The following is a 53,042-nucleotide window of genomic DNA, read 5'->3' on the forward strand; positions in this document are numbered from 1 at the left end:
GAATTTAGGTGTTGTCTTCCCTGCAATACTACGAAGTTCAGCTATGGGAAATATAAGCATACAAATACAATCAGGTGTCATGGAAGCAAAGCGACAACACCCAGCACAGGAGATCAAATGGCAGCACACTGAACCATGCTCCAAGTGTATTATGTTCTCAGACACACAGAAACCAAAAAGCTCATGGAATGGTTTGGGCTGGAAGGGATCCTCAAAGGCCATCTAGTCCAACCCCCTGCAATAACAGCGAGGGAGGTGAAAGTCAAGCACACCAAACACAGACCTGGCAGTGCACAGCAACTTTACACTCTCCAGGAGGGAACGGAGCTGGGGAAGGGGCTGGAGCCCCAGGAGAGGCTCAGGGAGCTGGGAAGGGGCTCAGCCTGAAGAAAAGGAGGCTCAGGGGGGACCCTGTGGCTCTGCACAGCTCCTGACAGGAGGGGACAGCCGGGGGGGTCGGGCTCTGCTCCAGGGAACAGGGACAGGAGAAGAGGGAACAGCCACAAGTTGTGCCAAGGGAGGTTTAGATTGGATATTAGGGAAAATATCTTCACTGAAAGGGTGACCAGGCATTGGCACAGGCTGCTCAGGGCAAGGGTGGAGTCCCCATCCCTGAAGGGATTTCAAATCCATGTGGATGTGGCACTTGGGGACAGGGATCAGTGGTGGCCTTGCCAGTGCTGGGGGAATGATTGGACTCGATCTTAGAGGGCTTCTCCAACCTAAACAATTTTATAATTTGGGTGTATATCCATTACATCTTCCTTTGTTTTCCTTTATGGAAAAATGAAAACTCCATCAGATGTTAATTGCTTTCCCCCTGCCTCCCCAGGGCAGGTGCTGCAGCAGACGAGGTCACAGGGCTGATTTTAAAGCCTGTCCCTGTTCTGACATTCACTGCCCTGGCTCACCTGTGTCACTCCCTCCTGGCTGTACACTCTGGCAGCACCTCCACGCCCTGGCAGGGTCTGTGAGCTCTGCAGGGACCCGCTGCAGAACACTTTGCCTCTGGCCATGTGGCTGTACAACCACCACCACCACCGAGCTTTTACCTGAGGAACCTTTCTTGGGAGAATGGAACTTGCAGCTGTCGTAAGAGCCCCTCATCTTCTGCCTGTTGCAGGGATAAAATGGAAACACTCCTCAAAACACACCCTGCAGATCCCTGCTTTAACCTCTGCCTACCCAGACAGCTCCACAGAGGGAGCTGAATAAGCTGAAAAAAAGAAAAAAAAACGAAAAAAAACCTGAGAAACCAAGAGGTCAGGGCTGTTTCTTGTCAGGTTTTTGGGGTTTGGGCTTGTTTTGGTTCATTTTCCTTTTCACAAGCCACTTGCTGGTCCAGTTCACAGCCTGGCCAGGCAGAGAGCTGGATTAGTATAACCAAGGGAACAGCACAGGATGCTGCAGCAGAGACAGCAGCAGTCCCAAAGCTACTCTTGTGCCCAAATATTCTGTAGTTGTTGGCTCTAGGGTTCACCAGGTATTTAAAACTCTGTAAGAAGAATTTACTCATATTGACTCTCCTAACAAACTCTTCATCCACCACTTGCTTTGCTATCTGCTGTGGGCTTGTCCTTCAGCTGCAGCTCTTCCTTCTGTTTGGCTGGGAAGAGTGAGAAATGTGGAAGCTGAGCATCCTGCAAGAAGTGGTGAGTAGATGGAAATTAAAAGTATTCTCCACCTGACACAGGAAGCAATGTTAGTGTCACAGCTTCACAAGGTTTCCTAAAAAGAAAGAAGCAGTCCAGGAGTAGAGCACGAGCAGTGACATTTTCTATCCTTGGGTATAACACAGCTCTCTCCCATGGATAACCAGAGAAGGGGAATATCAGAACTACTCTGCTTAATTAAATGAATGCGAGAGATTAGAAGACTCCAGAGATCCCGCCTTGGAGCAGAAAAAAAGCTTTTAAAATAACATGTGCATACAAAACTGGCAGCAAGATAAGAGAGGACTTAAGAAGGGCAGCAACCTCATCCAGGTTCAGCACAGAAATTCGTGCTCAAATTATCACTGAAAACACTCCTTCTGCTAGAGCCTGGCAGGGTGACTGAGAGACCTCCTGTGTTTTACACAGCAGTAAAATGAGGAAAGTTAATCCCAGCAAACAAAAGATGAGACCTGATGAAACCTCACCTCGAACACACCGTGCAGCAGAACTGAGAGGAGCCAAAAACCTGGCTTGATCTGAAAGGCAGAACAACTTCCAAGGCAGAACTGCTGTTCTTGGGACACAACAGTGGCACAAGAGTTTAAGCTGGCCATGAGTAAGTGAATGCTGGAAGTTGTAGAAATCTGATTTCGAAAGAGCCAACAGCCAAGAAATAAAAAAGAAACTAAACGCAAAAACCAGCCTTTAAGTTGAAGCACAATGCACTTAGAAAAGGACTCTGATGTGCCAGCAGGAGCTCCCTGACTCCCTGATGCCATCAATCAGCACAGCTCAGCCTTTGCTTTCGGCTACAACATCCTGATGCAGCTCTGGGGCAGGCTCAGCACACCAGTGCTGCATTCCAGAGAGCGGAGCAGGAGCTGCTCCTTCCTCAGCCACACTCAGAGATCCGTGCTGACTCTGTTTGCATCCCTCACTGACAGGAACTCGCCTTTTACTGTAAGAAGGGGCAGAAAGGGGAATTCCCAAGCTCTCCAGGCTCTCTTTTACTGTTTGTACTGGGTCCAGTCCTTACTCAAGAGGCCGAGAAGAGAAAAAGTGTTGTAAAAAAACAAATTTTCCAGTATTTACCCTGCGTTGGAGCCATGAGTTGTTGATGAGAACATATCCCAGCCAATTCCTGTCCTCACACCCTCACCCAGCAAGCAGAGACACTCATCTGGGGCAGGGATGGGAACCTGGGATTCCTCTCCACACCTGCATTTGCTGCTGGGACCCTGAGATGGGGAAGGGATCTCCCTGTCCTCTTCCTTTCTCCTTACCTCTCTTCCTCAAGTTTCACTCCCACCTTTGAAAAACCTCACTTGATTAAAGCATCGGCAGAACAGGACTTTTCCTGAGAAAATTCAAACCCCTTCTGACTGCTAATCGAAGCAAATGTTCCCACCCTGTCTGAACACAGCCTCGCTCGGCCGGGGAGGGAGGGAGGAAGGAGGGAACCCACAAGTTCCTATGCCAGGGCTGGAAAAGTTCCCATCAGAAGAGAGAAAGCAAAAGCACTTGCTCTGCTCACCCAAGCGAGAGGTTTAGGACAGAATGGAAACTTCACCTGCACAGAGTTTAATTTAAAAATAAAAAAAAAAAAACAAAACAAAACAACGAGATATTTGGGGAGGGAGGGGACAGCGAGACACACAGGTGATAACAAGCGAGCACCGGCTGGGTGATGCGGTGACAGGGCAACGACGTCCTAAGAAATTCATCAATTCAAACTCCATCCCCGCAGCCCCGGGAGCGCTCCCTACCCGCGATGGTCTCCTGGTAGCCCTTGGTGAAGAACTGCATGGCGGTGGCCGCTCTCCAGGGCGTCTTGAGCAGCCCCTGTCTCTGCGGGTCCTCGCCCAGCGCCCGCAGGATGGAGGTGTAGGCGGCGGCCAGGCTGGGCAGGCTCAGCTCGTTGTCCTCCTCGCTGCGGGGCCGCTCTCCCCGCCACCCTTCCCCGCCGCTGCCGGTGCCGCTGCCCGGGGGGACGCGCGGCTTCTCCGCGGCCGCGGGCGGGGAGGGCGGCGGCCGCTCCTGCCGCGCGTACCCGTTCCAGCCCCGCGCCGCCTCCATGGGCCGCGCCGGGAGCGGGGCCCTGCGGCAGCCCGAGCCGTGCCCGAGCTCCGCAGCCCCCGGGCCGTCCCTGCCCGGCCCGAGCCGTCCCGGCCGCCGCCGCTTTTATCCCGCCCGCGCCGCCCCCATTGGCCGCCGCCAATGGCCGCGGTGCCGCCGCCGCTGCCGTGAGCTCGGCGGGAGGGGGCCGGGGGTGCCCGGGGTGGGGGTACGGCACAGGGGGGGATCCCCCCGGGCTGAGAGCTGGGTGGGGATAGCGGAGATGCGAGGGGACCCCCGGGTTGAGGTGCGCGCTGGGGGTGGAGGAGGCAGCCCGGGCTGGGGGGATCCGAGGGGATCCCCCGGGCTGAGAGCCTGGCTGGGGGTGCCGGGGGGTCCCTGGGCTGAGGCGTGGGCCGGGGGTACCCCGGGGCTGAGGATACCGGCGATCCCCGGGCTGCGAGTGCAGGGGGATCCGCGGGGATCCCTGGGCTGAGGGTACGGGGAGGATCCCTGGGCTGAGGGGTGTGCTGGGGGTACGGGGGTGCTCCTGGATCAGAGGGGATCCCCCCCGAGCTGAGATCCGGGCTGCGAGTGCAGGGGGATCCCCGGGCTGAGACTCTGGCTGAGGATACGGGGGGGATCTCTGGGCTGAGGATGGCCAGGGGCTGTGGGAGTGTCCCAAGAGATCTCCAAGATATGGGATCCTCTAGGATGAGGTGTGCGAGCAGCGGGGGAATGCCCTGGGCTGGGGCTATGGGAGGATCCAGGGTGATTCCCGGACTGAGACCTGGGCTGAGGGTCCAGAGGTTCGGGGAGGGAATCCCATGGACTGAGGTGTGCTGGGGTATGGAGGCATCACTGGGGCTGAGGATTTGGGGCACCCCCGAGGCTGAGATGTGTGATGGGGGTACAGGGGGACCCCCCAGGCTGGGGGTACAGTGGGAACCCCTGGGCTGAGGCATGGGAGGAGGGTACAGGGAGATCCCTCAGGCTGGGGGTATTGGGGTTCTCCAGGTTGAGGTGTGGGCTGGGGTTATGGGGGAGATTCCCTGGGCTGAGGCAGGAGCTGGGGATTCAGCCCCAAGCTGCTGTAGGGAGCCTCCTTCCACCCCACACTGTGGGGGAGGGCTGTGGGGTGAGCAACAAAGGGATGGGGATGGATGGGGCAGGTCCTGCTGGGATGCAGGTTCGTGCCCTTCATGGCAGCTCCCAGCATCATCCTCCATGTTCTCCCCATCCCTTCAAACTCCGAGAGCTGGTCCCTTTCCCAGCAGGGTGGTGTTGGCACAACCTGCCCAGTCACCCCCTGGCACTGCTGGAATGCCACCACCACCATTCTGAGGCCACTGGGGTTGGGATGCAGTCACCAGAATGATCCCAGCCATGGACTGACCCTCCTTGGTGACCATTCCCACCACCTGATCCCAGCTGGGCTTCCATCCCTCCAAACCCCTGATGTCTGCACACACCTTCCAGCTGCAGGGCTGGCGTGTCCCAATGTTTTCATATTCCCACCCTAGATTCTGGAAATGTGCTATCTCTCATGACCAAGATCAAGTATTTTGAAGTTTCTGTGGGGAACTTACAGGCATGTCACCCAGAAAGGTGGCTTGAGCATCCTGTATCCTCCTGGGCACTTCTGGGGCAAACCCAGCAGACAGAGCACAGCTTGGGTTCAAGAGTTGGTGAGCAAATAAATGCTGGGGCAGATTTTTGGAGCACAGATCCCCTCCAGCTGGAGCTGTTCTGGGATTTTATGAGCTGGAAACTGAGTCTAAAGGCTCAGCTGAGCATAGGGTGAATGCTCCATCACCCAAGCACAAGCAGGGGGACTCATATTTTCTGGATTGCAATCAAATAAATGGCCAGGATCTAAAGGAGCCACAAACCCTTCTCTTCACACCACCGGTCCTTAAGGCAGCAGGGACAAATTGTCCCCCTCTTGTGCCTAGGAAATGGTAAATTGCTGAGAAGATAAGGAGGGGAAGGAGCTGTCAGAGGGTGGGGTGTGACTCACTGGCTTTCCTCCTCCTCCTCCTGACACAAGAGCTGCATTTAACTAAGACAAGCAAAAGAAAAAGAAAAAAAAAAGGGAAAAAAAAATACCCCAGCAGCTGTAACACACTCCACATTTCCACATTTATAATTTGGTTTCTGATCACAGGTTTTACCAGAAGAGTCAGGATGACTCAGGTGAAATCCAGGGCCCTGCAGCCAGCCAGGCTTTACTCTGTCTTATTGCCCCGGGCTCTGATCAGGAGCAGGAACTGCTGCACCACAAGGATTTGGAGCCCTGATCTGCATCCCTGCTCCTCCCCAGACACCCAGCTCATTTCCCAGTCCTCTGAGGATGTTCAAACCCTCTCTTTGAACCAGACAAGTTCCCTCACTAAAAACATCCGTGGGCCTCGGCAGAAGGATTGCGCTTCCCTCTGGATCCCGGCCAAGCAGACACGGTTCAGAGGGCTGGGTAATGCTCCTGAGCAGCTTCAGACCACTGAGCCCCAGTCAGCCATACAGAAAAGGGGTTAGCAAGGGTATCTAAGCATCTTGGCCCACCCCAGTCTTTGCTCTCTTTGTTTCCTTGGAAAAGAAGATAAGCTCCCTCTGGAGTCAACCCCGACTTTGTAACCACCTGAGCTGAGCTGCTGTGGGAGCTGGTTGTAATTTTTCTCCTATTTATGGGGCAAGAAGGGCAGTTTCCAGCTTATTTACCAGCATGATCGCTGCCTGGCTGTGCAGAAAACCACTTTTTCTGAGGGTGTTTGAGCAGGGGTTGCACACACAGGAGCTGATGCCAGCAGTTCTGTTAACGGCCTTTGCCAACACGGAATTAGTAGGTTCAGGTAATTGGGATTAGTGCCAGGATGTGGAAGGACACAGCCCAATTTCCAGCCACAGTGGAGTCCTCTCCCTCTGAAGCACAACTCCACATCAGCTGGGTAAGAAGAAGCACTAAGACTTTTGGGGTTTTGAAGTATGTTATGATGAGATTTTGTTGATATTTCCCAGTTATTTACACCCCATGTTCTCATTAAGCCTTCTCAAATAAGTTTTTCTTTGCTATTTCTGAATACATACCCAAAAAAAAGGTAAATGTAGACTATAAACCAGAGGAATCAATGAATATTTAAGGTTGGAAAAGACCTCTACGACCATCAAGTCCAACCATTAACTCAGCACCGGCAAGGCCACCACTAACCCATGTCCCCAAGTGCCACAACCACTTGAAGGGATGTGTCACAACCACTTCAAGTGACCAATTCCAGGGATGGTGACTCCACCACTTCTATTGGAAGCCTGTTCCAATGCCTGACCACTCTTTCAGTGAAGAAATTTTCCCTAATATCCAATCTAAGCCTCCCCTGGTACAACTTGAAGCCATTTCCCCTTGTCCTGTCCCTGTTCCCTGGAGCAGAGCCCGACCCCCCCGGCTGTCCCCTCCTGTCAGGAGTTGTGCAGAGCCACAAGGTCCCCCCTGAGCCTCCTTTTCTCCAGGCTGAGCCCCTTCCCAGCTCCCTCAGCTGCTCCTCACAGGAATTGTGCTCCAGACCCTCCCCTAGAGAGAATGCGCCCTGTTTTTCTCTCCTCTGCTTGCTTAGAGTTTTGAGGTTATTTTCACAGTTTAAAGAGAAGAAATTCTTAAAGATCAACAAGACAAGGAGTGCAAAAAAATCCTGATACTGTAACTTGAGTTATTTTCAAATGTTGAATAAGGTTTAGAGGAGATGAAAGCCCTGTGCAGCCACTGAAGGATACTGGAGGTTCCCTGAGAGAGCCAGGGGATGCTGCTGGGGACCAAGGTCCATGGGAAAGCCCTTCAGAGGCCTCTCTTGTCTTTGAAAGTGGGGAAAATATGAAACAAGGACAGGATGGAGCTGGTCACTGCTCAGGTTCCCACTCCTTGGCCTGCTTTAGTCTGTTGAGCTCCTCATGGCTGTTGTGGCATTGGTGAGAGCCCACTGGGAAGGGCTGGGGCATCATTCCCTGGGTGTGGAATGGGTTGGAAGAGTGGAATCCCCAGGAGAAACCTCTCCATGCCAAGGCTAGGGATGAAATACCCTGGGCAGTCCTCACTGGGGCAGCTGAATCCATCAAAAAGGTGTTTCAAAGGGAATCTCTGCACCAACAGCTGCTAAAAAGGTGCCAGAATAAATAGAAACCATGCACAGAAGACACCTGCTTTTCCTCTCTTGGCTACAAAACGGGATCATTCAGGACTGGGCTCAGAGCTGAAAGTTAGAGATGATGAATTCCACTCTCTCAATCCAGCTGTGCCAACCCAGCTCATCATTAACAGCTCAAGCAGCAAAGGAGCAAAGCAGATCAATCCTGCTGTTAACAGCAAGCCAGGACGTGGCCCCAGCGTGATCCTGGAATAATAGCTGAGCCCACAGAGGCCATGGGTGGCAACGTCCCAGCCTGCAGACATCCTTGCTATGCTCTGGAAACAGCCTGAGATTTATCAGCCCCTGGAATCACAGTGCGTCAGTTGAAAGAGTGAATCACGAGCAGTTTAATTCTATTACCCAGAATAACGAGCAAAATTGATTACAGGCTCCTAAAATACTAATTTGTTACTGGGAGGATTTGTTGCTCCACGAGGACAGAGGATCCCCAGGGTCTGAGGGGTTTGGGATCTGCTCTTTAACTTCCTCAGTGGGGTCTCACATTTTAGGGATGGGGCTGGAGGTGGAGGCAGCAGTTTTGCCCTGCCCCAGATTTCCTTTCCTGCCCTGGCAGAGCAAGGACACAGGGGCTCCTGCCAATGGGTGTTTCCTCTGAAAAATTTAGAAAACTTCAGAAGGATTGGCCTGGGTAGGCTGTAGCAGGTGAATTCATATTTTTTAATGTGAAACCAGACGTATGACAAAAGTCTCCTGGCTCTTATGGATCTATTCCCAACAGAAGGTACCTGACATCAGCCAGGATGATCTTTAGGTCCCTCCATTCCATCACCAAGGGTGGCTTTGGACTCACAGCCCAGGCAAACGGGAACAGCAGCCGTGTCCCTGCATCGCTCCCCTCAATTGCTCCTCACTGTTATTACCCCAAGATATCGATAATGTGATTTGGAGACCAGACTGTTCCCTGGCAACACATGGCTTGAAACTATTCCTGCAAATTTTACCTGCCATTTGTGTCCAATTGAGTCAGGATCAAGTGGCTCTTTTCACAGCCTGGGTCGGTATTTGTGTTTTGCCTGCCTTTAAGTAAATTATTTACTATTAAATTTGTTTGGCAGCATTCAGCTGAGCACGTTTAGTGCAACAAGCAGGCAGAGGGAGAAGCCAGATCTGCTGTTCTCTGTCAAAGAGCTCCTCGAGGCACCCAGCTTCCTCACAGGCAGCTCTCACAGCCCATCTCCTCCCTGGCTTATCCAGCCAGGACCACCAGGTCACTCCATGAGCAGCACAGTTACTTTTTTTGGAAGGAAGCTGAGGTCATCTCATAGCCAGAGGTCCTCTGAGAAGGGAAATCTTATCCAAATACAGGTTCTCCCTCGCCCAGTTCCACCCTGAAAATCCAAGAGTGATGGATCCATCCTGACTCTCCCATTCCACAGAATCATTTGGCTTGGAAAAGACCTCTAAGATCACCAAGTCCAAACATCAAACCCAATCACTGGGATTCCTAGCACAGCCAAAGGAAAAAACCATCAGGCAGATTCCTTGGCAGTTTCCAAGTTCCTGGTTTTCCAGCAGAAAGGTGGGAAATTCAGGACAAACAAGCATTTCTGAAGACTTCAGTGAAATGCTTTTGAATTATTTAGCAATATTGTTAAAAAAAAAAAAAAAAAAGAAGGAAAAAAAACCTCACAAACAAAAAAAAATCAAAACCAGGTAGTACAGATATACCTGTTTTCACTTGAAAATCCATTCCACATTTTCTGTTTCTTGGTCTGGCATTTCATTTCCACTGGAGTTAGGATTTATACTTCTCCCTGTCCTGCTGGTGCTGTTGCTGGATGAGTGCATCCCGTCCCCAGCCAGCTCAGCTCAGCTCCCTGGAAGGCTCCAGGTGATGGAGGATGTATTTGCAGCTCTGCCTGGAGCTGTGTAATAGAGCAAAACCCATCTTTGATGATAGAAATGTAACAGCAGCCTCATGGGAGATGATCCTCCCAGCACTGAAGCAGCTGGAATATTCACTGCCGTGGTCTCAAGAGCCAGTTTGGTGTTTATTTTAGGGACATGGACAGCAAGCACCAGGAAACAAATCCTGGGAGGAGCAGCTGAGGGAGCTGGGGGGGGCTCAGCCTGGAGAAAAGGAGGCTCAGGAGGGACCCTGTGGCTCTGCACAGCTCCTGACAGGAGGGGACAGCCGGGGGAGGATCAGGTTCTGCTCCCAGGGGAAGAGGGACACGATGAGAGGAAACAGCTTTCATTTGTGCCAGGGCATTCAGATTGGATATTAGAAAAAAATTGTTCATGGGAAGGGTTCTCAGGCACTGGAACAGCTGCTCAGGGCAGGAGTGGAGTCTCCATCCCTGGAGGGATTTAAAAACCATGTGGATGTGCACTTGGGGACATGGGTCAGTGGTGGCCTTGGCAGTGCTGGGGGGATGGTTGGACTCCATGGCCTTGGAGGTCTTTTCCAACCTTAAAAATTCCATGATTCTACCCACAGTCACGCAACTCTGATGCAAATTTTCCAATCTGGTGTTGGAAACAGCTCTGCCAGCTCTAACCTGCGCTGACATCCAGACTGTGACCCCAAGGCTGGGGACATGGGGTCTGATGAAACCCACAAATGTTACACTGCAAAAACTGTTACACAGGGAGAAAAAACACGTGGAAATCAGGATGGTGCCCAATATCCCCCGTGATTTTCATGAAACCACCCCTAAATCCAGGAACCTCCTTTTAAACTGACCTTTGGTGTGTTTGTTCAGAAGAGCTGTGTGATTGCAAACATCCAGCTCCCAGGAAAACTCCCCTGGAAGTTTATTTTGGCTGTTTTCCTCTCTCCACTGGGAGCCAAAAGGACTTTGGATGCTCTGTAGGACGAGTTGTTTGAGCAGTGGATGCCTCCCCAGATCCCTTAGAAGTTTTTCCTGCCCACTTCCAACATCAGGCCTGTAGAAAGGGCTCTGGACAGGCAGCCCAAACATGGATTTTGGATGTGGATGACAAGAATTACCTGGAAAATTTCCCAGCACCACACTCGAGATGCTCAAGTCACCCTCAGAACAACCTAGCCTAGGAGAAAGAAAACATTTCAGTTCACCAAGCCCAGTGATTTTTCATCAGGAACTTTTCCATTACCACTGCAATCCCATTTTTCCCCCAATACACCCAAATAAGCTTTACTAGCTAAAAATAAATCCCAGTCTCTGGTACAATAATTTCTTCCCAAAATGCAAAAAAAAGTCAGAATGTTTCCTGCATTATGTCAGCGCAAATAATTATTATTTGTGTTAAATATTACTTGCTGTCCACTGTCAGCTTAAACAAATAAAATGTGAAATGATAGACAAGAACTGTGGATGACAGAAGTATTGAAGTCATCAGGTCTTCAGGATTTTCTGTTGGTATTTCCCATCCCTGGTTGACATCACAACCCTCTTTTTTTTTTGTTTTCTCCAAAATCACCTACAGCCATTGCTAAAATAGTTTAATAAAACACTTCTTATGGTAAAAATTAATGTTTTTTTAGTGAAATCTCACTCAACCTTCAATCCACAGATTTCAAGGTTTAAAGTGTGTTTTGAATTGAAAGTCATTGCCTTTTATAGAATCAAAGAATTGTTAAGGTTGTAAAAGATCTTCAAGATCAAGTCCAACTGGTGTATTTTCAGTAATAATCAGAGTGGTTTGGGTGGAACATCCAGTTCCACCTCCTGCCATGGGCAGGGACACCTTCCCAACCCTGTCCAACCTGGCCTTGGGCACTTCCAGGGATCCAGGGGCAGCCACAGCTTCTCTGGGCACCCTGTGCCAGTATGAAGAAGAATGAAAAAAGAAAACAATGAAAGGCTGTGCAAACACAGGGAAAAAAAAAAAAAAAAGAATTTGAGAACTCTTCAGTCTCTGCTATTATGTTAAAAAGTTACATTATTTTAACTGATCTTAGAAAACGTTTCAAAATTTGAATTTGCTTCAAATACATTTATTAGACGTGGTGCTCTGTCTCCAGAGCAGGGTAAATCAACTGACTGCCTTAGGGCTGGTAGGTAGACATCTGTTTGCTTTAATTACAACTGCAAAGAAGACTCTGCCACCTTAAACAAAGAAATAGACACATTTTATTTAAACAAACAAACATTACAGACAGAAATGTTAGAAATACTACAAGTTCTGAGCAGTTTCTGGATCCTGCTGAGGCAGGGATTGAGGAAGCACCTTTGCATAGTCTGAAATGGTTTGGCTTTGCACCCCTGACCTTCCTAACTCAGTTTCTGTTCTGGTTTTCCATCTCTGCCCATATCAGGCTCTGCCACTGCCACAGGTGTTGAAAATGCAGCTTAGCATGTTGCTGCTGTTCAGCTTTGTCCCCCTCACACCCATTTCCCTGAGTGTCTTACTCTCAAGGCAGCAGGGAGGGTAGGGAAGCCATTATTTTGCCTCTCTAAAACCACAGGGCAGATTTTGGATGTAGTTTACCCTCCCCAGAAGGATTAATCTGCATTTAGGACCCAGCATCACTGTTATCAAGGCACACAGGGTGTGCCACAGCTACACAGCTCTGCTCAGGCTCTGCTGACAGGGAACAGGCCCATGAGCAGGAACTTGTAAAAGACTGTGGGAGGGGATTCAACATTCTTCTCAAAAATTGATAATAAACCACTTTCTAACAGACTATTTGGAGCCAGGCACTCTTTTTGCCAGTGCTCTTCAAGCATGGCAGCCAACTCCTCAACACAGAGGAATTTCTTCCACGAATTCGTTCAGAACACAGACACTGAGAAGGCACCACTTCAACTAGCTCTGCTTGAAGGCAAAAGCTGACAATCTGTTGTTTGTGGATGGGTCTAAAGGCTTGGATTTTTTGGATACATTTGTGTCCTCGGATTTCTGCTCCTGGCTCTTTTTCACTTCATCTTCCTCAGCTGTGGGACGCTTCCGCTTTTTGTCTTCTGCTGAGTCACTGACTCTTCCTCCTCTTGCTTTCTCAGTCCACACCTTTGAAGGAGAACAGAAAATTACAAATTAGGCCACAAAACTCACCACTTCGTTTTATAAACATTATTACTCTGATTTTAAGGTACTGAAATAATTCCTGTGAAGAACTGATCAGGATTAAGTAAGAACTAATCAGGATTAATCCTTGCTTTCCTTTCTTCTGACAACATTCTCCTTCAAAACTGGTTTTCTTTTGAAACTGTATATGAAACTGAAGCTCTTAATTGTCTTTCTGGAGAAATGAGAAACCCAAAAGACCCAACAAGTTAAATGAGAACAAATTTAATCCCCAGTGAATTAAGCCTGGCTATGTGACTTTAAACTCATTCCTTTTGTTATTTGTTCATTGATTACATTCCTCTCACAAACCTCACTTTGGAAAAGCTGTTTTCTGATATTGTTTATAATTCAGTTTATATTTTCATAAATTATATGTCATAGATCATGGCACAATTCAAAATTGAAATCCATAAAGATGGATAAGAGTGGAATTTCCAGAAAAAAAATCCTAACTGAAAGCAACCCAGGGATTCACTGGAGGGAAAAAAAATTATCAAACCCACAGAATTAGAGAATATTTTCTTACCACCCTTTCCTCTGATGTCAGCATTCTAAATCGACTCATTCCTTCTTTTATTACTTCTGCTTCATTCAGATCAGGATTATCTGTCAAAATGTTTGCTCTGTTCTCTTCTAGCCACATCTGGAAACCTGTCTTTGGTCTAAAGCAAGCACACAAAAATTGTCTGCTTAAGAAGATTATAGGAAAACCATATCCTCCCAAAGCAACATTTCTGAGCAGCACCTAGCTGGGTATTTTTGCTCTCAGAACACCTCTCAGGGCAGCAGCCTCCTCTCTCCCACTGCAGGATGCTCTGAGAACACGCTCACAAGGCAAGACTAAGTCAAGCATTTTTATTAGAACTGTGATTATATATATGGAGATTAACATTGCAGTTTTAGGATGACAAAGCAGGGGTCCCATCAAGCTAAAAATGGAGCACATTCACTAGCTCAGCTCATCCTTCTCACAGCCCTCCTTGCCACTTGTTGTAGGACATCTACTGTAAAGGTGAACTGAAAGAATGCCAGTCCAAATGAGTAATAATTACCTTCATCTTCCTCAGCTAAACGAAGCCTAAATGAAACACGATTGTAATAATGCAGGTTTCATGAGGATTGGGATTGTTAGGAAATACATCTGCTTCCCAGGAACAAGACAGGTTAGAGCCTTAGCTAGGAAGAGATGAGCTCCTCAGGTGACTGAAGATTTTGTTGAACTTCTCTTTAAAAAACCCACCAAAATAAAGCTTTCACTCTTTCACATAAGACCCTTAGCTTTGAGAATTTCGAATTTTCTAGAGTTGTTGAAACTTCCACTACTTCCTATACTTGGAACTGGCACAGCAGCATGGTTTCATTTATCAAAGGTCCTTACAAGCAATATCAAGGCAAAAATTGTTGCTTAGAGCCCCAAAATTATATTTTGAACTGCTTATTTATTATTCCCTCCCACATTGTTCAGGTGGATTCACGAATGTGACAACTTGTGAGCTAAACTTGAATCTTCATGTTATATTTCTTTGGCCAGCTCAACATCTTCAGAAATAAAACAGATTTTGGACTTGCATTTCTATCAAAATTGGAATATGGCACTGAGATGCAAGTGTCTCCCACCTTCTGTTTTCAGTGTTTTCCTGTGCAGTGACTTTGGCTTCTTGGGACTCATTTCCTGCTTTTTCTTCTCTTTCTTCCACTGTTTTTTCACCAGGATTAGTTGCAGGTGTGCGAGGCTGGAAGAAGGAGGCTGCTGAAGCCTGCAGAAATGGAGAATAAGAACGAAAAAAGTAAAATCACCTCACTCTCAGGCAACATGTACCATGTAGCCTAACAAACCCCAAGCCTTTCCTAAAGACATAATAATCACTTGCATTTAATAGAGTATCTAGTCCATCCAATTTCAGCCCAACAGATGTTTACCTTATTTAAAATAAAAGCACAAGGCTCAGTACAGAAACTAATTTCTACAATTGATTTTTTTTCCTGCTGTTTTATGTGCTGTCACAGTCTTTGCACTATGCTTAAATGAATTCTGCCATCTAAGCTGCTTTACTCACAGGGTTTCATACTTGATAAAAGCTGGTAAAATTCCATTTTTTGTTCTTTCCTTGCTGAAACGATGGAAGAAAGACTACAAACATTACCTGCTTGGTCTTGGGTTTGGGAGTCAGAGGCTTTATAACTGAAGGGTTCTGCTTGTCTACAGCTCGACTGCCAGACAAAGATGCTTTCTTTGTGTATTTGGTCATATTGTCTAAAACATTTCCTGAGGGGACCACTGGGTCCTTTTTGCTGGATGACACCTAGCAAAACAAATAAATAGGTGTTTTATTTATTTTCTGTCATGTTCCCCTCCAAGGTATCAGTTATATTGGAAACTCCAGACAGAATCTGCTGTGATTTTCAGAGCATCACAATCGACCCAGCTGCAAAATTCTTACCTTAAATGGATTCACTCGTCCTCTGCTGCTGGATGCAACCAGAGCTGTTTCAGAGGAGAGAAAAAAAGAATGTAAAAATGTGTGCACTCGCACATATATCCAAATCTTTGAGGCAATGTGCACATTTTAGATGAGTAGAAAGACACTTTAATAACCCTGTGAAGGTTATGCTGTACGTGCTCAGCTATTCTTAGCTATCAGAAATGCCACACAGGACCAACAGCTTAAAATACAAACCCAGAGGAAGACCCAGTACTTCCTCCACTCCCAAATCCGTTTCCACTCCTATTATTCTTGCTCAAGGGCTGCCAGGTTGCTGGAGGTCACATTCTGCCCCTGCCTGCCCACGCTCACCGTTCTACCTCAGGATTTCTCACTCTGCCTTGCAAGTAATAAATGTGCCTGGGAGCAGGGAAACAGATACATTGATCACTGTTTTGATTTCTCCCTTGCCCCAAAGAATGCCTCCATGGCAGGCATGCCAGGCAGGCATTGATTCAGCACTTGGCACAGCTGAGGCAGTCAGAACAGTGTTATGGAACATCATTAGGAAGTGAAGACAGGAACAGGGAACCTCTTAAAAACAATCTGTGTGACCAAGCCAGGTTGGACAGGGCTTGGAGCAGCCTGGGCTAGTGGAAGGTGTCCCTGCCCATGGCAGGGGGTTGGAATGAGATGAGCTTTAAGGTCCCTTCCAATCTAAGCCATGCCATGATTCTATGAATTTACCATTTGACAACACTGTTATGCACTAAATTTAAGTAGCAATGACAGAACAAAGGATAAAAAACAGGAGCAGATTTGTGAAGAATGACAAAGGTGTCATGCTTTTATCCTGGAATAAAGTATTTACTCACCAGGCTTTGGAGTAGTCACCTCTGCTGAAGTGACACCTTTGGAGAAACAATCTGGCTCTTCTGAAAAAGAAAAGGAGAACATATTTAGATACAATAAAACACTGTAGCAAAAATTCTTTTAAAAAAATCAAACCAAACAGACAATAAGGAAGGATGGGGCTTGAGCAACCTGGTCTAGTGGAAGGTGTCCCTGCCCTTGGCAGCAGGGCTGCAACTGAATATGTCTTTAAGTTCCCTTCCAACCCAAGCCATTTTGTGATTCCATGATTACAGTAAAATTATCAGAGTGTACAAACACCTCTACAAAACCATCTGTCACCTCTACCTAGATTTAGAGTTGTAAATTTATTTCTTAAACCTTAAGCTTATTCCTTAAAGTGTGCCCAAACTACTCATCTATCAATCCACCTCCTGCAAGACTGGAGCTGAAATCAAAGTAACTGATTAGAAGGTGAGCCAGTCCTTTAGGGATAAAATCAGGCAACAGGAAAAAGTTCCCCAGGGCCCCTCTAATGGATACTGAGCACAAAGCACACACAGCTGTGACACAGCAGATGACACACTGTGAACTTTTTTCTCTGAAGTGACTGCAGGCACAGGCTGGAATATGGAGCCACTTAATTCCTTATTCCACTTATTAAGTCTGCAAAAGCTACCTGGATAACTCCCAGTCTATTCAGAAAATACAGTTTTCTTACTCTCTTTATGCACTTGTGGGGTTTCTTCTGCTTCCTCAGAGGCATCAGTTTCTTCAGCATCTTCCACTTCTTGGTCCTGCTGAACATTCCTGCCTGGCAGCTGACCCCACGTGGTGGCAGAGCTGCTGGAACTAAAGGAAGGAATTCAGCAGAAAGAAAGTGGTCACCAAGTCCAGAAGGAAAACTGAAACAACAGATAGCAAGCTCACCTACCTAATTTAGGCAATAAGAAAAATAACATTTGGCATTTATGTGCATTGTACCTTGATTAAACTGTGATGATTAAAGATTCATTAACCACTCCATAACTTTACTGCCAGAACACTTGGCAACAAATATAAATGCAAATATTAAAGATCTTCTCTAATCTCCATGTAAACACATATACCTCCAGTATCATCAGATTACTTTTTTGCATCCATGAATATACACACAGTATATTCATATATACTGTATATATGTATTTCATATATATACACATATATAATATACATGTATATGTGTGTGTATATATATATAACATGGATATATAATTTCATACTGAAGGCATCAAATTTTAACATTTAATCTGATTATTCTCTAAATTCCCTATACAGTAGGATGTACAATTCTTGCATTTTCCTCCTAAAATTTGCCAATTACCAAAACCTGTATAATATACATAAATAAAAGGCCCATTTATTTCAAGCAAAACAATCAGCATTAGATTACTCTGGCACTAAGAACAACATAATGTTTGCGATGGATTTTAACCCTCAGAGTGGTTGAAGTTGTAGACATGGGATTACAGCTTCCACACAGCATCCAGAAGAACAAGCCAGAATATTTAGAAATTAGTTTTGACTGTGCAGTTTAACACAGAAGAATAAGGGAAAGGCTACAGATAAGTTCAGGGACTTATCACTTCCTTTTGCTCAAAAAAGTCCCAAACTTCATACATAAAATTGCTATAGGAAGACATTGCTTCAATGAATATAAATATATATTATTATTGCAAATTTAAATATGTTTAAAAACAACCCCATAACAATAAAAAAAACCACCAAAATACAAACATGCACCTTTTGTCTCATCATGTTATACAAAGCAGATGCAGGTAGGAGAGGAAAATTGATAGCCCAAAGAGAAAAAGAATGCAAAGCCAACCTGTAATATGTTCCATAGCTTTGAAGAGCTGGGATTAATTAGGAGGGAATAAGACCAAATAAAATAAACTGAGATGGGACATTTAAAAAATTTTAAAAAAGGGATGGGTGGAGAAAGATAGGATTTTAAGACAAGTGTGGAATGAATCAAGATTGAGAGACTGAGACAAAGAGGAAAAAAAAAAATTGGTGGGAGTCAACCAAAGCTAGGGAAATGTGGGAAGAGAAAATTCCAGTCAGAGCAACTTAGCATTGAGCCTGCTGGACACAGGCACACAGGAAGTGAGGAGTGCAGATATTTCCCTCTGTGCTGGTATCCTGGGACTAATGAGTCCTCACAAGACACCAACAAGGACGTGTCATTTCACCAGTATCATTTCCAAGCAGAGCAACTCGAGCTATCACTTCACCCACAAATACCCTGCAAACTGTGGGCCACAGAAGTGCATCAAAACATTACCAGAGCAGCAAAAAACCATCCCAGTTTTTTAGCCACGCAAATTCGCGTTACCCAGCGCTCGAGTGCTTTCGGAAATCCTCTTCCTCCTCCTCATCTTCCTGTGCTGCTGCCAGCTCTGAGGCTTTTTCCACAGCCACCTCACTGAGGAGCTGGGCTAAGTTCAGCCTGCGGGAGCGGGAGGCGTATTTGATGGCCAGGTTCAGCACGCTGTGGGTCATGAGGTCAGCGAGCTCCACGCAGCGGGACTCGCGCTCCAGCTTGCAGGAAAGCTGCAAGAGAAGAAGCCTGAGGAGTCACACACCTCAATCAAGACTCCAGGAGTAGGATATCATGGTCTTGGTGGAGTGAAGGGATAAAGACAAGACACCAACAATCGTGAGCTACAGATCAAAGAAAATGCTTTTTTATTTCCTTCTTCCCCCCACCCTTCACACTGATAAACAAGATTACCTGCAGCCCACCTTTTATCAGAGTCTGAACTAGCTGCATTGCCAATCACTAGCCAGACTCCTAATAAGAGGAATCACGTCAGCATTCACATCAGATGCCATCTACAAATAAGTTATAGAATCATAAAATAGTTTGGGTTGAAAGGGACCTTAAAGCTCATCTCATTCCACCCCCCTGCCATGAACCTTCCACTACCTCAGCTTGCTCTAAACCCCGTCCAACCTGGCCCTTAGCATCTCCAGTCTCAGGGATAAATCTCAGGGATTCTTTCTATTATGTACTTGTACTTACAGCAAACAGCTTCATTAGAAGTTCCTGCTGTTCTTTCACTGCCTGATTTTTAGCATTTTCATCAAATTCGTAGCCATTTTTTGACAAGTAATCCATGTGGCCGTGAAATAAAACAGAACGCCAGTACTGCTCCTGAAAAAAAGGAAGGATGAGTGTTGGAATTCAGAGGGGAAAAAACAGTCCACAGCATAATGCCTAATAATTTACAATGTATTTTATGCATTTATTCTTAAACATTCCTTTCCTGTGATAATGAGGGTGAAGGGTAGACAATTCTCCTTCATGTCAACGCCTACCAAGGAAAAGATGGATAACAACCACACTTCTACAAACTGATCCAAACAGTTGCCACAGATGTTGAATTCCATTTACATGAAGGCTTACAGCAGGATGAAACCTACATGTTTACCAACATGCTATCAGGATAGACAATTCTAGAACAAGTTATTTTGTGTTAACAAGTTCCACAAAAAACTGTAAGTGTTCCAGAATAACTCAGCAAACTTAGGAGTTTACGTGAGAGACACAAAATCTACAATGTAAGTATGGCTATTAGACTAGGCTAGCCTTGTTCAAAATGATTATAAACTTATTCAAAACCAGTATGTTTTCATCAGATGTGTTAGAATAAATTTTCTTTACCTACACATATTCCCTCAAGCCAAATCAACAGTTCCTGGCATTCTCATCCCATTATTTTGGGTAGAGGGAGGAATGGCAAACATACTCTAGCAGATAAAGAACAAAACACTTAACCAAAAGGAGGAGAATTCATTAAAAATGTCAGGGTGTTTACTATTGAAACTTTTTATCTGCACTTCTATCAAAGAGAATAAATTTCCAATAGCATTAAACTGTTCAAAGGCTGAGGTTAGAATTGTATGTTCATTTCTCTTTTGTGCATTACAGCTAAGCACACCAAGTTTGAAATACTTAAACCAATGAAAATTGAAGAATAGAGTTATTTTTGAAGAAGAGAGTTATTTTTCTAGAAGCTGTCCACGGGCACATCTTGCTTCAACCAGTCTGTAAATAAGCCAAGGCAGAAGACCTGTGTTTTCAGTGCTTATGAATTTGGATACTTAGTACATCTTTCAGAAATTTTGTTATGCCTAAAATAGTAAAACCCAGACATATTCAAGGGCATTTTGACTGGGATCCCCAAATCTGGTATCACAACCCACTAAAAAAGACAGACTTCACTGGTCAGAAACAGAACATGTGCAAATACAGCTTTGCATCAGCTCTGCCAGTTTTGTTTTGTGCTCTTCTAGGAACAGTTGTGAACCAAACCAGAGAAGCTCCACAAAACACTGAACCCAAATAACCCCCTTGGCCACGTGTTTTACTGAGGGTTTGCCCTGTCCTCTTTCACAGCAGAGGTGATTACCAGGGGTCTGGTATAATCCCCACTCACTGAGCCTCCCAGCTGTGGGCTCCACACCATTCCATACCTCCATCTGTCCCTTCTCTGTTTCAACTTGGCAATAAGGAAGTTTAAAAGGCAGGATTGCTACAGCAGGTCGTGGCAGGGTGGGAGGGAACCGGGCTCCTTTGCAAGGGATACACCTGTGCACAGGAAACAAAACACACCCACACTCACCAGATGTTCCACACCCAAACCAGGTCTCCTAAGCAGCAAGATACTTCAAGAGGATTTGTCCTTTGGAAGGTAGCAATTAAATGACTGGCTTAAATACAGCAATGTGTAGGATTGCATGATAAAGGGTTAGCTTTACATGGCAAGCAAGAAAAGAGTTCAAAACCAGCAAGGCACACGCTGCTCTTGTTCACACTTTAAACTCCAAATTTGGCACGTAACACACTGATCTTGATCTCCCAGAATGTTTGATTTAACAGCTGCTACAAAGTGTAAATGCAATATATTAAAATCAGAAACCACTGAACAACTGAAGGCACAGACTTATCGCTTCATTATATTTAAAGGAGTAATTTCTGGTAACAATCACTTAAGCTAACCATTGACTGGGGAAGAGCTGTGTTTCCTGCAGCACCAATGCAGCATTGACAAAAACATCTGGGTTTCTAAGCTGCTGTTTCAGAGACTTGAAAAAAAAAAAGAACAGGAAGCACCAGTGTTCTGGCTATCTCTTAATTAAGGCATGTGGTGTTTCTACAACAACCCTCCCCCCTCCTTATCTTCATTATGCTGCTGGCTTTGAGTAAAATATTCTTAACAATTCAGAGAGCAGCACTCTCCTTCTTGGAGTAGAAGGAAAAACTCAGGATGAGAGACTCACAGTTGACCATCTTTTCAATGTGATGTGACCTGCACATTTTTGGTGAATTTTCTGAAGGCCAACATAATGATTTGGAGGGAGAAACAGGCAGGGAAGTGACATTTTAACACAGGTATCAAATTATTTCCCTTATTCCAAAAAAGCAAAGTATTATGAAGAATGCCATCTAAGTTTAAATAAAATTCAGTTTCCCACCAAACTCTACAATTGTCCATAATTACTAAAGTAACAGAGTCTAAATTTCAGTAAAATTGGCGAGCTGATGGATTCTGCCCTGGTAGGAAAAGGTCACAGACCACTGAATAAAAACTGCTACAAATAAAGCTTAGCAACAAAATGTCCAGCATACATGTCACACTAAAGAGAAACACTTATATAGACACACCAGTATAACATTTTATAAAGAAATGGTTAGCTTTCAGCTGAATATTTGAGCAATTTTACATCCAAAATGGTTCTTCAAGGCCACAGTTTAAATATTAATGTAATAACAGAGAGCTCTGCTTTATCTGTCTGATGATGTAGATGAGTTATAGGATTGAATTATTTTCAAAGTCAAAAAAGGGGAAAACAAAGTGGGGGGGGAGAAGATACCAAGAACCCCAAAAACTTGGAAAAAAAAGAAAAAACAACCAAAGCCATCAAAAGCAGAAGTAGATTTCTAACAGCCACCCTAACTTTAGAAAGTTTCTCTAGCAAAATGCAGTTTTATGAATGTGTCAATAAAGTGCACACACACCTCTGAGCCAATTAATCAGTTACAAATTAGAAAAGGCTAATGAGTTACTCAAAGCCAGTTTAATAAAGAATCCTCCATGCAGAATTCTATTTGAGGAGTTACCATTTGCTGTGCATATTTACCAGGCACCTGTTTCAGCACCAGCTGAAGTTTGCGGTTTCTCTCTGTAAAAAGGGATTGGAAAAGGATTCTCTAGGATTTAAAACCAAGACAAACAAATTGTTTCCTTGTGAATTATCTGACCTGAGCTGCTGGGGATTTTCATGGATGCCAACGACCCAGTAATGATCATATTTCCCTTTGCAATGCTCTCTGGTGTTGCACACTGGAATCCAAGTGTTCCCAAGCCCTCGGTTCAGCATCCGCACGATTCCCTCGGAATCCACGTAACAAGGGGTACCTGTTTGTAATAAATGAGAGCATTTCCTCTGTCAGGCAGCAAATTACAGCCCAGCAAGATGGGAGGGGTGGATATAGCTGGGAAATGATGGTTTACATATTTCAGATGGGCATCCTCTCTCCCAAACACAGCAAAAATCAGTTTGGAAAAGGCAGTTTCCTTGGAAAGATGCGCCACCTTCTGTCAGCCAGCACAACTGCTGGTCAACTGACAAGTTCAAAATTAAAACATTTTATGGAGAAATCAAATTTATACTGCTTGGACAGATTCCCAAAGGAAATCAGCTATTATACAATTACTTTTTATGTTTATTATAAAAGGTCCTCCTAAGCAACCAACTTTAGGGGGTTGGGTGCTCTTATGGTTCATTAACACAGTTTATTTCTTTTGGCTGAGCAGGAAAAGCAATCAGGAGAACAAGTTCTGATAACATCTGAATGGGAAAATACTAAAGATTTCTGACAAATATACTGAAAGAATAGAAAAACAGAATTTTGTTCATTGTTGAGGAGATTGGAAGAAAAAGTCCAAGTCCCAAGATCTACATTATTGAAAGGTCATTAATTACCCAAACCTCTCCATAAAACAACAGGATGGTTTGGGTTGGAAGGGATGTTAAAAATCATCTTGTTCCATGCCCTGTCCAGCCTGGCCTTGGAACCTTCCATGGATCCAGGGGCAGCCCCAGCTTCTCTGGGCACCCTGTGCCAGGGCCTCCCCACCCTCACAGCCAGGAATTCCTTCCCAATTTCCCATCTAACCCTGACCTCTGGCAGTTTGAAGCCATTTTCCCCTGTCTTGTCCAAAGTCCCTCTCCAGCTTTCCTGTGATGCCCCCAGCAGTGTCAGTATTTCTCAACAGCACTCATGCAGGTGTTTCATACCTTCTGCAGAGAATCCAACCCACACCAAATAGGATTTCCTTGTCAGAGAAAGAGGGTCTCCATGCAAAATTTGTCTTTTCTTCATTCCTAGCTCCATCAGCTGTACCCCAAGGCACTGGTCCCCATCAAATCCAGTACCTAGGAAAAAGTTGTTCAATGACTGTGTTAGAAGAATTGGCTAAATAAGTTTTGATTAAAAAATTAATTCTAATGCAGCGTTACCCATGGATACCACTGTGAGACACACAATTATTTGATATTTTGGACACAAGAGATGTGCATAATAACTTCCTTAATTTCCTGTAGTAATTCCTTCTGGCACATCTGAAACCCAAATTTAATAAATTAATTTCGTTGTTGCAAAGTTCTCCCCTTCCCTACAGTTTAATCTCAGCATCCCAATATCAAACACAGGCTCCGCTGTCAGAAGTCACAGGTCCGTGGGTTGTGATGGATGTACTTGTAAAAGCATCACCCAGAAGAGCAGAAGCACAAACATCATGAAGAAAAGAAGGAGAAAACACTCTCTGGTGATTAAAAATTAACCAGTGTGTGAAGCCAGTGAGAGGTGAGTATTGAAAACAATCCCAGTTAAAAAAAAAAAAAAAAAAAAAAAAAAAAGGGAGAAACCTACCTCTGTGATAAACAACCATCAGCTGCTCTCCATGTCCTGCCATGGACACCACTGGGCCTGGGAGACTGAAGATCCCTTTCTGGACTCCTCCAACTGTGAACACACGGAGCAGCAGGGCAGTGGTGGCACAGGCAGCCCAGCCCTGGCCTAGACAGATGGCCTCAATCTCTTCATCCTTTGGCATATCCACAGTCCACTCCTTGTTGGCATCCCAGGAGCCAAAATGGATGCAGTGGAGCTTGCTAAGGCAGAGACAAAGAACCAACAAACACATCAACATGAAGTAAATACAATATCTGAAAATACACCAGTGTAATAATTTTTTGTCAGAGATCTCTGATGGAACTACAGGTGGCACTACAAATTTCAAGTGCTCATTTGCAAAGGTGTTGCTCTTATTATTCAAAAACTGAAGAGGTAGCTTGACCTCCAGTACTGTAGACTTAAAGTCTCTAAAGCCTGAAGCAGAGAGAGTCAAAAGGGCTGAGGGGACATTTTTTAGATGGAAGCAGGTAAATGTCCTCCTTGGCACCCTGAATATCAGCCCTCATTAGAAGTCAGTCACATTATGCTACCTTTCAAAGGGAAAAAAAACATTAGAAACTTCAGTTCTTAATAATTGAAAACTGCCTATGACTAATCCACAGACATTGTGCCTTTTGAGAGGTTACCCGTTTCCACTGAGAAAAACACTGACACTTTCAAAATCAGACAATCAATATATAACAAATAATACTTTTAAAGGCTGTTTTTCAATTTACCACAAGGCTGTATGTGTGAAAATAAGAAGAAAGCTCTTTCTTCAAGATATTTCCACAGAAACCAACAATAAAATACTGTTGAAATTGCTCTTAAATGCAAGAACAGAGTTTAGCTGGCCCAGCTGCTTAAATCTTTCTATGGTTTTCATAAACTTGTGTTCCTCAAACTTGAAATTCTTATGGGTATTTCCAAACATCTCCTTAGCAACAGTGTGAAAAGAAATTTAGCTGAACCCTTATGACTGATCTTTGACCTGAGCAGAATGAAAAATTGCTGTTCATGTTTACAATTTCCTTTGAGCCTGCATCGTGTGATGTTTCCAGTATACATACATTTGAAAAAGGAATTAAGAAGAAATTCTTAAGAAACAAATTACATTTTTCAATACTCTTGAAGTCTTCAAGTAGGTGGAAGCTAAAATCCTCCTCGAGAGTGGTCCCATTGTCTCAGGTTTAGCTGAGTGTGTATTCAATTACCATCTGTTAGAGGTGGGGCAGTTCTCTTCTGTTCATTGCGCAGTTTTTTCTTTATCTCTTCCACAACCAATCCTCCCTCCAGGAGATCTCTTCTGTTCATGGGCCATTAATTATTAATTATCTTCTGCTCATGGCCACTGAGTGTCCCTGTATGGCTGAGAAAATTCCATCATCCCATGGGGAGATGCTCCACCCAGGGGAGGAGCCAAGCATTCCTACCTGGATACAATCTGACCTTGGGAACACCACAGCAGCCTTTGCCCACTGCATTCCCAGAGGAGCAGCTTTCTTCCCCACTGCATTCCCAGAGGACCAGCTTTCTGCCCCACTGCATTCCCAGAGGAGCAGCTTTCTGCCCCACTGCATTCCCAGAGGGAGCCCAGGCCCATCTCCAGCAGCCCTGGAGCTCCAGAGGAAAACTCCAGCCTTGTCCAGGATCCTGCTCCAGCAGAAGCACAGCTGGCACTGCAGGAGGGCTGAGCCCCCATGGAATGGGACTGCTGCCACCTCCCTGACCCACAGGCTGCCAGGGCCTGTTCTCACTCTGGCAGTGTTCTTTTGTTTTGGTTTGGTTTTTTGTTTGTACTACTGCATTTGTAGTTTTAGTTTTTCTAGTAAAGAACTGTTATTCCTATTCCTATATCTTTGCCTGAGACCTTTAGATTTCAAAATTATAGTAATTTGGAGGGAGGGGATTTACATTTTCCATTTCAGCGGAGACTCCTGCATTCCTTAGCAGACACCTGTCTGTTCAAACCGAGACACCCATAAATAAAAAGCACGATCAAAAGCCAAAAAGCTCAGAATCGATAGAAGCTGACAACAAAAGCCGAAATATTTGAAACAAGTTAAAAGCATCTCCCTATCATGGGTTTTGCAAAACAAGGCCATGACTTACCTTGCAAGTTCCTCTGTACTCTCACAGGCCAGCAGAATGGCTTCAGTGGAGAGGTCAGCCATGGTGTGGCCCAGGGAGTTGGGGAGGTGAGTGGCGTGATGCACAGAGGTGTCGTGGAACTCGATGTCTATGGCGTTGTCCTGCTCGTCGTTGTAGCAGCGAATGATTCCAACTGAATTCCACACCTGGCAAAAGGAACCACACACACCCAAAAAACCCCATCAAGTCAAATGTGCTAAATCCATCAGATATACTACCCTGAACCAGCCTGCTGCAATTATTTTATCTGAAACCAGAGTGGGTGGCAGGCTGGAGAAAGATTGAAGACCTGTGTAATTGGGACTTGTGGTTTGTAACATTCACATTCTCTGGACACAGAGACATAATTCTGTTCCTCAGGAGAAGCACAGAGAGAAGAAGAGAAAACAATCTTTATCTCTGCTCCTTTCTTTTCCCCATGTGGAATGTGGTGTGGAGATTGTTTACCTGAAGTGATTGCTGGGTTGGATTCTGGTGAAGGTTGTTTGGGGTCAGTGACCAATGGGATCCAGCTGTGGCTCAGACTCTCAGCAGAGTCACACGTTTGAGTTAGGTAAGTAAGAAGTAAGTGTGTAGAAGAGGACAGTATCTCTTTGAATAGTATATTAACATAATATAGTATAGTTTTAATAAAGCAGATCCTTCAGCTTTCTGATCTGGAGCCAGGCATCATCATTTCTTCCCTGGATCTGGGGTTGCCCTGGTTTTACTATAGTGGTTCCTAAAACAGCTGAATTAGGCAGAAAGTTTCACTCTCACTGCTCTGCCATCTTTCTCTTTACCTAATTAAGTGTAAAGGACTTGCAGATAGAAAGAAATAGTGAATGTATAACATACAAGTCTTAACAGCACAAAAATATCCACAGTTCTGACTTAAAAGGATTTTTTAAATGGATTTGCTAGAATTGAATAGCATGGGTACAAACTGCATAGCTTGATATTGTCTTAAAGCAAAGTATTTATTTCTAAAGCAACTGAAACGCAAACCAAAACATTATGGAGTCCTTGCATGAAAATAAAGCTACTTTCTATTACTTAGCTTCACACTGCAAAGTATTAAAAAATATTGGACTAGATTAAAACACGACACGAAATGGACAACATTAAATACAAAATTAATACTTTAAATCTAAATAACCACACAGATTTACCATGAATCGATGCATCAGATGCACAGGAGTGGAGCCAGACTGGAAGGGCTTTTGCCTGGGGGTTGGCATTGGCCCATCATAGAAAGGCTGTTGTGTAGATGATGGTGGCAAAGCTGAAAAGCCACCAGTCTGATCATCACCATCATCCTCCTTCTCAAGAAGGCCAGAACTAGCTTTTATCAACCCAATATCTAGAAGGAAAAAAAAGGAAAAAAAAAATCTCTCACACAGTATTATGACAGAATATAGGTTAAAAAATTTTAAAACAATCAAGATTTCTCTGGAAAAACAAAGCAGAATATATCTGAGTAGAGGATGCTAAAAGATCATCCCAGTAAAAGAGCTCTGGAAAATCACAGTTCACAGTGTACCTAGTGAGTTATCATCATCTTCAATTACTGCCCGTCTCATATGGCCTGGGGGTTGCATAAGGTCATCAGCATCATCCTCATTATCTCCAGTTTTTGGGGAAGAAGGTGGTTCAATCATATCCCCATTTAAATAATCATCATCATCTCCATCAAACAGATCGTTGTAGTCTTTGGCCACTGCACTGGCAACCTACAACCAGATCAGCCATCAGCACAGAACTTCCTTTGGACATGGAACTCAAGAAATAAATTAACACACAAGAGGGGACTTATAAAGCACAAAACAGAGTGCTCCACATAACCTAAATAATGATATTCATTCAACAAGTCATTGGTACTGAGCACCTTGTCACTTGGCTTCTCTACATCACCAATATTTTCCAACAGCCCCAGATTTCCTTCATTGTCTGTGTAAGCAATTTGCTTATATTTAGGGTGCCATGCCAGTCCACAAATTGAGTATTTTTTCTCATGCTTCATCCTAAAAAGAATATGAAAATAATGGATTTTACTAAGCTCCTCAGGGCAGAACCTTCCCCTCCAAGAGTTATTGCAAAAAGTGGTAATTTTCATTCAGTACAAGAAAGTGATATTACACATAATAAGATAATTAATAGGTCACCTTCAGAGTAAACAGCTGCTATAAAAATAGAGCAAGTCTTCCTTTTCTATGAAGAAAATAATTTAAGGTTTAAAAATCAATCAGAATCATATTCTTATAACAACAGCTTCCTAAAACACGTTTAGAAGACAAAGGAACTTCTCAGCACTCATTTATTCCAGAACCATCCAGTTATAGAAAGAACATTATTTGTTTCTCTTGAATAAACTGGTAAATTAATCTTCTATCTTTTCCACCCTTTATCCTTACAGAAGTCATCCCATTAATTATTTATATAATCTGTCTATAATTCTTAACATAGAGATTGCAGTTACAATCATGTTTCTTACACAGAATATTCAGATAATTTTCTTCTTCTCTACCTCATTTAATAATACTTTTGATCTTAATTGGGGGGATATTTACGGTTTTTTAAGAACTTTAATTAACCAAATTGCAATTTGCCAGTCTGTCCTTTTTGGCCTACAGGTGAGAATGGCTGACTGATGGACCTGAGTTTCCCTCTCCCTCGAGAAAACATGTTACTGGGGTCTGGGATGAGAGGAAAATTTGTTTCCATCAAAGCTATCCTTTAATCAATCATCAGTTTCAAAAAGAGTAACAGATATACACAGAAAGACAGATTCTGGGATTTGAACAAAATCCACATTTAAGTCCCTTCCCTAAGGTGCCTGACAGGTTAAACCAGAAACCCCTCATCTCATCAGGGCTTTTCAAGAGGCAGAGTTCTACATTTGCACAAAAAAAGTTTTACAGAAAAGACCATAAAATTTTATTTCAAGAAAAAGAGATGAACTTGGGGATTTATGGAACAACACTGAATACCTCTCTATGCACTGCTGGGTTTCCACATTCCACACCACTAAATTCCCATCCACACTTCCAGCTGCCAGGAACTGCCCACAAGGAGACCAGACCACAACATTCAAGGGCTAAGGAGAAAAATGAAACAAATGGTAATAAGAAGTAACAAATGCATGCACAGTATTCCTATCCTGGAGCTTAAAACAGACAGATGTTCTGGAATAAAAAAAATAAATAGTCATCTTTAGCAGACCATACCCAGCCTTCTGGATATGGGCTGGGGTTATGTAGCTCTTTTTCTTTAAAAACTATTCATAAATGATTGCTTTAAAAAAACCACTCTAAGATAATACACCTATTTTTGTTTCAGAATATGCATCTTCTGTCATTAAACAGTGCCATGAGGTCAAACAAAACCCAATTCTAGACATGCAGAAAGAAGCAGAGTGTATTTTGCAAACTCAGCACTAAACATTGCTTTATTTGTTTTGAGCTTCATACAGTCCCCTAAATTAAAATCCAAGGCTGTGTGTTCTGCATCTTAATAACACTAGAAGGTGATTCTCTTCAACCCAAAAATTCCCAAGTACATAGTGAGGCCAAAAGAAAGAAGGTGGCAGGGTCAGGTCTACTAAATTTCAGCTCAATAAAATAGAAATTGAACAACTGGCATCTCTGCTCCACACAGAAATAATACTCCTGACATTTTCTCTAAAAAGCTCAGCATTTAGAGAATTTGTGAAAACAGATGTTCTTCAGCTGCAGTGGGTGAGTCACCAGGAGACTTCAGAGACCTGGTGGGTTACTATAAATGAAAGAGGGGAATCAGAGCCACATGAAGGTGTTTGACACCACTCAGCATCTCTGCCCTGTTTTTCAACAGAAAGCAACAGGATTACAAATTAAACAGAAAATGTGAACAATCATTACCAAGAGAAGGGGGCCAGGGAGAGGTACTGTGCAGAAGACAATTTCTAGCAGAATAACATTTAAATTACAGAGCATTTAACAAGCCCCTGGTTTCTACACCTACCTGTGTGATGGAGGCATCTGACAGATCAAATTTTCTATCCCAGGTCTCTCTTCTGTACAGTTCAACAACTTTATCTACAGGAACTGCCAGCAGCTGCTCAAAGGAAAAATATTACACCATTTAGAACAAGTTACCTGTCAAACAGAACACTCAAGCAGCACATTTCCTTCATTCAGAAGCCTCACAGATGTGACTGCCTCAGGATTTAACAGCTCTCTAACATCCCAGCCATGCCAACTGAGAGAGCAAGCTGAAGTAATTTAAATTACAAGGTTCTTTAATGCTTTCCACAGGCAACAGAGCAAAACATGATTTTTTTAGCATAATCTTCATTTCCTTCTGGCAGAAAACTGCACCATAAGGTTATAAGTTCTTATTTTTCAAAACATGACACACACACATAGTTTTCAATGCCCTGAGCACAAGGCTTAGGTGATTCTTTACCCTCCCTCCCCAAACTCCTTCTGATCAGGTTACCATTTCTCAATAAATCTGATTTGAATAGCTGATTCCTGAACCAGCTCATTTCATCTTCCATAAAGCTACATTGATGTTACTGGCTGGTTATTTCTTTAGGATTTATTTTTGTTAAGATTCTAACCATTTGCTCTGTAAGAGAAGCAAAACAACTGCTTACATTTTGAATACATGTGAGTGTGAAGAACTAGCCTAAAAAGGGAAAGTATTTGGTTTTATCCAATATGGATATTGAAACAATTTGTACTGAGGGTGACATTCACTCTTCCATGGAAAATTGATATATAACACTATCATAGCAGCCAGGGATTTTGAAGAATCATGGAATCACTTAGGTTGGAAAAGCCCTCGAAGGTCATGAAGTCCAACCATTAACGTGACAGTGCTATCACCACTAACCCATGTCCCCAGGTGCCACATCCACACAGATTTGAAATCCCTCCAGGGATGGGCACTCCACCACTGCCACTGGGCAGCTGTGCCAGGTCTGACAACCCTTTTGGTGAAGAAATTTCCCCTAATATCCAACCTAAACCTCCCCTGATGCAAACTGAGGCGATTTCCTCTTGTCCCGATGTTTGTGACCCGAGAGAAGACACCAACCCCACTTGGCTGCAACTTTGATCTTCAGATGAAAAGAAAGGGAGCAACTTACTGAGGAAATATTTACTGACTAGGGCAAAGTTTACTCAAAGCAGAGGAGGACAGGACTCCTTTGATGCTCTGTTGTGAACAATTCGATTACTTCCCTCGTGCACGATGTTCCTTCCTATTCAGCACACCTTGTTCAATGCTGGTTAGGGCTGAGAGCTGGGCTCCTGCCAAACTCAGTCTGGAGCTTAAACAAGGAGCCATTTCCAGCTTTTTATGTTTCCTCAAAGGTAACTTCACCCCAAATATTTTCCTTACTCTCAGTAGGTGCAATTTGGGCTTGCCCAGATTGAATTCTACCATTGAACTCAGAGGCAAAAGAAGGATTAAGATGTGATGAAAGAATGTCACTTACCTTGCCAGTGCCAGGTTGCCAGGCAAGCCTGCAGATTGATTTAGCATTTATCACATCATTACATTTCTGCAGCAGCAGCCAGCTTGTCGTGCATGTCTGAAAACAAATTTTAAAAAATAAGATTTTTAGCCCAGCAAAAATCTGCTGTTTAGGACAAATTCTTAAAGAAAATGGGTGAGGAAAAAAACCAAAAAGAAGAAATATATCTCAGCTGAAATAATCTCTTTCATGAAAATACAGTAGTACATACTGTCTTAAAAATAATTTGTCAATGTAGCCCTGAAACTATTTTAATGACAATAAAACTACTTGTAACAGAAATAAGATCACAGAACATGTATTTTTAACCAAGTACAGAACAAATGAGCCCATCTATTCTTAGATGATAGAGAAATGTAGCCAAAAAGCATTTGTCAAACCCAGATCAGCTGCAGCAAGGTGACACACCACAGCCTGAATATGGTCCCAGCTGTATGAAGAATGAATGGCTGTGATCTCAAATCACAGCACAGATTCATGCATCAAACTGCCCCCAGCCCTGGAACATTCTCAATATAATTTCCCCAGAAGGCAGCCACTGTCAGTCTGGAACATGAGATTTCACACAACTATGCTTGTGTCTTAAAAAAGTAGCAAGCCACAAGTGTGGGGGGGTGTATTTTCAACTGTACTTACAGGAATAATTCCACAGGGATTCTTATTCCAGTCAGTGGCATTCAGCAAAACTAATGCCATATCCATATGCAGAACTTTTAAAGCCTTCACCTGAAATTCTCAGGTTCCTTAGAGTTCTAAGAGCAGAGGCTAAATGTGTTTACTACAGTTAACAAATTGCTTATTTTAATCAAAATTCCTCAGTCCTGAAATTCTGAAAAGAGGAACCTGATGTCAGTTGCTATCCTCATTTTGTCCTTGGCACTTACAGTGCTGGCCAATTAAGAGAGATGAACGGAAGGAATCAAGGATTTCACAGACAGGAAGAACAAAACACAGCTACCCAGGCAACACTTCATAATCAGGTTTTGGAATTTCTCCCAGAAGCAGACAGAAGTATTCTGTGAAGTGTAGCTAGATTTCATCCCCAAAAGGAAAATCCTACTCCAGGAGGGTTATTTCAGTCCAGCTCTTCTTGCTGTCTGTGAAATCCTGGATTGCTTAGGAAAGATTTCACATGGGAAGGGCAGCCTTTACCTGATCTGCAATGCTCCAGACTCTGACAGAACCGTCACAGCTCGCCGAGGCCTCGGTGAGAGAATGGAGTAAACAAATTAATAATTAAAGACATGGAGAAATAAATGCTACAAAATTGAAAAATCCCCATAACCAATGCCACAGACACAGGATACACAGACAGTTTTAAGAAGAAAGCCTCCCTGTTTAAACCACTTTAAGATTTATAACTTTCCAATGCTGTCATCTTGATAATTGTACTCAGCTCCAAGCTGCTGTAATTACAAACCCTCATACTTCAAGTGAGCTATTTATTTGCAAAAGAGGCTCAAAATTAGTATTAAATATCTTTAGTCAGGCACCTTTCCTCCTCTAAATTAGATTCCAGAAGAGCACAGACAGTAACTGATTAGTAAAGCAAAGACTGAGGTCTCCTGGGATGCAACAAGTTGTGACAGACTCCATCACCAGCAAGGTCAGATGAAATGAAATTGTCTCATCTGCCCAGTCACTGGTTGGTTTTTTTGGTAAAAAAAAAAAAAAAAAAAAAAAAAATTTCCCCAAAGGAAAATGAGATTCAAAGCAGAAAGAAAATAAGAAAAGTTTCTCTTTTTTTTTACCAGGTAAACATCCTTGGGGTCAAAAGACAGGCTTAAAACAGGAGCATCATGTCCTCGGAATGTTTTCTGCTTGCTGCTATCAGTCACCTCCACAACTTTGATCATAAAGTCACTGCAGATCACAATGACATAAAATTGTTAACATTGCTATTAACAATGACAAACTGTGTTTTTATGGCAATAAAAATTGGGCATTAAATATCTTCTGGGGAAGTTACAGCTCTCAACACTATATGATGTAATGGAAAATGAGAATCTTGAGGCTTGTTACAATAGGAGTCAGGCCAGACTGTTTTTGTCAGAAAATTATTTTTGTTCATGTCAAAATTCATAAAATATGGTTGTTTTTTGAAGAAGATATTATGCACGCATAGACCATATATCTCTTCAATATAATATTTTACATGATCCAATAAAAATCTCTGCTCAGATACCAGAGAGCTGATGATTTAACAAGAATTATCTACTGAGTGGGACCAATATTCATTAATATAATTATTTGGCCAAGCAGCTTTTAAAAAAAAAGATGGTATTTAAAAAAAATAAAAGTAGTTTGTGTGACTTTTTAACAGGGTTTTAAAGACTATTTAGTGCATCACATACAATAAGAGAATTTTAACAATTTCATTCCTTCTTCCAAAATTTCAGCCATTGCTGCAGTTTAACTCAAAATATCAATCATAAATCCAAAGACAAAGAGTTCCTGTGATAAACTTCCAGTACCACTCCCTCTCAAACCTCATAGCAATACCCTCAGAAATTTCATTTCAGGATCTCATTCTATAGGGTTAACCATTACTTTTGACCTTTTTCACGTAGCTTATGGTAACTTTGGCAGCCAGTTGGATGCTAATTTTTATACAACTGAAGTTTGAAGATTTCATGTAAACATGGAGAAATCTGGGACAAACAAAAGCAATTCTTCTCAGCTGCACTCCTTCACTTCATGGCTTTCACCATTCTCCTTTAGTATGACACAAAGACTTCACTGAAGGGTGGCCTGAGAGTCTTGTGAGCTCTTTCTCCTAAAAATGTGGGAGCCCCAGTCAGGCTGCAGGAGTTCTAGGAAGTTTTAGAAACAGCAAAGGGTTTGCTGCCTGCCTAATCTCTCTAATCAAAGCTGGATCCTGGGGCAGAGCTGTTCTCTCAGAAACAAGCACTGGCAGAGGGCCCAGTGCCATGATCCCTGTCAGATTTGGAGATTACAGTGGTTACTGCCCAGCCTCCCAGTTTTGGTGGAGCTGCTGCCAGAGTTTACAGTCCAGCATGTTCATCCAAAATGCTTTTCTGGTTCAATTCACATTTAGAAGAGTCAGGAAGCAGATCTCTACAATCTCCCCTGTGGAGCAAAATTCCAGAAGAGAGGCAAGCAGACAGCTTGAATTAGCTATGACTGCCCAAAGAGTTCACCAAATGCAATTAAGAATCACCTGAGCCTTAAATTCACAAAAAAAACCCACAAAAAACTCATTGCCTGTTGGCTATTTTACCTCCTCTGTTAAAGGACTAGAGTATGTTCTGAAAAAGCACACGTGCTGCCCTAAGAAAAGAACTAAACTACATATTAAATTCCCCTCAGGCAAATCTTGAAAGTGTCATCTGTTATCATTTGGCAGATCAGTGATGCTTATGCCAGAGAATGACTCAAAGCTCTCACACAAATCAGAACCAATCTAACTTTTAGATGTGCACATTCATCTGCAGCTCCATGATCCTGAGCAGCTGGGACATCATCCTCAGCTCCCGGTGACAAAATTCAATGTCTCCTCAATGAGAGGAGACATCCTTAAGGGTGAACACTTGTGCTTCAGACTGAGAGCTGAAAACACTCAAGCCTCCTAAAGAAAAGAAACTATTTCACAACACCAGCCTTCTACATAAAACTACTTGGTGGATCAAGTATCTCCCAGAGCATTGTTTCCTAAACTCCTCTTCATTCCTTTCTTCCCCTCCACCCCCTTGAAGGCATTTTCCAGCCCTCAGAGGTTTGTGACCTCATTGATAACAATCAGCCTGTGAGGAAGTTTCCAGATTCTGAAGGGCAGCAGTGCTTTTCCTCACACATTACCTGGATCCAGCAGCAACTTTGGTGCCATCAGGACTAAAGGTGACGTGGTTGACGGGCATGGTGAAACGAGTGAGGATCCCATCTGGAGCTCCCTCGGGAAATGTGTGGATCTGGACAGTGTTGTTGGAGACTGCTGTGATCAGCTTTCCATTCTGACAACAAAATCAGCCACAAAATCTGGCAGTTAAAACACATTTATGCCACAGAGACAAAAATCCCGCTCTGATGTCCCAAATATTTTGGCAGATTAACTTTATTCCAAAAAGGTCTGACTGTAAGACTAGTATGAGAAATACTCTTTAACTTATTTTTTTCCTGCCCAAAAATACAGACAAGTAACTTTAATAATTTGTCACTTTAACCGAACTAACTTGCATGCTATTTAGATTCATCTGCTGCAGCATCAGGAGAGGGCACCCTTGGACTGGAATTCTCACTTAAATGCCACCAGGGAAAGATGAGAAGTTAATGAACTATAGCTCAGTTCTTTGTAAAACAGAAGGCAGATGTTTACTAAAAATTAATCCAGATTTTAAAAAGTGCAAAACAAAATAAATAATTATCCCATTCTTGGAAAATAATATCTTTTTGAGTGACAATACTATTCCTCAGTTGTACACAGCAGTAAAACTTTAAAATAAATACAAAGAAATGGCTTCTTTTCTTTCTTATTGTGTGTATTTTTTGGAGGGGGGAGGCAGTATTGTGGTTGGGGTTTTTGTTAAGGTGTAAAAATCCTGAAGGTGAATTAAAAATACTGAAGGTGAAGGAAGCAGCAGTCAATAGTGAATAACCTAAAAAAATAAGAGATTAGATTTATTACCTAGATTACATCAACATCTCAGAACAGTCCCTCATGACATTTCATTAATGAAGATTAATTTTTGAAAAAGTATTTCCTAACAATTAAGTCTCCCACTGTTTAAAAATAAAACATCCATCAAAACTAGGAGAACCTTTTTCAATTTTTCCCAGGATTTTTCCTCATCTAGTCTTTAACAGCTTTAGCAATTTCTGGCTCTGCTACTGACTTGTTAAGAGAACCCATTCAAGTCACCTCACTTGGTTTGTGAAACAATAATTAATGTGATGGAAATCTACAGCAAAATACCCTAAAAATCAATGATGAAAATAGATTTTACAGGTATTGAGGAATAGGTATATGAGGTATGTTAAAAAGGACACAAGAAAGAGGATTCAATTAAGGTAGTCATTCTGAATAAGATTTCAAATGATAATTCTTATACTGCAATACAAATATGTTAATACTCATTTGTTTCCTCTTTCATAGTCCTCTACAAAATCACAAGTAGCTGAAAAACAGTTTTAAAAATTCTCTTTATCATTGCCAGGTTAAATACACAGTATTTGTAGAACTGATGTAGGCTTCTGGAAATCTTCTAAAATTGCCACAAAGACAATATTTTAGACCCACTATGACTGATGTAATATAAAAAAAATTGGACATGAAGGAAATAATGTGACAACTCTCGAGCTAAATACATGAACATGCATAGTAAAAATAATTATTTTCTATTATATAAATCCTCTTCTCACTTCAGGGACACTGGGTCAGAGGCATCTTTAGGCCAAACAACAATTTTGAGAGTGAAACATCAAATAATTATTAAAAAAAAAAGTGCTACCAAACCATTACTCACTTTGTGAAAGCAAGTTTTGATTAATACAGATTATAACTCCTTGGACTTTAACACAGGCCCACATAAAATAACCTCTTGGCTTTCTTCCTAATACTTGATGATCACATCCTATGCTGGGAAAATTCTTGCAACTCACATGGTGAGAAAACACTGAAACAGCCTAAAAGGTTCACTGCATAATTAGCTTAATCTGCTGGGTTTGTTTCCTCAGAAAGGAGATCAAAGTCAGAAATTAATATAACTGAACGTGAAGGAAGAGGAGGGGGAAAAAAAACCATTATAAAAGTTTAGTTTAAGTTATAATTCCTCTACAACTGTGTTTGGGGTAGAATGAATTGTCAGAGGTAATTCCTGTTTATTGTTACCCACAGAGGCAGCATCCCTCAGCTGGCAGATCCACAGTCTGGAGGAAGATCCACAACTGTGAGGAGCTGTGTTAACAACCCTACCTTTAGAGCACATGAGTAGGCCTTTTCTCCCACATTAATGGACTTTGGATCATCATCATCCAGGTCTTCCCAAATCCTAACATCTCCATCACTGCCACAAGTCACAATGCAGCTGTGGAAAGACACAGGATTTGTTAACATCCAGGAACCTGCATCCTTTTTTAAGCATTTGGTTGGAATGCCAAACGAGGCTTCTTGTTGGTTTCAAGGGATTGTTACCAGACCATCTCTTATGAACTGCTTTTGCAATGAAAATGAACTTAAGAAAGGAATAAAATAATATGGACTTTAACCATAACCAATATATAAGGTGCATCCTCTGAGTTTGTTTTGAGAGGGCTTGGGTTTTTTTTTTCAGTTTACCTTTTAGTCTATAAAAAGGTAATACTAAATATATAGTTTGTATTTATACATTCAAGAACTAGTACAAGGAAGAGATGAAAATATAGCAATCCCAATATTGCATTCTTTCAACTATATTTTTAATTTCTTAGTGCATACATAACCGTATTTACTCCCACACTACACTGATTTCTGCTAAAATCCATGAAGTCACTCTCATAAAATGTGCATATAGAGTTTATATATATATAATACTTACTATATATACACACACATGAGGATATATATATATATATATGCTTGCATTTAAGGATATATATATATGCTTACACTAAGATTTAAATCAATCGCTTCTAAACTCAGAGCACCTAAATATGTCACACAGCCAGTTCTCAGCACAGGCAAAACCCAAAGGATTTCTTGGACTATGCCAGGCCATAAATCCATCCCAGTATCTCACACAGCAGTGGCTGATATAGAAATTTACAGACTCATTCAGATTGAAAAAGCCCTCTAAGATCATCCAGTCCAACCATTCCCCCAGCACTGCCGAGGTCATCACCAATCTGTGTCCCCAAGTGCCACATCCACACAGCTTTTAAATCCTCCAGGGATGGGGACTCCATCACTGCCCTGGACAGCTGTGCCAATGGCTAACCACTCTTTTAGAGAGGAAATTTTTCCTAATACCCAGCTCCTGGGAAAGCATCAGACAGGAAAAAGCTCATCCCGCTCTTGGGGCTGTTACCTGCCGGTGGCATCGAAGCAGACATCGGTGTGTCCCTCGGTGTGGCCGTACCGCATTGGCTTCTGCTTTGATGGCATCTTTGCTCCCACCTGTCTGCTCATGGAGAGGAAAAAAGAGGAGAAATAACATCAATTAAAAGGAAACACTTCGGGAAGAGCATCGGATGGGGGGGACAAGGTGAGAGCCGCTGGGACACCCACCCATTCAACCACCTGTAGGGATGGGGACACCAAGGGGGTGGTGACACAGGATGGGAGATGAGGACACAGGAATGGGGAGGGGGAGCAGGGGACACTGCAGGGATGGTGATTTCACAGGGATGGGGGCACGGGGATGGGAGATGGGGACACTCTAGGGATGGTGACATCGCAGTGATGGGGACCAGCGGTCAGGGATGGGGGCATCGGGAAAAAAGGCATGAGGATAGGAGATGGGGGCACTGCATATTGCGGGGATGAGGGACACGCTGATGAGGTCACGGGGTAGGAGACGGGGACATTTCAGGGATGGGAGATGGGCACACGGGGAGAGGGGGCGTGAGGATTGGGACACCGCGGGGCTGCGGGCCCGGGTTACCGAGGCCCGGAGGGGCCTGGCATGCCGGGGCCTCTCCCTCGGCCGTCCCAGGGCAGGGCAGGCCACACAAGCCGCCCGCCGGACCCCGGCAGCGACCCCCATTCCCCGCGGCTGCCCCGCTCCGGAAAGGCCCCGCACCGCCCGCGGGGCCTCGGTGGGGCCGCACCACCACCACCACCCCTCCCACCGCTCACCGCCGGCCCCGCCGCCCGTTCGAGCCTTCCCGCGCCCGCCGCCGCCGCTCCGCCCTCGGCGGGGCTGGGCCCGAGCCGTCAGCGCCGGGGCGGGGCCGGGGCGGGCGCGGGGCGGCCCCGGCAGCGGGGATGGCGGCGGCGGCCGGGTGAGGGGCCGCGGCTGCCAGCGCCGAGCCCGCCGAGCCGCCGGCACCCGGCTGGGGACAGAGGCGGCGGAGAGCGCCGGCCCCGCGGGCAGCGCCCGCCGCACCACCGTGAGTTGGGGTCGGGCCGGCGGGGACGGGGCTGAGGGGCGGCAGGCGGGGCTGAGCAGCGGTGCTGGGGAAATCGGGGTCTCTTGTCATCGCGGGGCTCGGGGCCCCTGTCACTCACCGGGGGGCTCGGACCGGGTCTCCTGTCACCGGTGGCGGGGTTGGCCTGCGGTCCGCCCTCTGTCTCCGCGGTGCTCGGAGGCTCTGCTGTCACCGGGGTAACTCGACCCGGGGGCTGAGCCTTGTCACCGGGGGAGACTCGGTCCAGGGTCTGCTGTCCCCGGGGGGCTTGGCCGGCGGTCTGAGCCGCTGTCAGTGCCCGGGGGGCTCAGGGTCTCCTGGCACCGAGGGCGTTCAGTCCGGGGTCTCCTGTCACCGGGCGGGATTCGGTCCAGGGTCTTCGCTCTGTCACCGGGGAGTTCGGTCCGTTTACTTCTCCACTGAAAAACCCCGTGCCCGACGTATGTGCCCTAACGCAAATAGGGCACGTATATTCCCAGTTTATCCTTCTGCTTATGGATTTAATGGCAGCTCCTCCAGAGGCACAGGAGCGGCAGGGAAAGCCCAAATGAGGGGCTGTGCCCTTCACCCCCCTTTGGGCAGCACCCCCATAACAGCGAGGGGGCTGCGCCCACCCAGCCGCAGGACCTGTCCCTTGGGACATCCTTATGGTCATTATGGAATTACTCTGGAATTCCAGCCATGCTGATGCGAGGTGGAGTTGACAGCAGTGGTAGTCAGGCAGGTAGGGATTGCACTGCAAAAAATCCTTAAGCTTTTTTTTTTTTTTTTTTTTTTTTGGCTGAAAAATAGGAAGAAAGTATCCTGGCTTATTTCTTGAAGGATTAAAAAAATGCTAGAATTGAGCATACCTGAAATAAAGAGGGGAAAAACGGCATTATCTGTTTTCCCTTTATGTAGCCTTAATGATCTGGCCCAGTTTATTCCTGTTTCTAAGAAAAAATTGCTTCCAGGCAAAGCCCTTTTATCTTCAGTTTTGCTCTGCAGCGGGGTTATTGGTTGTTGGGGTGAGCAGAGTGATTTATTTATATTGGAAATGTGTTTCTCTCTAACACATTGCTGGTAGTTTCATGAATGAATAAGTGACAGGATTACAAAGCAGGCACACTTCTGTAAAAAAAAAATTATGGAAATATGGCCAGATTTCGTTATTAAACCTCGTGGAAGCTGTGTAGAGACATGTTTTCCATGGGTGTATCCTACATATTTCAGTAAATCGTGATTTCTGGCGAGGATAATGTGTTCTAGAGAAATGATTCGGAGCTGAACTGCTTATCAGATGAGTGGGAAGACCAAGCTATTCCTGCTGCAAGCCGCTGCCTGGGATGGAGACAAATGCCTGTCAAATGTGTTTATTTTTCTTAATCACTTTAATTTTCGGAATCTCTGATAGAAACTGCACCTAAAGCGTTTTGCAGTATAAAAGCCATTTTACATTCGCTTCTATGTAACAACCTAATTTCCTTGTCTGGAGGTGCTGCCTGCTGGGATAACTCCTTGAACAGCACGGGAAAACTGGGGGGAGGTTTGTCGGGGAGGTTTTCCAGGGGTGGTCACTTGTCCAAGGGACTGCAGGCGCTGTGGCTTTGTCGCGTCCGAAGTGACAGGGCACCAAATGCAAAGTTCGGCTTTAAATCGTGTTGGGAACTCGGGCTGCTGCTGGCTTGATTATTAGGTGTGAGCAGAGCGGGGCGGGAGCCGGGAATCGCTGCTCCCCTCGGTTTCTGGGTGGAGCACGGAGTGTTGGTCATGGACCATAAAGCTTTCACTGATTTAGTGCTGGAGAGGCTGCTGCGGTTTGCCAAGCGCTGCCTGCGTCTCTCCTGCCACACATGAGCAGAGCTTCATTAAGGCAGGAGATACGAGCAGCCCTCACCTCCGGCACCTGCTGCCAGCTCAGTTCCACCTCCCGGGAGTGAATAAAATATCCCCTGTGTTGGGGTTAGCTGGGCATGACCCCCCTCCTCCTGCAGTTCTGGGGATAAATCAAGGGTATTTCCAAGGAAGAAATATTTAGGTTGCCAATGGTACCTTTAGAAAGTCTTTTTCTTTTGTGTGTATGTGTGATAATTGCTTTAATTTGCTGTGAAGGCCTCTGGAGTCGAGCTTAGGTATTTTTAGATGGTATCATAAATCAAAGTAAAGCCAGAACTGAAGAAAAATAATTTAAGGCAAAGGAACTGAGATTTATTGTTATCCTTAGTAAGGTGGGAAGGTCAGGTTTTAAAATGTGGTCTTGTGGCCAAAATCTAATTGGGCGAAATTAATGAAAGCAGCTTGTGACCAGTGAGATTTTGTTTTAAAATAACTTCTATGTAAGTTATGAAAGAAAAAGTACTCCAGTTTATTGCAGCTTGCTCTTCTCTCTCAAGATTTTATCAGCTCTACAAAATCAACTTCCATAACAATTCCAAAATTGATTCATTGTTCTTTGTGAGCCTTCTTTTGTTGTTTAATTAGAGGAACAATACAGCAACGCTTCGTGTGCTTGGACAGAAAACTTTTCCAAGTACTTCCTGCACCAGGAGGGTTGTGCAGCGTGGGAGCACCAGAGAGGTGGTGGCACCTTCATCCTGGGAGCTTTTCAGGACATGGCCAGGCCATGCCATGGCTCCCCTTGAGCCCATGCCTGGCAGCAATCCCACTCCAAGTGGGAGGTCGGGCTGGAGACCCCCCACCATCTGCTCCTTCTTAATACAGAAAGGGAAGCAGCTCGATGAAGAGGACTGTTGGGCAAGAGGCAAGGATCCAGCAGCTCAGGACAGAAGTATCTGGTTAAAGCAGTTCACTGTTCAAGTATTTATTGAATAAATGAAAAAAAAAAAAAAAAGGCTGTCTACATGTATGGTATTGGAGTTATTGATTAGACATATGGTGAGGCTGTCGCTGTCTTATCACAGCTGTGAGTTGCAGCTTATCCCTGGCTAGGAGGGGTATTGTTATCCCTCCAAACAGCAGCTGGATATTGTTTTTAGTCTGGGCTTGAAGTCTCAGGGTAGGGGCATCAGCTCGTGAAAGAAAAAGCACTTTGTCTGCAGACAAGAGAGAGGAACCTCTGAAGGAGGGAGCACAAAACCAACAGCATAAGCCACCCAGCTCTCTGCCTGTCCTCAGGGACAGTGTTGGGTAACCTTGGACTACCAGCCGGGTCCCATGGCCCGAAGTGAACTCTGCTCATCCCCCCATGTGTCTTTATCTTTGCTGTTTCCTTAGGGGAAAGGGTTTCCAGCATAAGGCTTTTGTCAAATCTGCCGTCATCGGAGATGCCTGAGGTGTCCCCGTGCAGGACGAGGCTTTTGCAGGCAGAACACTCATTATTTCTCCCCAAAAAGAGCTCAGACCTGATGTGTGTGAGCTGCACAGTGCTGGACTCCTCCATTTAACCTTCCCCTCTAGGGAAAAGTACACTCTGTGTTCCCTCTCTTTTATCCTTGCCCTCCTGTCCTGCTCTTCCAGCAGCTCTCCAGCCGTTAATGGAAGTATGTGGCATTCCCCTTGCATGCTGCAGTGAAAGGAAGAGCTGCTTTAGATGGATGGCCCCAAGTGGTAATAGAGCACTGAAAGCCTTCCCTGCCCTTTATGCCTCTTTCTTCCTGACACTTTAATTATTTTTGCTCCCCATTTTATTGGTGGGGCTGTGAATCACTGATCCAGAAGGGTGTGAAGGTGTGATCCCTGGCTGTAATGCCAAACAGTGGGATTTGGGAGGCAGCTCTCCCACAGCACACAGACCATTCTAACACGCGGTCAGGTTCAAACCTAGCTTTAGTAGGATGACATCCCTTTTTTATTCATTTGTTCCCTGCTCTTTTCACAGCTCTAGTGTTCTGTCTGATTAGCAATTCCTGCTCTGACGTGGCAGAAGCGGCGCCTGGGCTCCAGCAGCCCTTCAAACCCCAGGGAAGCAGCTCTGGCTAATGGTGCGTGGCTTTGCAGCATCACGTGCTGCTTCCCCAGCTTCTCTTTCAGGGTTCAGGTACCACTAATGAGTCACGACAGGAGAGAGGTACAAAGGAGAAGGTGGCTTTACAGCTCAATACAACAGCAGCCCAGAAATTCCATAAAACCCAAGCTTCTTTCAGTTGGAAGGCTGAAGTTAGGAGATAAGAGGCACTTCTGGGCTTTGTATGTTTTCCAGTTTTTAATTAAAAGCCCAAAATCTGCATGTTCTTATTCCTTATATGGGCTGGATGAGCAGAATGAGATAATTGAAGGTTTCAAAAGCAATTACAAACTGTCATATCCTAATTTTTAAGTACTTGACTTTGCAACCTCAGTGATATCTCTCTGTCCAATTAAAAATCCCATATATAGACAATTAATGTATTTTACTACAGGATGAATCTAAAAATTTTTTGTCTTTAGTGACTTCAGACTATCACCAGGGTAAATGAGATGGCTTTTTTCCCTCTTTTTTTTTTTTTTTTTGAATTGTGGAGAAAATTCAGTGCTTTGCTCTAGGTATTGCTGGATGAAAAATATCAAGGTTCCAAAAGCAATCAATGAATCCTGGTCTACATAAAGATGTTTTGAGTCTCATATGCACATGTTTCCTTTCTCCTGTCTTTATTGTGTCTTGCCATACTTTCACTGAAAAGCAATTTGCAAAACCCTGAGAGAAGAAAAATAAATCTTTAGTTTAATCTTTGATTTGTAATTACTGAAATATGGACCCTTTCCTGTGATTCCTCTTGGTACCAGTGAGGTGATATTCATCTGCATTGCTCTGATGCCATTTTTCTTCCCAGCATATTTCCAATATTGAACCTATCTTACCTTCATTCTACATTTCTGCATCTCCTCCCTTCCCCTGCCTTTTCCTTTCCCCCACAGCTCTCAGGTCTGTGGGTTTTAAATAAGGAATGCAATGTGAAAAATTCCTGGGTGAAAGTTCCATCTGGGATGCATTTGGCCCACAGATTGCATGTGAGCCTTTTGGCAAGGCTGTCTTGTTCTTTTACTGAAAGCAGAGGCTCGAACTCAGCCTGCGCAGCGCAGCCCCGGGGGACTGCAGAGAGGTTGTGTCATGCTGGCTAATCCTGATGATGAGAATGGATTGAATGGAGAGAGGAAGTGGATGCCCTTTTCTTTTTCTGCTTATTATTTACCATGTCAATTAGTTGTAAAAAAAAGTCCAAAACCCCAAAACAACACAGAAAAACCCACAGCTGAAAAAAAAGCCCCAGTGCAACAGAGGAGCTGTGCATGGTTTTGGTGTGGAAGCATCACAGAATCATAGAATATCCTGATTGTGATAAGTGATGGGAAATGTTTCTGCATCCTGCCATGCCTCGGGGGTATAGCATCCATACCATATTGCTATCTGTGTATCTTGAAAAAATCCTGCTCCACTTTCAACTGAGTAATCAAAAGAGGATTTTTTTCATCTTTTTTTTTCAAAGTGCAGCAGTCAAAAGGAAACCTCTTATCTATTTGAGAATTCAATATAACTTTGGAAACAAAAGAAAATGAAATCAGCAACCGTAGGTCTCAAAGCAACACTGATTTTAATAATGTAAACTTCCTTCTCTAATGAGTAATAAGCAGTTCCATCTTTCACGGCCTTTTAAAATTGCTTTTAGTAAGGGGCTGGATTGTTTTAATCCTTTTCAGTATGTAAAGCCCCAGATATTTCAATCCCTTAGGGCCTCAGTATTTCCTAGCTCACTTCCTTTGAAAAGGCAGAGGAAAACAGCTTTCAGAAACTGACAGAATCTGTGACTGATAAAATTTAGGTTTGGTGTTTTTGTTTTTTTTTTTTTTTTATCCCGAAAGTGACCCAAAAGTGTCAGTTAAGAAAAAGATCTCTGGCACCCCATCCTGTGGATTAGTAGAGAACAGGCATATCATCTAGGTACAGTAGTTCTTTGTACTCTGACCTACTTGTTTCTGTTCTGGTTTGTTCCTTCTTGAAAGGTTATTTGGAAGAGATGCAGCAGAATTTGCTCCATAAACAGCTAAAGCAGTATCACCTGCCCCAGGAAGGGTTTCCTTTTGAAACGGGCCCTGGCACAATGGGGTTGCCAACGCCTAAAACGTTCTGCTCTGCTGCATAATCAGAATGAAAACTCAACAAATATGTTAAAATAGTTTTATTCTGGAGGATGCTTTTCCCAAGGAAGGGTTAAGAGAGCTTTTTCTGAGATCAGGCTGGTATTTGTGGGGTGCGGTACTGAATTCTCCTCAATCACACGATTTTTACATGGTCAGCAATTCATTGTCACTGTTGTCCTGTCTCCACCAGCACTGCTGTTGTGCTCTGTGCGTGCCTAGCAGTTAACTGAGCTCTGTTTTCTTTTTCCTTAGATATTTCCAGAAAGTGCCTCGAGGAAGCTTCCTTATGTAGAAAAACCCCACAAGAAACACAGCGTGTGCTTCCTGGCAGCTTGTGAAGCAAAGCTGTCACAATGGCAGAAAACAAGGACAGCAGTGCGAAAAGCGCAGATGTGAGGCCCAAAAGCAGCCGGAGCAGGAGTGCAGACAGAAAGGATGGGTATGTCTGGAGTGGGAAGAAGCTCTCCTGGTCCAAGAAAAGCGAGCATTGTCCTGATGCCGAACCAGCAAGTGCTGCAGGAAGGTCAGGGACTAATTTAAGGAGCCAAGAGAGGAAGTACAGCTGCTCGTCCATCGAGCTGGATCTAGACCGGTCCTGTGGCCACAGGTTTTTGGGCCGGTCTCTCAAACAGAAGCTGCAGGATGCTGTGGGTCAGTGCTTTCCCATAAAGAACTGCAGCAGCCGGCACGCCTCGGGACTGCCATCCAAAAGGAAGATCCATATCAGTGAGCTGATGCTGGATAAGTGTCCTTTCCCTCCGCGCTCAGAGCTGGCTTTCCGGTGGCACTTGATCAAAAGGCACACGGCCCCTATAAGTCCAAAGGCAGAAGAATGGATAATTGCTGATTTATCCCAGCACGAGGAAAGGGAGGATCAGCTGCGAGACGAGGAGATTGCCAATGGGGGGATGGACTCTCCCTCCCAGTCCTGTGACTTCACTGACAGCAGTTCCTGCCGGGGTGACCCGAGGCCTGAGCTGGTGACAGGTAAGGTGGCAAGGAGCAGTAGAGATGAGAGCGACATGGACTCCGATGATGAAGTCATAACTCTGTGCACAAGTTCTCGAAAACGAAACAAGCCCAAGTGGGAAACGGATGACGAGCTGCTACGGATGGAAACGCCCCCGAAATACCACACCCAGATTGATTATGTCCACTGCCTAGTGCCAGACCTCCTCCAGATCAATAACAATCCCTGCTACTGGGGAGTCATGGATAAATACGCAGCTGAGGCGCTGCTGGAAGGGAAGCCAGAGGGAACGTTTCTGTTGAGAGACTCTGCCCAGGAGGACTATTTGTTTTCCGTGAGCTTCAGGCGCTACAGTCGCTCCCTCCACGCCCGGATAGAGCAGTGGAATCACAACTTCAGCTTCGATGCCCATGATCCCTGTGTCTTCCATTCTCCTGACATCACGGGACTCCTAGAACACTACAAAGATCCAAGTTCCTGTATGTTCTTTGAACCACTTTTATCCACTCCCCTGAACAGGACCTTTCCCTTCTCTCTCCAGCATATATGTAGAACAGTCATTTGCAACTGTACAACTTATGATGGTATCGATGCACTTCCCATTCCTCCCTCGGTGAAGCTGTATCTGAAGGAATATCATTATAAGTCAAAAGTTAGAGTGCTCAGGATTGATGTACCAGAGCAGCAAAGCTAGAAAATATTTTTGTGAAAGAAATTTTCTCCAAACAGACAATAGTATGTTCAATCTCTTTTCCTTATAGGTTTTTTTTTAAATAGCAACTTGATTATTTTTTTCTTTTTCTGCATATTATTTACCACCCAAACTAGTCTCTGTTTAAATGTACTTTTGAGTCTTCACAGCTCTCTTTTTTAGAAATTATGTTCATTGTGGGCTTTTGAACTGTCCCTAGGCTAGAGTTTTATGGAATTCCAGGTAGGCTTTCTGGTATTTCTATAGATGGATAGTCATTAGATCTAAAACCCCCTGAAAACCAGTTTTGAACTTGATCTGTCTTTTCTATTGTAGTTGACACGTGTTGCTGACATGATTGAAATAATGCACTGTTAACTAAAGATTGACTCATCTGTATTTTCTGCATTTCTTTTAAAATGAGTGCTCTAGCCTCTCTGTGTGTGTGTGTCTGTCCATCCCTATCCACTGCAGTAAATTCGTCAGTCTATTTCTAACATTACTATTCCAAGCAAAATGAAGTTTGAAAGAGGATATGATCTTTCTATAAATATATCAGGGGACTAAATACCAGGGAGAGGAAAAACAATTCAAGTTAAGGACAACACTCAGTGCAGGAACAAACATGTATAAACTGGTCCTGAAAAGGTTTTGGTTGGAGAGGAGGAAGACTCATCGTCGTCAGAGCAGCAGGGTTCTGGAAGAGCTTTTCATTTTGTATAATAGCAGTAAAAAGCAAACTGCTCATAAACTGGGATTTGATCAGTGTCTGGAAGAGATAATCATGTAGTTACTTATGATAGATGGGGCTTGGACTTGGGAACTCTGTTTCACTGTTGCATTATATGAAATACCCAGTTTTTGCAGTAGGAGCTGCCGCTGCTTCAATGATAAAGCACAGGGTGGGAGGGAGGGAAGGAAGATATTTCCTTTAAAATCTGCATATTTAACCATCTGATTCTGCATGGTTGAGCCTGAGGTGATGCTGAATAACTTTCCTACTTTGTTAGTAGGGGGCTTGTTTTTTTTTAATAAGTATAGTTTAAAAAGAAAACAAATCTGCTGGTTTTTCTTGCAATGTGAAGCATTCGGTCGAATGGCTTCCTGCCAAATTCCATGTACGGGAAAACCATGCATGGATAATGCTCCTAAAAGCATTACTTACATTTCATGGATAGGCAGATCTGCTGCTGAGTTGTTGGTGGAATCCCACAAGACTCAGTGGATGTGGGTTCAGGCAGGAAACTCCAGGCTGGCCTCAGGGTGCAGCTACAGGACGTGCAGCAGAGACCTGCAGTTCTGATCCCTGTTCGTGCATTATCTCCTCTCCCAAACTGGGCCCGGAGCTCCTCTGCCAAAAGAATGTGAGATGGTGTAATTGTAACTCCAACAACCACATTGTCTCCTCTCCTTGGACTACAGGGAGCCTTTGTATCCTCTCAAAATGCTTTTGAAACTGAGCCCCACGCCTGCCGAATTACAAATGTGTTTAATTTCATGCATGTGAAGGTTCCTATCAAAAAATCAGCAATGACCTGTGGGTGAGGTTATCACTGAATGGTTGGGGTTGGAAGAGAGCTCTGGAGAGGATCTCATCCAAGCCCCTTGCTCAAGCATAGGATCACATCCAGGTGGGTTTTGGACATCTTCAGAGTAGGAGACTCCACAACCTCTCTGCACAGCCTGTTCTAGGCCTCCATCACCTGCACAGTAAAGAGGTTTTTCCTCATATTCAGATGGAACTTCCTGTGTTTCAGTTTGTGCCTGTTGCTCCTTGTCCTGTCTCAGGGCACCACTGGAAAGAGTCTGTTCCCATCCTCCTGACACCTGTCCTTAAGGTATTTGTATGGATTGATTGGTTCCCCTCTCAGCTGTCACTTCTCCAGAGCTGATGCCCAGCTCCCTCAGCCTTTCCTCACAGGAGAGATGCTCCAGTCCCCTCAGCACCTTCACAGCCCCTCCACTGGCCCACTCCAGCAATTCCTTGCATTTCTTGTACTAAGCAGCCCAGAACTGGGCACAGCAGTCCCAGCTGAGCCCTCACTAGGGCTGAGGAGAGGGGCAGGATCACCTCCCTCGACGTGCTGGCCACACTTTCCCTCATGCAGCCCAGGATTCCATTGGCCTCCTTGGCCACAAGGACACAGTGCTGGCTCACCCCAGCACTTCTCCACAGTGCTGCTTTCCAGCAGCTCAGCCCCCAGCCTGGGCTGGTGCATGGGGTCATTCTTCTCAGGATAGGGGCACCCTGCTTGAACTTCCTTGGCTTCCTCCCTGCCCATCTCTCCAGCCTGTTCCAGGTCTGGCTGAGTGTCAGCACAGCCTGTTGGTGTGTCAGCCTCTCCTCCCAGTTCTGTATCACCAGCAAACCTGCTGAGGGAACACTCTGTCCCTTCATCCAGGGTGGTGAATAAGCTGAACAAGACTGGACCCATCACTGATCCCTTGGGAATCTGTGTGCAGGCAAGGAGCAGTAGAACACAGTGCTGTGGAGTCTGCCTCCAAGATTGTAGACTCAGACTAAGCAATACTTATATTTGGATCTTTTCATTTCACCTGGTAGAGAATCCTATAGATTTGTGGACATCAAATCCATCCTGCAAGGTGGCTGCTCAGGAATTACCAAGGGAGCTTTGCCATGCAGCTCCAGCAGGACCTGCCACCCTGCCCTTACCCCCAACCTGAGCAGATAAAACCCTTTCCACTGAGCTGCTGCCACTGTGATGATGTAAACAGATTTCCAGGGACATCTGCCTAGAGACCAGCCCGTTTGTTTTCACTGGGTTTTAAATAGGTTTGGAACCAAAGTCTCCAGGGAGAAAATGCTAACACATCAATCCATGGCATCGCTCATGGATGAACGCGCTCCAGGACGAATTCTCAGCTGCTATAAATCAGCGTGGCTTTATTGATACACTTACAGTGGCTTATCCCAGCTGAGATCTTCCTTCCTCCATATCCAAATGGAATTGTGGGACTGATGGCAGAAAATCACCCTGTTTTTTTCTGTAATTTTTATCTTGTGCTGCTTCCATTCATTGCCTTTTGCATAAACTCTATGTTATCAAGGGCAGCTTTATATTGCTAAGTCTATTTTACCCTGTCACTGCCATTTTCCAGATGCAATGTAGGGATCATCATTGCTCTGCTCTTGTCCACTGTGCCCATCACAGTGGGATGGTGGGCTGGGATTTGGGTGGCTGCAGTAGGAAGGAAGAGCTTCTGGTTCAAGATCTGGAGTGACGTCAGAGATATTTGCAGTCTGCTTGATTAAAATTCTCTTTCAGAAGCTCCTAATTAAGGCAAAAAGCTCATAATTTTAGATAGGGATTAGCATTATTTTTATGGCAGGACCACAAAAATTAGATTTTGACTGAAAGTTGTGCTTCAGAAGTTAGTGAAGGCCATGGACATTTTCAAATCAGCAAAGATTTTGTCCCTTGGAAATGAAAGGCCAGGAGAGAACCTTTTTTGGGGTATCATTCCCCAACACGTGTTTCAGTGTCATTCTGGATTCAGCCTACATTGTTTTGACATGAGCTGATGCATCACTTACCCCAAAAACATCTTGAGTACTCCAAAATTAGGAGACCTATATAATACAGCAGTTGGGGGAAGAAGGTGTGGCACATAAAAGTAGTGCCTTTGGACTGTGGGGCAGTTAATTGCATTAGTTTAGAGAAATCATATGTGGAAAGTATTGATAAATGGGATTTTGTGAAAGTTCCCACTATTTTTTCCTGATTTTTGTCCAGCTCTGTGACATTTGTCCCTAATGACACTGAGTTGTGTCACACATGCAGTCCGTGCAAGCTCCATGCCACGAACTGTACACGTTTTATGAAACAGAAGAACTCAAAAGGTCTATTTTGTTTAAACCCATTTACCTTTTTTTCTTCTCTTCTTTCCCTCTCTGTTTTAAATAAACCTGGTAGGACTGGTTTTACAATATGCCAAGAATTGTCACCCTAAAGTTTTCCTCCCACTGCTGTCATTATCAGCCCTGTCAGTGCTGCTCATTCCAGTACCACCTTAGAACACCTTGGCCCAAAGACAAGCAAGTCTTGAGTTCAGTTTTGAAACCCTCTTTCAATTAGCCTCAAAAACAGGGTAAGCACTTCTATTTTCTAGAATCACAGAATCCCAAACTGGTTTGGGTTGGAAGGGACCTTATAGATCATGCAGTTCCACCCCCTGCCGTGGGCAGAGACACCTTCCACTACCCCAGATTGCTCCAAGCTCTATCCAACCTGGCCTTGAACACTTCCCTGGATGAGGAGTCCACAGCCTCTCTTCTCAGCCCAAATCCTGCCAAGACAGAAATCCCCCATTCTTCAGGATGAAGATTTAAAGTGGAACAAGGGAAGGTGCAGAGATGTGCCCAAATCCACGTGTTCAAGATTATGCAGCAGGCCAGTGGATGAGCAAAGTCATAAATCCAGAGGTGACTCTGGTCACAGCTCCCCTGTTTGGGGGCACCCAACCAGCTTTGCATCAGGAATTGTGTCTGCAAGATGTGCTTTGAATTGTTTTGAAGGTTGTCCCACAGCAGCACAGTGGAAACAGAGTGTATTGAATTGGTGTGAACAGCTTCTGGTTAAAAAAGATCTGATTTTCCTAAATTATTTTGATATAAGAGGGAGGGAAATGGTCAGGCTCTTGATGCATGCTGGGCAAACAAGTTATTTTTATGGAATGGTTTAGAAAAAAATTAAACACTCTTTCCATTAATTGTGTCCTCTGGAGTTTGCTTTTGCCTGGAATGACTTTTTGCAGGTCTGTAACAATGTCACTCGTTGTCCCGGGGCCATTGATACAGAGCAACTTCAGCTCCAGCAGAATCATTGATGGGTTTGGGGTAGTTTGTGTGTCTGATAATTGGGAATACACATTTCTTCTCCATTTTCCAATTCTAGCATTTGTCCTGATGAAATCCAGGGTGTATTTGGAGCAGGATATGTATATCTATAGCAGCACATCCAATTTCAAAAACAAACAAACAAACAAACAAAACCCCAACAAATTATCATGATTTAAACGCTTTCCTTTTAAAGATGCTGGTAGGCTTCCAGTATAAAGAAGAAATCCTTGTATGATGCAGTCATACAGGGCCTTACTATAAAATTGACATGCTCTTAAATAATTAAAGACGGGGATACTTTAATTTTGAAAAAGGATGCTGAAGGAAGGAGGTTAAAGGAAGCTTTTAGTCAGATCCAAGGTTAGATTTATTGATCTAGTGATCAATCCTTTTTTCTTTCCTGAATTTAAAGCTAATGGGAGACTGTGGTCAGAGATGAGTGGCTTTTAGTTAAGGTTTTTGACTCTTATAAATAATACAACAAATGTCCTAGTAAGTAATAAGAAATAAGATACTCGCTCATTCTTTTTAAATAGAACAAATGTGGCAAACAAGACTCAGCTGTAATTT

The 53,042-nt window shown here is 44.2% G+C and overlaps 3 protein-coding genes across 6 annotated transcripts in view; 1 reads left to right on the forward strand and 2 right to left on the reverse strand.

Annotated features, from left to right (window-relative positions):
- The window catches only part of GCH1 (GTP cyclohydrolase 1), a 20,590-nt gene extending 16,801 nt beyond the window's left edge, over positions 1-3,789 (reverse strand). The window contains exon 1 of the mRNA XM_053946231.1: positions 3,422-3,789. Coding sequence (XP_053802206.1) covers positions 3,422-3,731 — 310 coding nt within the window. The 5' untranslated portion in view covers positions 3,732-3,789. The remainder of the gene's footprint in view (positions 1-3,421) is intronic.
- Positions 3,790-11,938: 8,149 nt separating this feature from the next.
- WDHD1 (WD repeat and HMG-box DNA binding protein 1) lies at positions 11,939-40,055 on the reverse strand. 3 transcript variants are annotated; one of them, XM_053946322.1, is made up of 26 exons: positions 39,997-40,055; positions 38,855-38,947; positions 37,765-37,876; positions 35,655-35,806; positions 33,587-33,698; positions 32,988-33,038; positions 31,797-31,892; positions 30,314-30,406; positions 29,302-29,408; positions 28,200-28,335; positions 27,855-28,044; positions 27,484-27,674; positions 26,294-26,478; positions 24,158-24,399; positions 23,524-23,661; positions 22,484-22,640; positions 20,695-20,809; positions 19,241-19,372; positions 18,551-18,768; positions 16,895-17,025; positions 16,197-16,256; positions 15,340-15,383; positions 15,043-15,201; positions 14,516-14,655; positions 13,425-13,560; positions 11,939-12,838 (listed from the first exon to the last, which is right to left on the reverse strand). In XM_053946322.1, exons 2-26 carry the CDS (start codon positions 38,929-38,931, stop codon positions 12,638-12,640), a joined length of 3,375 nt encoding a protein of 1,124 aa, XP_053802297.1. In that variant the 5' UTR covers positions 38,932-38,947; positions 39,997-40,055; the 3' UTR covers positions 11,939-12,637. The 3 variants fall into 3 exon arrangements, with proteins under 3 accessions (XP_053802297.1, XP_053802298.1, XP_053802299.1); XM_053946323.1 differs by lacking the exon at positions 39,997-40,055 and adding an exon at positions 39,625-39,683; XM_053946324.1 differs by lacking the exon at positions 39,997-40,055 and adding an exon at positions 39,055-39,070.
- Positions 39,772-48,043, forward strand: SOCS4 (suppressor of cytokine signaling 4). Of its 2 annotated transcripts, none has more exons than XM_053946325.1 (2): positions 39,772-39,878; positions 46,203-48,043. In XM_053946325.1, the coding sequence occupies exon 2, from the start codon at positions 46,304-46,306 to the stop codon at positions 47,612-47,614; it is 1,311 nt and encodes a 436-aa protein (XP_053802300.1). In that variant the 5' UTR covers positions 39,772-39,878; positions 46,203-46,303; the 3' UTR covers positions 47,615-48,043. The 2 variants fall into 2 exon arrangements, with proteins under 2 accessions (XP_053802300.1, XP_053802301.1); XM_053946326.1 differs by lacking the exon at positions 39,772-39,878 and adding an exon at positions 43,764-43,816.
- The last annotated feature ends 4,999 nt before the right edge of the window (positions 48,044-53,042 follow it).

Source organism: Vidua chalybeata, chromosome 6 (assembly GCF_026979565.1).
Source record: "Vidua chalybeata isolate OUT-0048 chromosome 6, bVidCha1 merged haplotype, whole genome shotgun sequence".
Lineage (NCBI taxonomy): Eukaryota > Metazoa > Chordata > Aves > Passeriformes > Viduidae > Vidua > Vidua chalybeata.

Excerpts from the sequence above, each read along its gene's own strand:
- WDHD1 (XM_053946322.1), bottom strand. The coding sequence starts at position 38,931 with ATGCCATCAAAGCAGAAGCCAATGCGGTACGGCCACACCGAGGGACAC. Across the intron at positions 33,699-35,654 it reads AAAGTTGCTGCTGGATCCAG|TGACTTTATGATCAAAGTTG; the intron begins GTAATGTGTGAG and ends TGTGATCTGCAG. Across the intron at positions 31,893-32,987 it reads TCTGGAGCATTGCAGATCAG|ACATGCACGACAAGCTGGCT; the intron begins GTAAAGGCTGCC and ends ATTTGTTTTCAG.
- SOCS4 (XM_053946325.1), top strand. The coding sequence starts at position 46,304 with ATGGCAGAAAACAAGGACAGCAGTGCGAAAAGCGCAGATGTGAGGCCC.